Genomic DNA, 72,089 nt, shown 5'->3' on the forward strand with positions numbered 1-72,089 from the left:
AATGGAAATCCCTGGAGGGAAGGTGTAGTTCTGATCAAAGAACACTGTTGAGAAAGTGTAGAGAACCGGCATTTGAAGCTGACAGCAGAGCAAATTTACTACCACCAATGTAATTTTCACATAAGATCTACAAAGATAAGATAATACAAGAAAGTTGGACTTATACGGAAGCATATAGACACTCGTTTTTCCCTCCCTCTATTAGCAAGTGGGACAGAAAAGGAAATGACCAGTAGTGGTACAGTGTACCCTCCACTATACACAATACAGTGGCTTGTGGAGTATGTGTGCAGATGTAGAACATACCTGGCATATTCAAAATGTTTGTTGCTTTGGGGTCTGGATGTAGACTCTTACATTTGATGGGTAGTTGTCTGCAGCAAGGTCTGCAGAGATCTCCTGCAGCATCTGAAAAGCAGTAGAGATGTACTGGCAGATGGAAGTGTGGGGACCCAAGTTCTATGGACTTATGTCCCCAAGAATATGGCTGAAAAAACAATATCTCTGGACCTTGGGCAGTGTTTTCTGAGATGCCAAGTGTTTAAGTTGTATCTATCCATATAATGTGTATAAATAAATATTTTGTATGGAATTGGTACTACTGACAGTCATTACACATGATGAATATTGTGTTTGTTACCCAAATCATACAGAATCATTGATCTCTGCAGTCGCAAGAGCGTGCCCCCCCCCCCCCCCCCCAAAAAAAAAAAAAAAAAAGTATAGGGAGAGAGAGAGAGAGAGAGAGAGAGAGAGACAGAAGAAGAAGAAGAAGAAGAAGTTCCATGTGTAAATCGTTCCATGGTAAATCGTAAAGATACGTAACGAAGTTTCAATGCAATTATTCCTTTGCCTGTTGGGTAAAAGAGCCAGTCCATTTCAGAATAGTTAACAATTTTGAATGTTAAAGTAAACCTTATGTTGAAGTATACACGAGATAACCTGTTATTGTCTATAACAGAACTGATAATGTTCATGGAATTGCAATATTGACTTGCATACTTCAAGATAAGTGCTTAACCTGCTACCCCAGTAAACAGTTTGGGGTGATAGAATTTGGCAGTTTGTGATAATATGATTATTCAAAATCAGTCTGACTGCTAATAAACTTTTACTTTTAATGAAACAGTGCAGATGAACTTACTATCTAAACTAGTCATCAACAAAAAAATAATTACTTATAAAGTTTTTTATTTGCACTTTAGGATCAGAAATTGTCAGGTGACTATTCGTTTTGACATTTTAATACCAAATTATGAACATAGTTCACAATTCAAACCATAAAATATATATAGCTTTGCTGATACACTCTTGTTTTGTTGATAAAATTGTAGTAGGTGGTAGGAATTGGCTTCATGGTGAAAGTTTTTATCCATACTTAGATTTTGTCATTTTTACAACCAGAGGCAGATGTGTTATAAAGAAAAGTAACTCTCTGTATATTGAAGTGTAATTAGTTATTCTCTATAGTATCTTTATTCTATGTTACTTCATTCTGTGCTGCAGTCAAGTACTTTTCACACTTAAGATTCCTCACCAGATTTGTTTGTGCCCTGGATGATGTCCTGCTTCCAGAGCATTGCTGTCCTTACATAAAGCAATGCACATGATGCAGGATTCCACCCACAGCAGTTTATGCCCATACTGATGAAGCTTATTCAGCATGTCATGTATATTATGTGTTGTATGTCACTGTCATACTTTTCTACCTGGCACTATTGTACAGTTAGATAGACTTAGCAATGAAAGATTAAAATAAATTAATATGTTTCATAGAAGTTTTATTTAAAAATGTATGTATTGTACTATAAACTGAGCAGCACTAAAATTCTACCAGTCACAAAAATATTTGCTAACTATTATCATAAATATATTTGGCAAATTTTTGCAGTCTTCACATTGCTAAATATGTGATAGCTTTCTCATTTCAGTTCATTTGATTTGGATTTGAAACCGAAAGTCCTTTAAAAATTAATGATGATGGTTGTGGTGGTGATGGCTAGACCACTGTTCTTGGCCATAGTCGAGGCCAGTTTTCTGAAACAGTCCAAAAATCAAGATAACATCACTAAAATTTATGAAGAATAATTTTTTTCTTATTTTTTTTTCTGATGAGAAAGAGTGTGAGGAAATGAGAAACAATTTATAAAACAATCCAGTGAAATGCACTGTCCTCAAGAAAATGAATATCTATAAAGTATGAATACTGACAAACAATGGCAGCTTTCTGTTTGTGGATATCATTGTTGTAGGGGTTAACTTATAGTGATTTGTTAAAAATATATATTCTCTGAAAAGGGACATGGAAATGATTAATTTTCTTTACAGGCAAAATAAACAAATCTTTTGTAATGAATTTTCATTATATATGATTGTAGGATTATGCTACATAAACGTGTTTTATTTGCTATTCAACATTATTGTGAAATCTGTTATTATTTAATATTTTCTCCATAATTATAATGGAAGGATGCTTCCATTTAATATTAATGTATAAACTCTTTCTGCAACTGTTGAAGAGTTTGATTTCATCTTTCAACCATCTTTTGCTTCTTATAAGTAGTTTATCTTAATGACAACTATCCCACAGGTGAAGAACTCCAGAATAGCTATGCTGGCACTTTAATCTGTAAGAAAGAGTTGTCATATAATAGTATTCATCAGTGTGCTTTAAGTAACAGTGAGTTATATTTCAGTTCAAATACAAATTTGCTCTAGTCACATAAAGAACAGTATCATTGACATCAATCCTTAGTAAACTAAGATAGGTTTTTATAAATTTCAAGTGTATCAAACGCACTGAAGAAACACCAAAATATTATCTTATAGAAACTACTAATATTTCTATTCTTCTAATTTAACACTTGCTGTTCTAAAAAAGGAAAATTTTAATGTTTTCTAAATACTGTGGACAAAGTGCTGTGATTACACAAAGATGATGTTTCTGTGTTTGTATGTTATCTTTTATTTTGTGAACACTGATTCGTAGGCAGATTGTAAATGTTGGTTACAAGTGTACAGACAACCAACAACAATACAATGACTTTAGAAAATGTTACATTAAGTTTTCATGCAAATATAACTCTACTTTTGGAGACTTCTGGTGGTAATTTTCATGTGTTTTAATTTTGTGAAGAAGAGGAGTGGCACACATTATGGAAATTACATGTAAAAGGCTAATGCAAAAACTAAAAAAAAGAACTGGTAAATATTATCAGAATTGGAATTACGTTTAAAAATATTCACAGGCTTTTTATTTTTTTTAAATTGTAGCATTCTGTTTGTGATTTTCTGCCTAGTTTTGCAATGAAGCAATGACACTGATTGTAGCTGGTAATAGTTTCTCTTTGCTTTTACTGGTTGTGACAGCTGTGTAGTTAATGCAGTGACAGTGGCAGCAGCATCCTGTACAAAATTGTTACTTGCATTTATGAATGTAAGTGTAAAAACAAGTGCTTGAAGTAGTTATATTGTGTTTGAATGTTGTAAAATGAATAATATTTAATCTACAGGAAATTTATTACTTTTGTGCTGAAATGAGTTGAAGAAAGCTCAATGACTCATACAGTTATTTAACCCGTTTAACCCATTTAACTAATCTGTTTTATAGATCACTGAGATGGTGCATTGTATGTGTTGATGAGAGAATGTGTAAATAACTCCTGTTAAGTTGGTGCTATGTAAATTACCAAATATAGTTATTCAATAGTACTTGGGTGATTATATAACAGTTTGATTCTGTTGAGAGAAGAGGTTCTCAGCCCAATTACAAGTATTTTTATTAAGTTTTCTGTGAATCCTGTAGGTCACTCACATGAAGTTCCAGGATGCCAACTTTTACTTTGAACCTTGCCTATCACTTCCTAGTCCTTTAAGAAGATGTCTGTTTCGAAAGGTAACTACTCACCAAAGAGTTGAGGTGCTGAGTCATTGATAGGTGCATAAACTTTTATTTTTGTGCTAATCAGCAACTCAGCACCTCAAATATTCAGTAAGTTGTTATCTTTACTCCTGAAATTATGTGTATTCTACCAAGAACTTTCCATTGCCATATTTGTAAAGTGTTAAGGCATTTATATTCTCTCTCTGAGAATAAATAACTCCTCCAATCATTTCATTTTTCAAAAATAGGAATCAGCAGCCAATAGATTCCCAAAACCAACTCTGGCCTAGAACTTGAGCCATCTTTATGGCTGATGCAACAGGTGGGAAGATTGGAACGGTAACAATTAATTATTACCATATCAACAAAAAATAAAAAAAATTAAAAATACTCTAGTCAGTATTATTTTATAATTCTTTCTTTTAATTAAAAATGAACAGTCAGTGCTTGCTTCCCTCTCATAGTGAGAAATGAAATGTAAATTCTTTGATTTAAGTATTATAGCATAGGAGAAAATACCTGTCTTGTGTAATGAATTGGATGTACAAGAAATCCTAAAATAGTGTTCTGTCATAGCAACACAGCCTTTTCATTATTACACTTTTAATTGCAATTGTCAGCATTTTTTTATACTTTTATGTTATTGTAATTTATGGAGCTTTTAATTTATTGGCCATACCTGCAGCAAAGAATTCAAAAATACTATTATGAGAGAAGTGATTCCCACCTGCAACTTCAGGCCACCTCCTTCCTGGTTCTGTGTCTCACCGCCTCCACCTCCTCCTGCTTGCAATAACTCCTCTGTTCCCGGGGGCAGACTCTGATAACCTTGATGAACTGCCATTTTGATGCTTCGTGCTACTGGCTCAGTAGATGGGACACCATTTCCTTTTTGTTTCCCTGCTCCTGCTTTTGCTAGCAAATGACAAAATAATTTCTTGCTTTTATTTAGAAGATTGTCACTTGTCAAAGTATCAGCAGTCACGGGTTCATTTGTTAGAGAAGTTAATTCAGTTAGTGGAAGTTCACCATTTGCACCACAAAGTTGTAATGCTGCCAAGTCACTATTTGTATCACCACCACTTAAACCTCTCCTACTGTTTGATATTACTTCATTGTCAGTGCTCTTTTGAGCTCCTAAAGCAGCCTCCTGCTCAATTGCTGATGTCATATTCTTCTCAAGTTGTGTCAGTGTATCGAAAAGATGGCTGAGGTATGTCATTTTTGTTACAAATGGCTGCAAAGGATCAGCAGTTGGCATTCCTGCAGCAGCTTTTCCCCACATCTTGTATGGTGACCCATATGTGGTTCCAGGTTTCTTCCCTGAAGCTGGAGATGTGCTTACTAATTTCTGCTGTTGTACTACTTCACTGGCAGCTTGTAACATACTATTCTTGATGTTTGCTAGCTCACCAAGAATGTTATTCACAAACATGTCTTTTGCATTTTGGATATTGACAGGGTCAGCCATGGTAACACTTCTTTCACTGAAAAGATCCGTTGTTGAGCTTCCTTCACTATCAGAGTTGTCACTGATGATTCTCAGGAATTTCTCTAAATCACTTACTCTAATTTTCTCAGAGTCTGGAGAGTGACGTTTGGGAGATGAGTATGCACTGTCTTTACCAGTATTAGAATCATTAAGGTAATCGAAGAGCTGAGCCAAGAAGTATGGATATGCAGTTGTATCTACACCACTGCCAGAGTATCCTGTTGCACTAGGGTTTGTTGTATTAAGGGTCTGGAAAAGCTTTGCTAGAAATTCATTCTTTTTAGTGATGAAATAGGTTGGACTGAAAACTGGTGCACCATTGACAAGGGGTGCAAAGGGAAATGGCAAAACAGCATCGCTTTCTTTAATAACTGAACTTGTGGGATTGTTAACAGCAATATCATTTTCAACAGTGGGACTACTTTTCTTATATGCTGGTAACCAAAAGCTTGGTGGTACTATTGTTGGTTTTACAGTAGGGTTTATTGTATCAAAAGCACTACCCATTTGTGGTGCTGCCTCTGGTGAAGGTACTACATTGGCAAAAAGTTTGTTTAGAAAATCTGTTTTCTTATCTGAATAAGCTTTTGCCATTGGTGATATTAATGGATTCCATGACAGTGGTGGCTGAGGAGCAATACTTTGCTGTACTGAACCAGGCATTGCTCTTGTTTGCATTGTTCCAGGTTTCTTGTACTGTGGAATCCAGAAGTCAGGTGGCACTATCGTTGGTTTCACTGTTGTGCTGGTTTCGTCTAGGACATTTGCACTGTCTGTTTCTGGCTGTGGTGTAACACTAATACTTGTAAAAAGCTTATCCAGGAATTGTGTTTTCTTGTCTGTGAAGAGCTTTATCTTCTCTGTTGGACTAAGGATGGGCCCCCAAAATGGTGACGGGCCAGGAACTACACGGCGTTGTATAGAAGGAGTGTCATCATATGCTCTGATCAAATCTCTCTGTACTGTAGAGGCAGGTCCATCATTTGATGATAGCTGATCAAAAAGATTACTTAGAAATGCAGTTTTTGAGTTAATGAAGTCTTTAGGATTAACTCCTGATGTCTGAGGCACTGGAGAATCATTTGCAGTCATATCTGCTGAAGTAGAAACTCCAGCATTAGGAACAAAGTTGGTAATACCAGAAGATGAAAATAAACTGTCAAGCATCTGAGCTTTCTTGTTGATAAAAATGTTTGGGTCTACCACTGGGGGAAAGAATGTGGGCTTCACTGGAAGAAAGGGTCTGAGGCTTAGGAAAGGATTCATTGGGTTTGAAGAACTTGATGGTTTTGCAGCATATCCTGAAGATCCACCTTCATTAGCAACTTTCGTTAGGCCAGGGGGTCCATAGATGCCTCTTCTTTGCCCTGCAATTTTTAAAAAAAAGAATGTATAATAATAATAATATGAATATTTATATCCTCAATATATGAAAAAAATTGAAATGCAATTTTGAGAAGTGTCTGAACACAAAATTGTTTTCAAGCAGGTGATTATCAGTTTATACAATAATGAGGTGGAATAATATAAAAACAGAACAAAATTATTTTAATTAATGATGCAGAAGATATGATCTAAGTCTGAAATGAATCTTTTATTTTCACTGCTTCTATTTCTAAAATTATTTGATGTGGCAGTACAGGTTCATATAGACTTATCCATTCAGATTAATTAATTAGGTTAGTAGCCACACAAGTGTGTATGTGACACCTTAAATTATTTACATTCATAAAGGAAGTCATTCACCACACAGTTGAGGAACTGAGCAGTTGACAGGCACAGGAACAAGACTGAAATCATTGCTAAGCTTTCAGACAAAGTCGTTCCTCAGAAATAACTGGTCTATATAAACATATGCACACACATGGTTAAATTGTCCTGTAAGGATACATAATCGTAATGCTGCAGCCCAAAAAGTGTGGCTAGGATTTCAGTCTTCTTTCTGTGCCCGTTGACTGCTCACTGCATCATCTTTGTGTGAGTGAGTTATTTATATTCCACAGAAGATTTTCCAGTGTAAAATTATAATTTGTTTTCTCCATAATAAAGAGGAGCTACTATAAATATCTCATATATGCATGAGCCATATCTGTCTGACAGGAATGGATAAATATAAAATCTTAACTAATCATGTCATATTTATTGTTCTTCTGTAGAATATTAAGTATCAAAAACAAAAGGAGATTTCAAAAGACTTGTTTAGAATTGTTCCTGGGGTGCACCACTAGAAAGTGCTAAATTTTGTACACCTCACGGACCTAAGACAGCAACAATGGGTTCAGACGTGGCAAATTTGGGGTTCCAGATCTGCAGGCAGATCGGCATTGCTCAGCTCCTTATCAATATACAGTCTGATGTGCGAACTTTCATCAGCAGTGGTGAAGAAACAATGTGCTCTTCAGAGAAAAAATACCATGACTGATGTGAACTGGGTAAAAATCAAGTGAAACAATGTTAAGTGAAGCACATGTTAGCAGTTACCCTCTGGGGAATGTGGCACACACTTTTTGTAACAGACTTACTTGTTCATATGTGGATTTGTATGAGATGACTTGTTTTCATAGCTTCTATAGAATTCAATTAGAGTTTATAGAATCTTCAGAAAATTACTCCTAGGAGTTTCAGTAGGCTGGTAGGTAGTTAAAATGATGATTACATAAAGAAAGACCACATAATCTGCCATAATACATCTGGTATCTGGATCTGTAGAAGTCGAATGCCCACTGGAAGGAATGGACCTAGATGACCATTAGACGGCACAGTCCTGTCATAGCACTGGACTCGTACCACCTCTCATTACATGAATACGCCAGCCAATACTGTTCCTTATGGCTGATACAAATACAGCCACCCAGTGAATGGTAAGTCAGTTCTGTACTCACATCTGATATTGTCAGTTACTATCATTGCTGTATTATGGATTATTCAATAAAAACTTCACTTGACACTTAGTCTTTCTCTATGGTCACACTTCAGATTATGTCTTTTTTTCTCTTAGCCTGCTGACACCATTATGGTGAAGGTGTTCACTTTGCACTCCATTGTTTAAACAGATTGCTGTGGTATTGTCCTTGTCTATGTCTAGTCCACTGTCATCCACCCTGGTTTAGCTCAGCTTCTGCTTAGTGTCGTGTTCTCTTCTAGAGATGGCCCTTCCACCTTACAGCTTCAGGTGTTTCTCTCCTGGATTCTGATGCATGCATTGATATTCAACTACTTGTGGATATAGCAATATTCATCACAACATATCCAGTTTTAGCAGTAGTGCTTTTTCACCTGGATAATGGGAACTAATACTGTATCTGAAGTAATAGTGCCCGCCACAAATGAAAAAGTGTGGAATTTCATGAAGAAGATGAATGGTGAGCTAGATTAGACATCTGTATATATTAACATCCAACTCAATAATGTTTCCAGAATCCTGTAACTCCTAGTTTCATTGGACTTAAAATTGTACTCTATATTCCCTATGGTGTGACCTGTGCAGAGGTACATCAGATGTCCGTGTTAATAAGAATGCCATTAAGTTATGAGAACAAGGAAAAAATTCCACAGCTTGACAATAAGAGACTATATGATTTACATAAAAAAGTTATTATCAGTTATTTTGTCAAAGACAATTACAGTGGAAGCCAAGGGAATCAAAGTAGCTTGCAACTAGAAGAGAGAGTATTATCTAATGTAGCAGATTATCTCTAATCAAGACTTAAAGGTAAACCACAAAAATAATCAACTTGTCATCAAAAAGGCCAAATTTGTGCACTATGCACAAAACATCCAGAGACCAAAGCAAAGACAATTTAAAATATTATTTATGAAAGACAGCTGACTTTAGAATTACATTATCAATTGTTGTTGCTCAATGCCCTTCTGAAGTCTTGTATGAGAACATTTGGGGGGGGGGGGGGGGGGGTAATGCCTAAGCTGAACATCATTAGCTCTCTGTGCCCTTTATCACTTTATCTAAGATAAAAATCAGTATTTAGATTTATCAAAGCATTTCACTTAGGAAAGCTACAAAATTATGTGGAGACAGCATGTGTAGCCAGTACTTATAAGGGGTAGTCATATGAAAGTGATATGGAAGGGAAAAAGTAAATAAACTGTTTATTATTTCAAAATTAGTTGCCATAATTGTTAATACATTTGCTCCACTGTGAGACTAGATGGTCAGTGCCTTCATGGGAAAATGTGTGCAGTTGCCTATGGAACCATGAATTAAATGTGGTATTAAAAGTTATGGTATATATGGCTGTAAACTGTATATTTAAAGTGTATTTTTGACTCCTACTTCTATTGAAGAATCCATCCATGCTACACAGAAGCAGTAATCAAAAATAAATGAATGGACATTTTCAGTCTCTTTTAACTAAATAAGTGTTCTGTGTCTGACAGTTTACAATCTTGGATAAATTACCAACGAATTTTGTGCCTGCACACTCCACTCTTTTTTCATATGAAGCTAGTGTAAGCAAAGAACAGTGAAGTTAATTTTTTCTGCAAGTGTATTACACTTGTGAGTGACTTTGTTATTAACAAGCTGGGATAGCTTGTTTATAAGATGTCAGAGAATAAATGTATCAAGTAATAAGTATTCCTAATTGTGTAAATATTAATGCTATATTGGAGAAGACTGAATGGTTCAAAATGGTTCCAATGGCTCTGAGCACTACGGGACTTAACATCTTAGGTCATCAGTCCCCTAGAACTTAGAACTACTTAAACCTAACCAACCTAAGGACATCACACACAGCCATGCCCGAGGCAGGATTCGAACCTGCAACCGTAGCAGCCCCGCGGTTCCGGACTGCAGCGCCTAGAACCGCACGGCCACCGCGGCCAGCTGACTGAATGAAATACAAACAATAATGAGTAGTATCCTAGTCCCACAGTACTTTTTCCAAATAGTAAGTCATGTGTGTACCAAATTTTGTTGAAATGGCACCAAGTGTTCCAGATTTGTGTAGTGATGGCAGTAGTATTACACTTGCATGTATGATATGTCACCCCTTCCTACTGTCACCAACAGCCATAAGTATGAAACATCACAAGAACTGTTATCATTCTACCTAGTCACCTCAGAAACTATGGATTCAACACTAATATAGTTTGGTTTTAGTGACTTTTACTCATCATCCTATTCACATCCTCACTCCCATCCCTAAGGGTGCTAGGGATGTCTTACCCCCATTGCATATATGTTCCACAGTTATGCTTGCATGTAATCACTTTCCCAGTCCCAGCCTCAAAAACAGGGATGTTGGGGGTGTTGTATGATATTTTTTATTCAAATAATTACTTTATGAGGGCTATCTGAAGAAAAACAGTTGATGCCCATCTTAGAAATAGTCAAAGTTGAAATATGTAGTGGAAGACACAGAATTTCACTCAAGCAGGTGGATGGGAAATGAATTTGGAGAACATGGTATGGAAATAATATAATAATGTTGCAGGAAATGTATTTAACATATGTAGTGCTTCATACAGTAACATAAAGAGGTTGAGCTTGAATCATTTTGCAATAACAGAATAGATGGTGACAACTGGGAATTGTGTGTGTACATGAAAATGGTAACCTTTATCAAAGCAGGTTAAACAATTATATTTCCAATCAGACAACATTAAACAGCCAGATCAGACTTCTAGACAAATTCCAAGTGATCTTTTCTCCAATTAAAATAGTCCATATTTATTATGTGGAAATATTTATGGATGCTTTGTATATCTTCCACATTGACTGAAAACAGGACTGTTGTTTACTTTTGCATCACAATGTGAATCCATTAATTTCATCATTTGTGTTTCCTTGGCCATTATAAATTTTTTGAATGACAGAATCATTACACAACTGGCTGAATTTGTAACCTATATTTGTGTCACATCTTTGGGTACTAGCTCATTTTTGACACTTGAACAGTAGCAAGTTATGTGAACATGAAGTTTTGTGCATACTACACACTACGTAGTGGTATGAGTCACAGCTAAGCATTGTGTTATGTTGCATCCACAACTGTCTATAAAGCCAAATAATAAATTTGGTTCTTGGTTATTCCTCTGAGTAGTCATACACAGTTTTTATTTTTGCCACTGTGTAATTTGCACCAACATACACGTTGATGGAACATGTTGAAAAACAGCCTGATAACCAAAACTGAAGTGACATTAATTTACAGTACAAATTCAATGAGCTATGGAACCATGTCATCATTCATGTAATGAGAATCTGTTAGAAACAACAAAATTTTACACTAAAGATGGCTACTAGTTAGAAAAACAAATTATTTTTGAAACTATGTACACCTGCACATAGGTCAGTTGAGAAAAATGTAAATGGCTGAACTTTTACTCACAGTGCTAACTGTGGGATATTTGCTACTTTCTATAAATTTGTTTAATTCATTTAAGATTTGATAAGGAATCTTTCTGCCCAGTATTGTGTAAACTAAAGAATTTCCTCTTGTAATTAAGCAATTACTGCTGTCAAAAATTCTCAAAAGAACATGTGGCAGAAAATGTGGCTATACTGAAGAAAAAAATCAATCAGAGGTCATTTCACAAGTATATGTTTTAAGACTAAAGCAAGCTCTGGTTCCACAATGTACTTTTAGTGAATTGAGACTGCTGCATTACTGCTTGTTTATGTTGTAAACTGTTTCCACGGCATTCACTGAAGCAAGGTATCATAACTATAAATATATTTATTTATAAGAAGAAAATGTGTACCACATTTAATTTGACATAAATTTCACGAAGCTTTCATTCTCAGACAACTTCTCCAATGAAGATGCATGAAGTTTAATTGAAATAATGTTCAAAAAAATCAGTAAATATCTATTCTCTTTATCTTTATACTCAAAAAACACAGAAGTATAAGAAAAGGTGCAGTACTGACAGTTATTCTAATAGGGTTTCATTATAACTACTGATAACAAAGACATAACAACTGTCACTCATAGGATCTATAATTTGTGAAATGTTTGTTACTGAGAAGACAATCCAGAAATTGATGTATAGATTCTTAGATACAGTGTATGAACAATGATATTAATTGATGGTTTTTGTATTGTACTGTTCTGCTTTTGGAATGAAGAGGCAAGGATATCTTTGGTATTTAATTGCCTTTTTTTTTGTTTTTTAATGTCTCCAGTGAGAATAACACAATTACATCTATGCATACATTTTTTTTTGCTACTGCTACTGTTTTTCATCTTTTTGGCATATGAATTGGCCTTCAGCTATTCAGTATGCCAACAGTAACCTAAAAAGTGTTATTATCGACTTTTTCCAAAATACATTACTTGAATCAGTATATCTGAACCTCCAAAACTGTAAAGGCCATATAGTTATTCCTGTTGTCAATTGGTACTATTCTGTCACAGAACTGAAATGACAGTCTCTTTTGCAATGCAGAACAGTAAATTATCCAGATACTTTTTCTTACATAAATCCAAATTCCTACAATGTTAATGCCTCTACTCAGTCTGATTATGTAGGAGCCACTTAAGCAAATACCAACAGTGTACTAGATCATTCAAATAATAAGAAAGCATTGTGTCTGATTTATTGTCTACATACCTGCATTACTTGGTGCGAAACTTCTTTCTGCTGGGGAAACTGAGAAACAGGTTCCATCGTGTAAAAGAGATACCACTGTCAGAAACAGAACTGTCACAAACAGCACCATTGCTGCTTATTGTCCAAATAACTTCTGAAATGAAATGCAGAGCGAAGGAGGCTTTTATATAACTCATTACAGTAGCCAGAAGTCACATGCTGCTGCCAATGTGACAAGCATGGTGAAGTCTGTAAGAGGATTAGACATCTGCTTTTTTAAGCTTCTTATGAGATCAAGCAACACAGTACACGCTCCAGCTCTTGATGTGTCCTGCCTCTGCTACACCTTACTTGAAAGTACCATAAAACTGAGGCAGCACTCTTTTTATCACAACCCCTCATTAGTAAACAGGAAGAGATTTCCTGCTGGTTATTATTTTAAATTCAGTCATATGTTGCACAATACTTTAAAATTTGTTGTACATAAATGCAAGCAAAAGATGAGACATCAAAAAGATAACATACAATACATATTTCTCTTTTGGAAATGCATGCTTCTCCAAACTTATAATTTAAAAAAATCAGTTGACAAAAATTATGAAATCAGATATACATATGAAGATGTCTAGTACAAAAATGCAACCATAATTTTAAATGTGAATGCAGTATGGTTGAATGCAACTCATAAATAGGTTCAAGTTATTTTTACTAAAGTCCCTTTTCATAAAACCTTTCTTAACATTTGGTTTAGTTTTTTCTAGCAGCTGAGTAAACAATGCAGAATGATCAGAAATTCCTAAGTCTAAACAGAACTAGTTTTCACTACCGAACGCATAATTTGTTACGATGCTATCCATACAAGTAGCTGAATTGGCATTTTCTCTAGTGAATTCTCAAAAATTTAGTTTAAAACCAGAGTTGTGAATTATGTCAACAAACTGTTTTGAGCCACTGTTTACCTGAGAGCCCATGGCCCACCAGATGTTGGCTGGAGTGAGGAAGCATGCTTCTGACGTTTGAGCTAAGTGCAGCTATTGACATGGTACATACGTACTGTTTATTTTACATGTTATGCGAGTCTTTTGCCCTTTTGGACATTCTGTATTAATGTTGGACCATGCCTCTTTAGGCAGTTTGTAGTTTTAGTGTGTTCTGAAGAAGGCGTGGTTATCCGCACCGAAACCTAGGTCAACATCCGGTTTCAGTTTGCAATTGAGGCAGAATCCTTTATAATCATTAAATTATTCATGATTGTTGATGCGCTGCAATGTTAAAAGTTCTCAAATTGATATGACTATTGTGTTCATGTCGTTTGGTTCAACACAACTACTTTCAAAGGAGCACTCCTCATTTAAATAATCAAAATCCGTCTTTATTTCATATGTTATGCAGATACGGTATCGAGAAGCATGCATGAGCCCCCATGGGATCTTTCTTTTTTGCAAAAGCTGCTTGCTGCATTGAAAAGTTCAGTTTATTTAAAATTTTTATGGAGTCACTAGTTAACCAATGCTCATTTAATAATTTAATAATTTTTGCTTTAATTAATTTTTGCTTTAATTGAGGATAATTTGCAGTTCTTTGATTCTGATACTATCTGCCTTCAGACCATTCATATTCCAACACATTAAATAAGTTTTTTGCTTTTCTTTATCTGCCTAAGTACAGATTTTCGTATATTTCTTACTTCAGTGTTTTCTTCACAACAGTTACTAATAAAAAATCCTTCAGATGGGCTCGTGGTGAGACTCCTCTCTTGTTAAGGAGACAGGTGAATCCTGATGTTGATGTAGTTTTCATTATTGGTGTTGCTTTTTTTGTCTGGCTCTCTTCATTAGACCCTGTTTCTTCCTCACTTATTTCCACAAGACAGGGTGGAACTGCTGCTGCTGTTTTCATGTTGCTAGCATAAATTTTTCCTGCAACATATTCCTCGTGTGGTATCTACTGTTGACACTGTATATGTACTGCCAATCTCTGAGTGTTCTTTTGGTTCTGTTCCTGAGGTTTCTGGCACAGAGATAAATGGTCCATTTCCAGCCTTGAAAGATGTCACTTCTGTTGCCACACACTTCTTATTTATAGAATTACTCACAACACATTTGTCATTGAGAGGTATGGCTACAGAGATATCCTGTTCCAGGCATAATTTTTGATCTACTATTTCTAAAATCTCGCAAATAATGAATTTCTTTCCCACTCTGTTGAGATGGAGGCCGTGATTTGTGTGGAATCTTCTTCCAAGTTCACTTATATCCACAAATGTTGCATTTTTAAACTGTCTGCAGATATTTTGAATGGCTTTGCTTTTTGCACCTCTTCATTTACACAGGACCAGTTTGGTAGGTCATGGCAATGTGCAACGGAAACAAAATGATCACTTTTGTGTTTCTGAACTCAAGCAATCTTTGCTTAAGGGAAATTGTGAGTTCCTTTGTATTGTTCACTGCTATGTCGTATGATCCAGCAAGGAAAACAGAGAAATCATTTGTGCTCAGCTCCAATACTTTTTCACAGCTTACTGCAGTCACAGCTTTGAAACTGGCACCTGGTTTTACAATGGCATTGATTTTGTACATACATCTATTACTTAATTCGGTGGCTATTCCTCATCCTTGACTATCTGCAAACAGATCAATTTTAGCTGTGCTTGTTAAGGGAAGTTTACATGTCTTAAAAATACTATTGTGGACTGCTATGCTTTCTGTTGAACTAGTGATCTCGATCATTTTTCCTATGGGAGACAGCGATTCCCCAGTTTGTTTGCTTGAGTTTGCTGATTTTCTACTGTTCATTTTTTTCTGTGGTGCAATACTTTCTTGTTTCAGGCCTATCTCTTTTGTACAGTCCTGTTTATCTCCACTTGGTTCACTGTTGTTGTTGTTGTTGTGGTCTTCAGTCCCGAGACTGGTTTGATGCAGCTCTCCATGCTACTCTATCCTATGCAAGCTTCTTCATCTCCCAGTACCTACTGCAACCTACATCCTTCTGAATCTGCTTAGTGTATTCATCTCTTGGTCTCCCCCTACGATTTTTACCCTCCACGCTGCCCTCCAATACTAAATTGGTGATCCCTTGATGCCTCAGAACATGTCCTACCAACCGATCCCTTCTTCTCATCAAGTTGTGCCACAAACTCCTCCCCAATTCTATTCAGTACCTCCTCATTAGTTATGTGATCTACCCATCTAATCTTCAGCATTCTTCTGTAGCACCACATTTCGAAAGCTTCTATTCTCTTCTTGTCCAAACTATTTACCATCCATGTTTCACTTCCATACATGGCTACACTCCATACAAATACTTTCAGAAATGACTTCCTGACACTTAAATCTATACTCGATGTTAACAAATTTTTATTCTTCAGAAACGCTTTCCTTGCCATTGCCAGTCTACATTTTATATCCTCTCTACTTCAACCATCATCAGTTATTTTGCTCCCCAAATAGCAAAACTCCTTTACTACTTTAAGTGTCTCATTTCCTAATCTAATACCCTCAACATCACCCGACTTAATTCGACTACATTCCATTATCCTCGTTTTGCTTTTGTTGATGTTCATCTTATATCCTCCCTTCAAGACACCATCCATTCCGTTCAACTGCTCTTCCAAGTCCTTTGCTATCTCTGACAGAATTACAATGTCATCGGCAAAGCTCAAAGTTTTTATTTCTTCTACATGGATTTTAATACCTACTCCAAATTTTTCTTTTGTTTCCTTTACTGCTTGCTCAATAAACAGATTGAATAACATTGGGGAGAGGCTACAACCCTGTCTTACTCCCTTCCCAACCACTGCTTCCCTTTCATGTCCCTCGACTCTTATAACTGCCATCTGGTTTCTGTACAAATTGTAAATAGCCTTTAGCTCCCTGTATTTTACCCCTGCCACCTTTAGAATTTGAAAGAGAGTATTCCAGTTAACATTGTCAAAAGCTTTCTCTAAGTCTACAAATGCTAGAAACGTAGGTTTGCCTTTCCTTAATCTTTGTTCTAAGATAAGTCGTAAGGTCAGTATTGCCTCACGTGTTCCAGTATTTCTACGGAATCCAAACTGATCTTCCCCGAGGTCAGCTTCTACTAGTTTTTCCATTCGTCTGTAAAGAATTCGCGTTAGTATTTTGCATCCATGGCTTATTAAACTGATAGTTCGGTAATTTTCACATCTGTCAACACCTGCTTTCTTTGGGATTGGAATTATTATATTCTTCTTGAAGTCTGAGGGTATTTCGCCTGTTTCATACATTTTGCTCACCAGATGGTAGAGTTTTGTCAAGACTGGCTCTCCCAAGGCCGCCAGTAGTTCCAATGGAATGTTGTCTACTCCGGGGGCCTTGTTTCGATTCAGGTCTTTCAGTGCTCTGTCAAACTCTTCACGCAGTATCGTATCTCCCATTTCATCTTCATCTACATCCTCTTCCATTTCCATAATATTGTCCTCAAGTACATCGCCCTTGTATAGACCCTCTATATACTCCTTCCACCTTTCTGCTTTCCCTTCTTTGCTTAGAACTGGGTTTCCATCTGAGCTCTTGATGTTCATACAAGTGGTTCTCTTCTCTCCAAAGGTCTCTTTAATTTTCCTGTAGGCAGTATCTATCTTACCCCTAGTAAGATAGGCCTCTACATCCTTACATTTGTCCTCTAGCCATCCCTGCTTAGCCATTTTGCACTTCCTGTCGATCTCATTTTTGAGACGTTTGTATTCCTTTTTGCCTGCTTCATTTACTCCATTTTTATATTTTCTCCTTTCATCAATTAAATTCAATATTTCTTCTGTTACCCAAGGATTTCTACTAGCCCTCGTCTTTTTGCCTATTTGATCCTCTGCTGCCTTCACTACTTCATCCCTCAAAGCTACCCATTCTTCTTCTACTGTATTTCTTTCCTCCATTCCTGTCAATTGTTCCCTTATGCTCTCCCTGAAACTCTGTACAACCTCTGGTTCTTTCAGTTTATCCAGGTCCCATCTCCTTAAATTCCCACCTTTTTGCAGTTTCTTCAGTTTTAATCTACAGGTCATAACCAATAGATTGTGGTCAGAGTCCACATCTGCCCCTGGAAATGTCTTACAATTTAAAACCTGGTTCCTAAATCTCTGTCTTACCATTATATAATCTATCTGATACCTTTTAGTATCTCCAGGGTTCTTCCATGTATACAGCCTTCTTTCATGATTCTTAAACCAAGTGTTAGCTATGATTAAGTTGTGCTCTGTGCAAAATTCTACCAGGCGGCTTCCTCTTTCATTTCTTAGCCCCAATCCATATTCACCTACTACCTTTCCTTCTCTCCCTTTTCCTACACTCGAATTCCAGTCACCCATAACTGAATAATTTCTTTTATTTCATCATACATTTCTTCAATTTCTTCGTCATCTGCAGAGCTAGTTGGCATATAAACTTGTACTACTGTAGTAGGTGTGGGCTACGTATCTATCTTGGCCACAATAATGTGTTCACTGTGCTGTTTGTAGTAGCTTACCCTCATTCCTATTTTCCTATTCATTATTAAACATACTCCTGCATTACCCCTATTTGACTTTGTGTTTATAACCCTGTAGTCACCTGACCAGAAGTCTTGTTCCTCCTGCCACCGAACTTCACTAATTCCCACTATATCTAACTGTAACCTATCCATTTCCCTTTTCAAATTTTCTAACCTACCTGCCCGATTAAGGGACCTGACATTCCACGCTCCAATCACTGTTAGCTTCACCATTACAGTCCTCATCTGACTAATTCGTATGAATTTTTATGCACTAAATTTAAACTGTTCACACAGTTTATTGCTTTCTGACAGCTGTTTTTCTTTGAAACTTTAATTCATTATTTGCTTCCTACTTCCGTTTTCTACACATTTGAAAGAACAAGCCAGTGTGACATAACTGTAATGCATAAACTCCCTTAAGCAACAGCATTTTAACTAGACAATGGGAAGTCCAGGTAGGAATAGCAACAATATTATGAAAAGGATAGATTACTAATCACCATAAAGATGACACATTGAGTTGCAGAAAGGCACCATTAGAAGACTGTTACATATTTAACCCTTCCAGAAAGCTAAATACGAAGGTTGGAACTTTAATAGTGGCAACTATTTATTTACAGCTCATACAAAGTAGATACATGTTTCAAAGTTTTACTGACCTTCAAAGTAGTCACCAGCATTGTGTATAACCCATTGCCAGCGATGTGGAAGTCATAGGATACTCTTAGTAGTGTCAATTAAGTTCATAGTTCGAGCGACGCGGTCTATTGCCTGACGAATTTGTAACAGTTCTGAAGCAAATGCCATGAAGTGTTTCGTTCAGTTTAGAAATCGAGTTGAACTCATGAGGGCTTAAGTCAGGAGAGTGCAATAGGAGGTATAGCACTTACCAACCCCATCAGTCAAACAAATCAGTAACAGCTTGCAATGTACGTGCGTGAATATTGTCCTACACAATCATGGTCAGGTCCTGCAGAAAGTATCATCACTTCTGTCTCTAAGCTGATCGTAGGTTGTGTTCCAAAAGTGAACAGCACAGAGACAGAAGTGATGACACTTTCTGCAGGACCTGACCATCATTTTGCAGAACAATACTCAAGCACGTACAGTGCAAGCTGTTACTGATTTGTTTGACTGATGGGGCTGCTAAGTGCTATACTACCTACTGCACTCCCTTGACTTAAGCCCTCATGAGTACAACTCAATTTCTAAACTGAAAGAAACACTTCACGGCATTCACTTCAGAACTGCTACAAATTCGTCGGGCAATAGACTGTGCTGCTCGAACTGTAAACACAATTGCCACTGCTAAGAGTAACCTACGACTTCCACATCACTGGCAACAGGTTATACACAATGCTGGTGACTACTTTGAAACATGTATCTATTTTGTACAAGCTGTAAATAAATAGTTGTGACTACTAAAGTTTTCATTGTGCCTGTCTGCAACTCAGTGTATCTTCGTGGTGAGTAGCTTCTTCATCATCATCATCATCATCATCACCATCATCATCATCATCATCTTTGGCCTCTGGCCAGGCCTGTATGGAACATAGGCCTCTCCATCATCTTCTGTCTTGCCATCATCTCTCCATCTTCACCTTGGTCCAGTCTTTTTCTTTCTTCTGGATGCATTCCTCTACTCCTTTCAGCCATCTGTCTCTCAGTCCTAATCTTGGTCTCTTTCCTTCCAGTTTCATCTCATGTATCCTCCTGGGTATTCTCTTCTCCTCCATTCTCTTAACATGTCCATACCATCTCAGCCTTGATTTCTCTATCTCCTTCTGTAATGGTTCCAAGTCTCTGATCCCCTCATTTCTTAACCTGTCTATGTTTGTCAATCCAACACTGTTTCTCAAGAACTTCATCTCACCAGCTTGTACTTCGCTTTTCTCTCTTCCTTTCATAACCAAGATTTCTGTTGCATATGTCAGGATTGGGGCATAGTATGACTGGTATATAACCTTTTTACTGATTTGGGGTACATCCTTGCTCCATATCAGGCTTCTGACACTCTTCCAAAATGCTTCTGCTTTTGTCCCCCACTCATTTATTTCTCTGTCGTTTTCTCCATCTTCCTGTATCAGGCTTCCTAGGTACCTGAAACTCTCCACTCTCCTAAATCATTACCCATCAATTGTTGTGCAAGTTGTCCCTCTCTCCTTCTTTCTTGTTGTGATAATCATCACACTCTTACTTATACTACATTTCAGCCCATATTCTTGTACTGTTCGTTCCCATACATCCAACTGTTCTTGTACTTCCTCCTCCTTATTTCCCCAAATCATAAGATCATCTGCAAACACCATAGGTTTCATCTTTCTTTCATCAATTACTTGTGCAACTGTACTCATTATAGCATCCATCACTACAATGAAGAGTAATGGTGAAATTGCACTTCCCTGCCTCAAGCCATTCTTCTGTTCAATCCAAGCTAATCTCTCTCCTCCCAATTTCACACAGCCCACACTTCCATGGTACATTTTCCTTATCCTCCAACTAATCTGTTTTGCTACTCCTATGTTCTCCAGGGTTTTCCACACTTTGCTTCTAAGTATATTATCATACGCTTTTTCAATGTCCAGGAAGGTCTATTTCATACTCATAGTGCTGTTCCTGCAGTTGTTTTACAGCAAAAATTAGATCCACCATGGACCTTCCTCTTCTGAAGCCATGTTGCTCTTCTCTCATTCTTCCTTCTAATTTTGCCCAATTCTTGCTTTCAAAAATTTCTCAAAACTCTTTGCACAATGACTCATCAATGTTATCCCCCAGTAGTACTTGCACTCTTTTCTATTTCCCTACTTAAAGATTGGGACAATTATTCCCTTCTTCCAGTCTTCTGGGATCATCTTCTGTCTCCACACAATTTTCATTACTTGATATAGCCATTGTATCCCCACCTCTCCTGCTGCTCTCACCAACTCTACAGTTAGCTCATCCAGACCTGGGGACTTCCCCCCCCCCCCCCCTCCATCTTGCCCAATGCCTCTTCCACTCCCCCTTCCATGTAAGGTCTTTTCCTGTTTGCTGTTCCTCCTCATCCAGGTCTCCAATCGGGTTCAGGAGTTCTTCAAAATATTCCTTCCACATATTCTTGAGTTCCTCTTTATTCTCTACATCTTGTCCACTTTTGTTCACCATTCGAGAATAATCTTTTGTACTGTTCTTCCTCTTACTTTTAATCATCCCATATAACACCTTTTTGAACCTTCACTACCCTCCTCCATCATTCTGGTCCACTGTTCCATCCACTTTCTTCTTTCCTCTACCACCACTCTTTTTGCTTCTTTATTTCTTGCCTGACACTTTTCTCTTGTCTCTACTGTCCTCTTCTGAAACCATACCCTAAAGGTTCTATTCTTCTTCTGTACCATATCCTTTCGTTTCTCATTCTACCAGGGTGTTTCTTTCCAGCTCTTTTCGTTGCTTGTCCTCCCACATATTGTTTCCACCGCACTTATTACTGTTCCCTTGAATTGACCCCATTCACCTTCTATTGTTTTTGGTTCAGCCTTTGGGTTGCATTCCTTTACTACTTATACGTACTGTAGCCTGCTTTCTTCCTCCTTCAACTTCCATACCCTTATACGTCTTTCCTTGTTTTCTGTCCCTTTATTATCCTTAGTCCCTCTCAAGTTCATTACCAGCAAACGGTGGTCGCTACCCAAGGCCTATGATGGTATTACCTTAATGTCAATTATGTTCCTATTCATCTCACTGTCATATAGAAAGTAAACTATTGACTTTCCCTTTAAGTCTTGACTGTACTAGGTAATCTCTCTTTTCCTGAGCCAAGTAGCTTCTTAATCTTATTAATTCCACCGCTTTAGAAACAGTTACCACTACCTACCCAATCACACACTTGAAATGCCTGGGCTAGCAGGACAGAGCAGATTAGGTTGTGGAAAGGGGTCAAAATAAGTTGCTGTCAGTTGCACTCAACATGCAAACTTTATTTATTAACACACAATATTACAACAAGGATGCAAAACACCGAAATCTTTAATTGATGTCCTTTGATTAACTTGAGATCGGCTGAAGTTCAGACTCAAAATCCAAGACACAAGGCCTAAGCAAGAAATTGAAATACGAGGTTCTTCTGGAGGTTTCAACCAAAACTATTTTCTAAATCTTCAATATAAACAGGCTGAAGGCCTTAGCAATTTAATTTTAATGGAACTTATCTGGAGGCTGCATGTTAAGCAATAAGAGGAGTTTCAATCAAAAGGCAGAAGGCCTTAACCTAAAACATTTCATGCAAAATTTGGCTGAAGGCCCCATATAAAACCATAACAGTCTTGCGCCAGAAGGGCAAGACAAGAACATTAATTGAAGAGATATCGAAACTCAGCTGAAGGCCGCACATCAGCAAATAATTTAATGACTTAATCCCTAGAAAGAAGAGTATCAATTTTAAAAGGCAGAAGGCCGTATCTTAAAACATTTCATATAAAATTCATCTGAAGGCCCTTATAAAGAATAACAATCTCATGCCTTAAGGGAAGTCAAGAACATTAATTTAAGAGATATGCGTCCAATAGTCAGCAACATGGGAGCAGCAATCTATGAATTTGCCGAACACCTGACGGCTATCCTTAGTCCATTTGTGGGAAAATGCGAACACCACATCCGCGATTCCATCTACTTTGTGCAACGTATACAAGAACTTCGGCTCCAGGATAGCGACTTGTTAGTGAGCTTCAACGTAGTGTCCCTCTTGACTAGGGTACCACTGAAAGACTCCATCGATCTGATAAGCAAGAAATTCGACAACAACCTAACAAGGCTCTTCGAGTTCGTGCTGATCTCAACATACTTCCTGTTCGATGGAAATTATTATGAACAGACAGATAGCGTCGCCATGGGATGCTCACTTTCACCGGTTGTAGCCAACTTTTTTATGGAGTATTTCGAGCAGAAGGCGCTAGAACAAGCCAAACAAAAACCAATTTGTTTCTTCCGCTACGTGGATGACACGTTCGTTGTTTGGCCACATGGACGGGACCATCAGTTGCCACTACAACTCCCAGCGTGAAGGCATTTTGCGCACACTTGTTCACAGGGCATGATCGATCTGCGATCAGGAGAGCCTTCCAGCAGAACTGCAGCACCCCGAGACAACATTTCGGAAAAATGGGTACAACCAGAAGCAAATAAGACATGCACTCAGAGAGACTGCGCCAAGAGAACAAGAAGAAGAAAAAGAAGAGCACAAGTCATTGGCGTGCGTTCCGTTTGTCGGAAACACCTCAAGAAAAATCGGTAGTATCCTGGGGAAACACAATGTGAAATGTGTATTCTGACCCCAGCAAAAACCTTGACTCTACTGGGTTCAGTGAAAGATGACCTAGGCCTTCGAAAACCAAGCGTTTGTCAAATTCCCTGTCGGTGCGGAAAATCATACATTGGGGAGACAGTCCGCACTGTAGAAGAGAGATCCTGCAAACACAAGCACCATACCGAATTACGCCAGGCTACTAAATCAGCCGTGGCTGACCATTGTATAAAGACTGGCCATACTATGGACTATGAAAAAACAAAAATACTCTGTCAATCCTTCTACTTCTGGGACTGCGTTACTAAAGAGGCCATCGAAATCCGACTACAGGACGATCTAATTAATAAAGACAGCGGCCTTCAACTTAGTCAGGCTTGGAACCCTGGACTCTGCCTGGAGAGAAAGATGCGGTCCCAGAGATCGAGGACCGCCCCTGACGGCGGCAGGAGGGACACTGCAGACCCCAGTTCAGACCAAGGCGCCGCTTCTCCCACCACCTCCAGTATCCGCCGCACCAAAGACACCAGGAGAGGAACGGTGGAGGGGGTAACGGCTAGTATACATAGGGCGCCGAGAGGAACAGCACAGCATTCGTCAGGAACCACCTGAAGATGGCAGCATGTACGACTGCCGAAATATTGTGGAGAAATTACGACGCTACCTTGTTGGATATCCGAGAACTGTTCAAATTTAACAGATATTAATACTCGGCTGAAGGCCACACAATAACAAAATGTTTAATGGGTTAAGGCCTAGAAAAAGAGTTTCAATTTAAAAGGCAGAAGGCCTTATCTTAAAACATCTCATATAAAATTAGGCTGAAGGCCCCATATAAAAGAATAACAATCTCATGCCTTAAGGTCAAGACAAGAACATTAATTTAAGAGATATTGATACTCGGCTGAAGTCCACACATCAATCAAACAACTAAAACCCAAACAGGGAAATTGCTATGTAATACACAAGGAACAGCGCTCAGGAGTTTCCAAGGGTCAGTCTGAGATTGTGACACTAACACTCGTTTAGGTGAGACAGGCAGCCTGTCCAACGACTTCTTAATCTGAAGGCAACCCAAACGACAGACAGCCGACTGACCAATCAACAAAATCATTTCTGCTCCATGCAACCAGTAAAACGACCACAAGATTTCAATACAATGACGCACAGAATATTGGCGCAACCAGTAAAACGACCACAAGATTTCAATACAACGACGCACAGAATACTGGCGCCCACAACGACCAACAACACCTCAGCTGTGGAACTAGAAGCTGCGCTGGACAGCAACAACCCAATGAGGAAAATACACTGCCGAAAATTACGTAAATGACCAGGGCAGGTAACCGCAACGTCAACAGCCACAAGGCAGAAAATACCGCTGGTCAACTTCAATAACAGGGAATATATCAAGTTAAACTTCAGAGGAAGATGGCTGGAATCTTGGCTGACTTGAATACACACATGTTGTTGCTCACGGGAATGTCCCAAAAGCGACAACCAGGATCAAATGAAGAAATGTAAACAACTGAGGCTCGATGGTAGGTTAAGTGAGGACTCAACTTTCATGTCCAAGATTGGCGAGCGACGAACTTCGTTGCACCCACAAGCAGCACCTCACACTGCAACTGCACGTGTACACCGTGAGTGGCCCCGGCCAGAGTACGCCCGACGAAGACTTCCTAAGACTTCCTTGCTACTCCACACCAACCGACCAACTTGTCACTCACCGTCCAGCCAGATATTATGTCCGCCACACCACAGATAGAACCACAGGACTGCAACCAAGATTTAACCCAAGACAAGCATGAGTCGAGTCAGCCACAGCTCAATCTCCGCCCGCCACCCCCCCCCCCCCCCTCAAACTCAATGCCAGGGGGGGGGGGGGGCTGGGGAGGGGACACTCACTCTCTGGGCTACCTGAATTTAACTTGGCTAAGGTGAACCCGGTAATGCTTACCAGAGCGGTTATCCTTCACCAACAGATTTACTGGGCCTAAAATATGCACGATGGTGCAAGGCCCCAGAAAACGACGAGTAAATTTACTCAGATTCCCAAAACGCACCTGCCTACCGGAGAAATCATGGACATAGACCTGATCTCCTGGCCTCCCGCTAGAGGTTCCCCAATTACAATTGTAACGCGCAGCTTGTTTATTATGGGCTCTGAGTATATTCCGTCTGGCATGGTTCCAGTTTTCCTTGATGACTTGAGGACTAATATCCACCGGAATTAGATATTGAATTTCCCACAACTTCGAAAGAGGGGAATTACATGGATAGGAAAGGATCAAGGATGCGGGTGTAGCTCTCAAAGCTTGATGACTGGCAGTATTAAACGCAAAATTAAGCCAAGGAAGACTAGAGTCCCATTTACTAGGCGTTTTCTGATGATAAATAATCAACGCAGCTTTAAGATTTCGGCTAACTCTCTCCGCAAAGGATCCCTGCCGATAATACAGTATAGTCGTGATATGCTTGACACTGTTCTGAAAATAGAACTTGAAAGGAGCCGAAAGAAAGGCTGGAGCATTATCACTAACAAGTTGCTTAGGTGGGCCAAAGACACTGAACACATTAGTTAAATGAGAAATAGTGGTGGTAGCACTAAGATTGCGGCTCGGAAGGAGCCAAGTAAATATGGAGAACCCATCGATAATAACTAGCACATATCGATTACCTTTCTTAGTACGAGGCAAAGGTCCTAGATAATCAATATAGTGTTTGTGCATAGGACAGGACTCACGCTCAGAACTCAACAAACCCTGTTGAAGAGCTTTCTTGGGTTTGGCTGCATTTCACAAGCGACATTGGGATACCATCTCCCTCACAACCCGGTCCATGGAGGGCCAAGTTAGCTGCTCCTTGATTTTTTGGATAGTCTTGTAAGTTCCTAAGTGGCCACCCACCAACGAATCATGAAAGTAACGAAAGACCAGGTGCACCAAAGCTACTGGAAAACAGACCTTGCACTCCTTAGCATCCCCCACCCTCTTACATAGAATATCACTCTTAACAAAATACTCATCCGACAGCTCTCCCGCCAACAGGGGTTGCTTAATCGGGCCCCAAATAGGGTCCTGATCCTGATGCTGAGTGACATCATCGAACAAGAGAGGAATTTCACCCAACACAATACAATTAAGACTGTCTCCCTCTATCTCCCGGTGGACTAGATTTGGCGAACATCCGGCTGAAGACATCTGCAAGGATATCTTCAGAGCCTCTCGCATGTTTAACATAAAATTGAAATGCCAAAATGCGTACCGCCCACCTGGCAATACGGCTAGTTTTACGCGGTCTAGCCAACACTCAACTCAAAGCCTGACTGTCGGTTTCTAGCTGAAAAACCCAATGTTCAAGATAGAAGCAGTACTTCTCCAATGCAAACAAAATGGTCAATGCCTCGCACTCGTAGACGGAGTACTTAAGTTCGGCACCAATTAACTGACGAGATGCGTAAGCTAAAAGCTACCTCTGCCCTGCGAACTCCTGGAGGAGAATAACTGAAATACCAGCATTAGATGTGTTAGTTTGGACAATAAACCTTTAATTAAAGTCTGGTACTTCGAGAACTGCGGGGCTGGATATGGCTGCCTTAATGTGCTCGAACGCAGCCTCATGGGCGGGTCCCCATTCAAAACGCATGCCCTTCCGGCGCAATTCGTTCAAGGATGCTGCCAGCGGAGCAAAATTTGGGACAAAACACCTAAAATAGTTCACCGTGCGTATGAAACTAGCAATTCCGTGCTTTTCAGTAGGCGGAGGCAAAGCCCATAAGGCCTTAGTCTGCTCTTGCTCGATGCAAATACTCTGACCCGACACTATGTGACCTAACAAGGGAACCTCCCCATCGCACCCCCCTCAGATTTAGTTATAAGTTGGCACACGGATAGGCCATGAAAAACTGAACACAGATCAATTGAGAAAACAGGAAGAAGTTGTATGGAACTATGAAAAAAATAAGCAAAATATACAAACTGAGTAGTCCGTGTCCAAGATAAGCCACATCAAGGTACATGTACACTGATGAGCACCGTGGTCCCGTGGTTACCGCGAGCAGCTACGGAACGGAAGGTCCCTGGTTCAATCCTCCCTCGAGTGAAAAGTTTTAATTTTTTATTTTCAGACAATTATCAAAGTTCATGCACTCAGACATGATCAACTTCGCTCTCCAAAATTCCAGGACATGTTCAGATTTGCTTGGACACATGCAGGATTTGACGGTCTACACACGGAAAAACTTGACAGAGCACAGGGAAAACTGTGCGACTGTGAAACTTGCATTCATTTGTTGCCGTTTATGTGACAAACTCTTATGTTTTCATCACTTTTTTGGGAGTGATTATCACATCCACAAGAAAACCTAAATCGGGCAAGGTAGAAGAAACTTTCTACCCATTCGCCAAGTGTGCAAGATAGGTGGGTCGACAACATATTCCTGTAATGTGAAGCACATGCCGTCACCAGTGTCGTATAGAATATTTCTGACATGTTTTCCTGTGGAGGAATCGGTTGACCTATGAATTTGCGATCAAATGTTTTTGGTTCCTATTGGAGAGGCACGTCCTTTCGTCTACTAATCGCACGGTTTTGCGGTGCGGTCGCAAAACACAGACACTAACCTTATTACAGTGAACAGAGACGTCAATGAATGAACGGTCAGATCGTAACTTTGCGAAAATAAAGTAAGTAAAATTTTTACTCGAGGGAGGACTCGAACCAAGGACCTCTCGTTCCGCAGTTAGTCACTCTAACCACAGGACCACAGTGCTCCTCAGCTTACACAGTCCTTGATGTTGCATATCTTACACTTGGACTACTCAGTTTGTATAATTTGCTTATTTTTTCATAGTTCCACACAACTTCTTCCTGTTTTCTCGATTGATCTGTGTTCAGTTTCTCAAGGCCTATCCACTGTGTCAATTTGGGAGGTTCCCTTGTAAGAAGGACACCTACTGCCTGGCTAAGGTCATCTTACTAGGTTTAACAGTCAACCTGGCTCCCTGTAATCTCAAAAGAACTTGCTGGATATGATCCAAATGGCCCTGAAATGAACAACTATAGATAACTAAGTCGTCCAAATAATTATACACGCAGACTAACTTCAGGTCACCAAGAATATTATCCAGAAAACAAGTGAGAACAGCGACACCAGTCGCTAGACCAAAGGGGACTCTGTTAAACTCAAACAAATTCCAATCAGTACAAAATGCAGTAAAATGTTGACACTCTTCAGCTAATGGAATCTGATAATAGACCTGGTTCAAATCAAGAACAGTAAACCAATTAGCGCCAGTAAACCAAGTGAAAGAACTATGCAGATCAGGCAGGGGCACCGATTTGAGAACAACCTTAGCGTTCAAACAGTGGTAGTCAACCACAGGTCTGAAATCGCGCCCCTGATCCTTAGGAACAAGGAATATGGGGGAACCATAAGGAGATGTAGAAGGCCTAATCACACTTGTTGGAGCATTTGCGACATTTTTGCCTCGAGTATCTTCACCTTAGGGAGTGAGATTCGATATGGGGAGTGACTGACTGGAATATGGTCGGATAGATGGATATGATAATTAAAAACATTAGTAACCCCCAAGTTATCTCTAAGAAGCTGAGGAAAACTGTGTAACAAATCCTGTAATTGAGAAGCCTGATGTGGCGAGAGATGGACAAGATCAAACTCATTAGCCACCGCCTCAATGGCCAATGTGCCGACATTTCAATGCAGAATACGTTTAGTACACTCACAGAAACCAAACTTCTCTACAGGAGCGAACTTAAAGAAAAATGTGTGCCCAGAATAATCGAAGACTAATCCAGTCTTATTGATGAAATCACACCCCAAAATTAGATCAACCGGAAATTCCTTAACCAAAGCTAATGACATAGGCCAGGAAAAATCCCCCACCGATATATTCCCTCGGACCCAACCGTGCAGAAGCAACACTTGGCCATTGGCCACCCAACATCTCTGCACCAGAGAATGGACTGACCGAAGTTTCATAAGATGCCCAAATTCCGAAAACCACTCGAAGCTCAATAATGAAAAGGAGCTACCAGAATCCGAAAGAGCACATATCGGTTCCCCACCCAAACATAAGGCAAGGGCGGTGATGAGGGAGCGACAACGCGGGTATGCCAGGGTCTAAAGGCTCAATCTCAAGGTTGCTGCTCAGCTCGGCATCATTTATTGGCTCTGGGTGCACGAGACTGAATGCAAGAGCGCACCAAATGAGCCGTATTGCCACACCTGAAACAACGTGGGGGTTCACTTCTAATGACTTCAGCGGATGTAGAGACTTGGGAACCAGCACCAACAGCCTGCCCCTTAATGTTGTGACATACATAATTCCCAAGTGGCAATACCGATACTGCTACAACCACATCACGGAGCTCTTCCCAGGTTGAAGGCTGCTTATGGAAGACAAAATGTGACTTATCCACTGTGCACATTCCCCTAAGAACAATAGACACCTGTTCTTGTTCAGGCAAATCAATTAACAAGGCCAAGGAAGTCATCTGAATCTATCGACATACTGATGTAACTGCTGCTTATCACGCTGCACTTCTCAAATGTAATGACACTCAAGCTGTTTTTGAACTCTGGTGGTCAACCTCTGCCTACTCACAAGCTCTATCAATTGCTGTAAGGAGAACCCTTCTGCCATGGCTCGCGAGAGGAGATTCTGCAATTCACCTCTAGCCAGCAGGTACAATGGTGAAAAAATTACTGGGTGCAGAACACGTGTTGTTCAAGCTGAACCAACAATCATAATAATTTCTTGACCTGTTCAAGATGCTTCACAACTAATTCAGTAATTTCTCGGAATATGCCAGAGGATAAGGCAACTTGGCAAATATTGTGTCTATCTTGACAGATTACGTAACAGTACCACCCCCGGCAGGCTCTCACCTTCTCCCTGACACAGCGAGTCCCGCTCTTCAATCCTCTTCCCATCCAACTCTAAACACGTAAGCTTAAACTGTAATACACTAACCAAAGCTCCCAATTCAACCGTTAGTTTTTTATGATGATCTTCCAAGGCTAACATGCCCAAATCCGCTATCTGATTAGTTAAATGCATTAACTGTGCCCACACCATATCCAGCTGACTGTCACTAGGTTGGGTTCCTTCCAAAACACGAATAGTGTCCTCAAGGCCTCTAACAGCCTTAAACAAAAATTCAATGGCCGCTCCTGTATCACCCATCACTGCTGGCATTATGTCAGCTGGACGAAGAAAGGCAGCACGCAAACAGGCCACTAAATCCGGCACACTGCCCTCAATAGGTTGGTGCCTTATTGCCGACTCGTTCACAGGATGGTCCTTCCTGAGCAGGCCGATCCCTGGACTCTGTCTGACTGCCATTAGAATACACCTGAAACAGTCAAAAACCAAAACAATATGGTGCCACAGAACAGAAACAAGGATGAAACTGACAATAATTGGAATGGCAAGCACAAACATAACGACACTCTGCTACCAGTGAAATGCCGGGGCTAGCAGGACAGAGAGGATTAGGTTGTGGAAAGGGGCCAAAATAAGTTTCTGTCAGTTGCACTCAACATACAAACTTTATTTATCAACACATAATATTACAACAAAGATGCAAAACAGTCAAAACTTTAATTGACCTCCTTTGATTAAATTTATATCAGCTGAAGGCTGCACTCAAAATCCAAGACACAAGGCCTAAGCAAGAAACTGAAATACAAGGTTCTTCTGAAGGTTTCACCAAAAAATATTTTCTGAATCTTTAATCTAAACAGGCTGAAGGCCTTAGCAATTTAATTTCAATGGAACTTGGCTGGAGGCCGCATATTAAGCAATCAGAGGTGTTTCAATCAAAATGCAGAAGGCCTTATCTTAAAACATCTCATGCAAAATTCGGCTGAAGGCCCCATACAAAAGCATAACAATCTTATGCCTTAAGGGCGAGACAATATCATTAATTTAAGAGATATGGATACTCTGCTGAAGGCCACACATCAACCAAATAACTAAAACCCAAACAGGGAAATCACTGTGTAACACACAAGGAATGGCATTCAGAAGTTTCCAGGGGTCGGCCTGAGATTGTAACACTAATACCCATTTAGGTGAGACAGGCAGCCTGTCCAACAACTTCTTAATCTGAAGGCAACCCAACCAACAGACAGCCGACCAACCAATCAACAAAATCAGTTCTGCTCCATGCAACCAGTAAAATGATCACAAGATTTCAATACAATGACACACAGAATATTGGCACCCACAATGTCCAACAACACCTCAGCTGTTGAACTACAAGCCATGCTGGACAGCAACAACACGATGAGGAAAATACACTGCCAAACATTACATCAACGACCAGGGCAGGTAACCGGAACGTCAATGGTCACAAGGCAGAAAATAACGCTGGTCAACTTCAATAACAGGCAATAAATTAAGTTAAGTTAAACTTCACAGGAAGATGGATGGAATCTTGGCCAACTTGAATACACACACATTGTTTCTTGCGGGAATGTCCCAAAGCAACAACCAGGATCAAATGAAGAAATGTAAACAGTTGAGGCTCGATAGTAGGTCTCAACTTTCATGTCCAAGATTGGTGGGAGACAAACTTCATAGCACCGGCAAGCTGCACCTCACACTCCAACCACTCATGCACACCGTGAGCAGCCTCGGCCAGAGTACGCGCGACGCAGACTTCCTTGCTGCTCCATGCCAACCGACCAACTCGTCACATAGTGCCCAACCAGAAACTATATCCACCACACCAAAGATAGCACAGCAGTACTAGTATTGATACAAGCTGCTGCTGCCACTCAGCGAGAGGACAGCAATATCATCACGATAACCACAGAAGAAATAAAACCACAGGACTGCAACCAAGGTTTAACCCAAGACAAGCATGACTCGAGCCAGCCATGGCTCAATACTCTCACTCACATTTACATACCATATCTATTAATTTTATGTTTTGTTTCTTTCTGCTTCCTCTCTGTCATATTTACTCTCTAAATTTCCTCAGCTGAAATTAGAGACATTTATTTTCCTCTTTTATGAATTTTTTCTTTGTATGTCTATCTAGCTTACATTGTGTATTTTATCTTTTTATATATAAATTTAGTTACATAAAATGTATGTTATCCAATGCAGGGTGAACATTAATGAAACTGACATACTGCAGGGATGTATTCCTGACTTGAAATGGAGGAAAAATGGTCCCGTGTATATGTGTCTGGTAATGTGTCTTCACCGTGGTAGATGGTACATATTGTTGTAATTATTCACACATCACTGGACTGTGTCAAACACTTCTGATTTTCTAAGAAAAGTGCAGACCACAGAACTGATCATTTCTTACATATCTATCTGGCATCACAGATATCATTCAGTACATTTCCAACAATGTGACTAAAACATGCTTCCTCTCATTTTAAGGGGTTCATCCTGGAAAAGAATCTGGAAGAGTGCTTTGAAAAGTCTTTGTAGATCAAATCTGTAAGACACACTGAGAGAACCCAAGGTGTTTAAAAAAGTGTCCTTTTATTCTTGCAGGAGATAGGACTGGTTAGATCTAGAACAATAATTTGATAAATAAATGTCGAGAGACATATACTTTTTGAGGTATAGGTCATTTTACTAATGTTAAGAGTGGTCAGTACTCTGAAGCCAATGCTGTGTTTCTGATGATTTTCATTACTCATTTCTTTTTGGTTGTGTTTGTCTCTGTATGTATGTATCTGGCTGATGTTATCAGACATTGCACTTTTAACTCTCTCCTACCTCATTCATTTCATTTGTAGTTTTTGAGGCTGTGTTGGTATCGGAACAAGATCAGTGATATTGAGTCCTATTATTCCATTCAGGAAATGGCAGCCATGGCATGCTGATATGGTTTAGCCAGTGATGTTAATTGACAGACACATATTATATAGACAAAGGACTATTTCAAAACTGTATTCAACCTGCAATTATTGTTCCAGTAACTTGAAAATAGGTCATTTGCAACAATAAAGAGAGATTGTTGTTGATCTCACACAGTTTGCATGGTGGATAAATTGGAAAGGATGATGTGATGAGTAGAAGATGATCCTGAAACAAGCACTGGAGATACTGAAGACATAAACCAAGCTCTTGTGTGGTAAATTCTGTATGAGCAGTTGTTTCAGCTGTATCACTTACTGCACATGCATGTTATTAGTCACAAGACCACCATTCCAGATGGATTTTAAAACAGAGCACTGAAGAGCCACAGTTCACAGCGTGGATTTTATTTAGAGTTGAGGCTAGCCCATATCTAGTGGGAAAATAAATCATCACAGGAACTGCTTGTGGGCAGTCATATGTGCACATACAAATGGGGCAGAAACTATGGGATCATACATTTTATCACCCAAATTAATAGGTACTGTTTATCAATAATTTCTGCACAGCAAATATTACTCATACTATTGGACGCTGTCACAAGAAAGACAATGAACGTGGTTTATGCAATACCCCATTTTCTGGGTCTCTTACAATGAAACCCAGTGCAAACATTTAAAGAGTGAGGGATTGATCAGTGAGATCTAGTAGTATATCCTTTGTGTTCATCTTGTTGAAATCCCTTGGATTTAAAGATATTGAGATATTCCAAACCCAATGAAAACAATCAAATATGACAGGAACATGTGTTCCATGCATGTGAACAAATATGAGGGCAGCTGGATGTGCTCTCAAAGTTCATCAGTAATTGATAAAAAGGGCTAAAGGGTGTTTAAGAATGAGTCATAACCAAATCAAATACCTCCATCAATTTCAACAGACAAAGTGCTATCATAAGACAGAATGGTCCACATCTCACTGTGATATGAAATCTCATTGTCTGGCTCCTCTTCTGATTTTGAGTTCCTAAGTATCATGATGAAGTTGCTGCCTCGATTTTTATATTCTTCTGTGTACTAACCCATGTTCCACTAAAACCTTGTTTATCAAAGACCAATAGTATAAAGTTCATTGAAACTGAGTCAAATGTGATCTCAAAATCTATGGATTTAATCAAGGTCAAAAATTAGATTCACTACTGTATTCCATAATTTTATTCACGTCTTGCAAAGGATCTGTTGTGCTAGATACATTTCTAAAGCCAACTTGCTCTTTAGCCTGTATAAAATCTAATGTTTCTTCTGTATCTTTGCATAGATATGCTGTCTGTTATGAATAAATGTAATTATGCTGTCTGTTATGAATAAATGTAAATATGCTGTCTGTTATGAATAAATGTAATTATGCTGTCTGTTATGAATAAATGTAAATATGCTGTCTGTTACAAATAAATGAAGGTACGAGAGGTAGTTCTCATTTGTTTGTGATCTCTCATTTATGGGCCCAAAATAGTCAGTTTAAATGGGTAAAAGTTCTGGAAGCAAATAGAGTTTTAAAAAAATTAAAAAGCAGTATTATGATCATCTTAATTTTGATCGTGTCAAAAATATTTGTTCACTGAATGACAATAATGGAGTCATACATTGCCATTATCAGTTATAGTGTGAAATAACAGTGTTTAAAGATGTGTAGAGACTTCAGGAGAAGTTCGCACGTGAAAAATGAATTTCCAAGAAAACCTAGATTGCTATAAGTTTGTTTAACCAGCCATTTGTAATGTAGTACTGTCATGGAGTTTGCAACAGCTGTAAGTCATTGAACAAGATGAGCCATCATTCTATGCACCTTTTGTCACTGGCAGATGATAGCTGATCAAGCCTACAACTAGTTTGTAGTGAACTGTTCTAGTCTTAACCACACAAAAACATTTTACGCCATTTCAAACAAACAAAAATTTGCTACTGTCACTATGGTTCTACATTAAATGAGACACTGCATGTAAAATTCCTCTGGGATCCAGCTGGATAAATGCTAAAATGCAGTCAACACAGATAAACTAATCAAGAAGTTTTACATTTATCAGTATCTCAATCTGTATCAACCACAACAAAACTCTTCCACCTGGTGTGAAAGACATGTTGTTGTTGTATTCTTCAGAGAAAGCATTTTAAAGGTAAATCTTTGAAAAGTGGTGTTTGGCATCTCAATTAAAAATGGAAAAATGTATGTTCCACTGTTTTTGAAAAGTCATCCCATAAGAAGGTGAAATAGGAGATTAAACTTTTAAAAAAATATTTCATTATATTAAAAATATTTAAAGTTGAGTCTATGAAAACTGAAAAAACCTTGGTTCACCTGTCCCGGGTGATAGTACCTCATGAGGGCCCCTTGCCAGGGATACAGTGGAGACCTCAACGGCAGTGAAGACGGAGATGAAGATCATCGGTATGGCGGAACTGGTGGAAGAGACAACTTTGTTTTTGGGATACTATAAAAGCTATCGTCCAAGGTTATTAGGACAAGGTCACAACGGTTCCACAGGTTAGTGGCAGTACCCCTACAGCATCTGTTCCGCACGTTAGTGGCGGCTGATCTATAAACTCAGAAGTGGAACTCTGAGCTTAACCAGTCCAAATAAATCAACATGGATACAGCACCTTCAAAGACAAATTACCCCAGTGAGTCAAATCCCACAGTTGAAAAACCGCGAGTGGTCTATTCGGATTCTGGGGAGACCACAGAAGTGTGCATGGAGGTAAATCGGAGTGCCTAAAAACCCCGTAACAACAAAATCAAACCAAAATCGAGAATTTGGCTAATGACATTTAATGTAATTTCTCCTTTAAAAATGAGAAAACTAAAAAACATCCTGGACAAATCCAGAGAACATAAAATCAAAATTATTGCATTTCAGGAATCATGATATACAGATGAAAATCCTTTTGATTCAGAAGGGTAGAGGATATACAAAGGAAAACCTGGAAAATGAGCCATAGCAAATTGTCCACAATTTGGAACTGGATTTATAGTAGTGGCATCAATACTTGATTCAGTTACGACTTTCAAATCTTACTCGGGTCGGCTCTCTAAGCTGACAACAAAATCAGCTAATCAACAGACATGCACCAACTAACATCACTAACAAAAACAAAATAGAAGAAGTGGAAGAATTCTGGAACCAATTAGATAATATTCTCCAAAAAATCCCAAATAACCATATCAAAATCCTTATGGCGGATTTCAGTGCACAAATTGGTAAAGAAAAGAAATATTGATATTGGGTAGGTAAATGGTCAGGGCATACACAGACCAACTGGAATGGAATGCAACTCATTGAAATCTTCAAAAACCATGATCTATTTTTCAAATTGACATTTTTCAAGAAAAGAGCCTCGAAAACCAAAACTTGGATCCCACCTAATCCATTATAATTGTATGTCCATCCTTTTAGCAGGAGGTCTCTGCGACGACGGCCATTCCTATTGTGACAAAAAATAAAAACACCTACAGGCGTCTTTATGATTTTATTTTATTTTGTCGATACCATTTTCAACTTTTTATTGCATCATCTTCAGGCTGTTTTGATGAGGTACAGGTTGATACATCCCCATGCATAACCCATCAGTTGCCAGCATTACTGGATTCACAGATTATCTGAAACTTACATGTCAGCACTCCAACCATCAGCTGTCAACTGACAGTTGATGGTAGGAGTGCTGACACGTGAGTTTCAGATAATCTGTGAATCCAGTAAGGCTGGCAACTGATGGGTTATGCATGGGGATGTATCAACCTGTACCGCAACAAAACAGCCTGAAGATGATGCAATGAAGCGTTGAAACTGGTATCGACAAAATAAAATAAAATCATAAGAACGGCTGTAGGTGTTTTTATTTTTTGTCATCATACTCCATTACTAGGTAAATATCTGTTGAATCATGTAATGATCTCCTGCATAAATACAGTAGAAATCATGAAACTTAAAGTCCTTAATGGACTAGACCTAGATTCTGACCATTACCCAAGAAAATTCTCCATAATGTCATTCCAGAAAAAAGAAAATTCACTAAGAAATCTCCACACCGTAAATATGAGGTACAAACGATAAATGGTAATGAACAATTTATAAAAAAAACACAAAATTTAAAACCACAAAATTGGCAAGAACTGCAAGCAGCACTTTTAAAAGCAGCTGAAACTGTAGCATCATAAACAAGAACACATAAACACCCATGGTGGACAGATGAGTGTGACCAACTGATAAATCTCAGGCATCAGGCACGGCAAAATTGGTTGTGCAACAAAAATCAAAATACCCTGGAAGATCTCAAAGATACCAGGAAAATAGTCACAAAAGCAATATGAATAGTCAATATGAAGACAAAAAATTGCAAGACACAGAAAATGATTTCAAGAAAAACAATTCCTGAAATTTCTTCAGAGTATTCAAACAAAAATTAACAAAGTACTCTCTTCCATCACTCTAATTCAAAAATGAACATGGGGAAATTGACCATACCAACACCAAAAACTATGAAATACTTGCAAAATACTTTTCTGAATTACTGAATTGTGGAAAGCCTGCAGAAAAATTTGAGTTCCGTCATACACAACGAAACCCAGACTCAAAGCCACCAAGGTTACAGAAGATTAAAGAGATAAGTCAGTCACTAAAAGTAACAAAGCATCAGGAGAAGATCAAATCATCGCAGAATTATGGAAAAATGCAGGAGAAAATCTTATTGCAAAACTCAAAGAAATTATAGATGAAGTCTGGAAGACTGAAAAAATCCCCACAGATTGAAAGACAGCAATCGTACACCCTCTTTACAAAAAAGGAAGTAAAATAGACACCAACAACTACCATGGACTCTCTTTATTGGTAATAACATACAAAATTTTGTCTAAAGCCCTACTATAGCAAGCAGAGCCTCAACTCAATTCAAAACTAGGCAAATACCAAGGTGGATTCAGGAAATGTCAATCATGCATAGAACAAATCCTTAACTTGAAAAACTTGATGAAATATTTGCATAGCACTTCAGACAAAAGTTATGTCATCACATTTGTCAACTTTAAAAAAGCATATGACTGTATAGACCAAGAATCCCTTTTGAAGTGTTAGCAGAATTTGGACTAGATGTAAAGACAACAAACATCATAAAAGAAACTCTCATGGAGACCAAATCCAAAGTAAAATTTATGGGAGAATTGAGCACAGAATTTGAAATAAACACAGAAGTATGACAAGGGGATGGACTGTCCCCAGTGCTCTTCAATTGTGCTCTCGAAAAAGTTGTTCGAGAATAGAGAAAAGCAGGTGCACCAGCACCAGCACCAAAACATAAGGGCATAGAATTAGACTGTTTAGCATTTGCGGACCACATGGCACTGATCACCCAAGACATTACCAATGCACAGAAACAGCTAGAGTTATTAAAAGAGCAGGCAGCAAAAATAGGAATAGAAATTTCATTTGAAAAAACAAAGTTTATGACTGACATCGAAGATACACCTTCTGATCTCAAAATTGGTAATAACTACATCTCTTGAGTAAAAGAATTTAAATATTTAGGTGAATGGATTGCAGAAAATTGTAATGAAAAGAAATCTGTCAGGACAAGAGTCCAGAAAATGGAGACAGTATTTCAGGTAACAAAAAATGTTTACAACAAAAAGAGTCTCTCATGGAACTGCAAAATGGACACTACACAACAGTAGATAAACCCAAAGCTCTCTACGCATCTGAGACACTAAATCTTCAACACAGAACACTAAAAGGGGAATTAAAAGTGAAACAACATAAAATAATGAGGAAAATCCTAGGACCAAGAACTAAAGATGGTGTGCATTATCCAAAACCCAATGCAGAAATATATAAAAAAATCTCCAAAATAACAGACACAATGTGCATGAGAAGAATCCAATTCATGGGGCATTTAGAAAGAATGGACTCAAACAGGTTAACACACAAAATCCATATATTTTTAAAGAACAAAACTACAAGACCGAACTGGTAGAAACAGACGGAAAAAGACCTGAGAGAATTAGGGTCTCCAAATCTACATGACAGAAATGAAATCAGAAAAATCACAAACACGTGGGGTTTTGAGGAAGAAGACAGAAAAACTAACCGACATATGAGGTCTATGCAATGAAAGCTAGCCCATTCGTTGTGTATGAAGGAATACTGGATGAAAAGGAAGGCCAACAAATGATGATTACACATGGTCCTAAGTGATCCATCTGCAAAGAAGAAGAAGAATTTCTTCTTCTTCTTCTGATATTTCACATCTAGGTTAGGTGTACAGAAATATATGTTAGGGGATGAAAATATCTATGGATATATCTCCACATGAGAGTGGACTCTAGCTACCAGAATCGCTTCTTAGTCAAACGTATGTTTGGAAAAGACCATGCTTCTATGACCTTAGTTAGTGTGAAAAGCTTGGAAGGTGTTCCAGTTTGTGAAAAACATAAAATTTGATTAAAGAAAGAAAAAAAAAATCTTTGCTGACCGTATGGTCTATGCAAGTGAAGCAGTGGGCACTAAGCTAGTCCCAATTAAATTTGGAATGAAGTGTAACCTTTTCGAAACTTTTCAGCAGATTAAACTTTGTGTGCCAAACTAGGACTTAAACCCAAACCCCTCCCTTTTGTGGTTAATGCTCTGACTGACTTAGCTATCCAAGAATCATTCATGAGATCCAGAGTGGAATTTTACTCTGCAGCAGAGTGAATGCTGATGTGACTCAAACTTGGGACCCTTGTCTTTTGCAGGCGGGCACAGTCTTAATGTTACCACATGTGATCCGAATTTCAATGGTCTCGAGTTCGAGTCTTAGTCCATCTCACAGTTTTAATCCACCAGGGAGTTTTACATCAGTGCACACTCCATGGCAGAATGAAAAATTCCATTCATTAATTATTGCCTTGACTGTGGCTAAGCCATGTCTCCACAATATCATTTCTTTCAGGAGTGCTAGATCTGCAGGTTTCACGGGACAGCTTCGGTGAAGTTTGGAAGGTAGGAGATGGGGCTCTGGCAAAAGTAAAGCTGTGAGGATGGGTTGTGAGTTGTGCTTGGGTAGCTCAGTCAGTAGATAACAATATGGGATATAGTGAAAGAGCAGACTGGTAGAACCAGAAAGGAACAGGAGCAAATAGCACTAAGGGTAGATGACACATTAGTAACTGATGGGCATAGTGTGGCAAATCTATTTAACAAGTACTTTATATCCGTTACTGATAGAATGGGACTTTCAGGATCAGTAAATAATGCCCTTGAATATCTGAAACTAGCCTTCACAAATAGCTTCAAGTACATGAATATATCACTCACTTCACCAAAAGAAATAACGTCCATAATAAAATCTTTAAAAACAAAGCATTCTAGTGGGTATGATGAAATATCAACAAAGTTAATTAAGGCATGTTCTTGTGAGTTTAGTACAATTCTAAGTTACTTGTGTAACCAGTCAATTATAACTGGGACATTTCCTGACTAGCTAAAATGTGCAGATGTTAAGCCTCTATTCAAGAAAGGGGGTAAACAGATACATCAAACTACAGACCGATTTCACTTTTGCCAGCATTCTCAAAAATTTTAGAAAAAGTAATGTACAGGCAGCTGCTCAACCATCTGACCACAAATAACATATTATCAAGAACACAGTTTGGATTTCTGAAGGGTTCTGATATCGAGAAGGCTATTTACACCTACAGTGAAAATGTACTTAATTCATTAAATAACAAATTACAAGCAGCAGGTATTTTTTGTGATTTGTCAAAGGCATTTGATTGTGTGAACCACAACATCCTTTTAAGTAAATTAGAATTTTATGGTGTCACGGGCAGTGCTGCAAAATGGTTCACGTCATACCTCACTAACAGGAAACAAAGGGTGTCAGTGCAAGGGACTAGTGAATTAAGTCATCAGTTATCATCAGAATGGGAAGAAATTACATGTGGTGTCCCACAAGGATCCATCTTAGGGCCACTGCTTTTTCTTGTGTACATTAATGATCTCTCATCAGTTACACTGCCAGAAGCAGAGTTCGTTTTGTTTGCAGATGACACAAGTATTGCAATAAATAGTATGTCAAGTGTAGTTCTAGGAAGATCTGCTAATGATATTTTCATGGATATTAATAAATGGTTTAAAGCCAACTCACTGACATTAAACTTCGAAAAGACTCACTACATGCAATTTAGAACCTGTAAGAGGTTTCCACCCAGCATATGCATAAAATACGAAGAAGAGCAGATAGAAGAGGTTGACAGTCTTAAATTCCTGGGATTACAACTTGATAATAAATTCAGTTGGGAAGAGCACACCACAGGACTGCAGAAACGCCTTAACAAATCTGTATTTGCAATTCGAGTGTTAGCAGACATAGGCGACATAAAAATGAAAAAGCTTGCATACTTTGCCTACTTTCATTCCATAATGTCATATGGTATAATATTTTGGGGTAACTCTTCAAGTCAAACAAAAGTTTTCAGAGTCCAAAAGTGTGTAATACGTATTATTTGTGGAGTAAATTCACGGACGTCCTGTAGAAACCTCTTCAAAGAACTGGGTATACTAACTACTGCCTCTCAGTATATTTACTCATTAATAAAATTTGTCCTAAATAATATATCTCTTTTTCCAACAAACAGCTCAGTTCATACATACAATACCAGGAACAAAAATGATCTGCACAAGGACTTAAAAGCACTTACTTTAGTTCAAAAAGGGGTCCACTACTCAGGAACACTCATCTTCAATAATTTTCCAGTAAACATAAAAAATTTAGTTACAAATAAAGATCAGTTTAAAAGGAGCCTGAAAGACTTACTAGTGGCCAACTCCTTCTACTCCATTGACGAATTTTTTAATAGAAACAAATGATGTATTGTATATATTCATACTATTAGTATTGTTATTACAGCTTAAAAAAAAATTGACATATTCCACATCCACGAGGATCTCCTCAGCACGGATCTATGGAACATAAACTAATCTAATCTAGAGCACTTGCTCACAAAAGGCATAGGTCCCGAGTTCGAGTCTTGATCTGGCACACAGTTTTAATCTGACAGGAAGTTTTACATCAGCACACACTCTGCTGCAGAGTGAAAATTCCTCTCTGAAAACATCCACTAGGCTGTAGTGAAGCCATGTTTCTGAAGTATCCTTTTTTTCCAGGAATACTAGTTCTGCAAGTTTCATGGGAGAGCTTCTACAATGTTTGGAAGGTAGGAGATGAGCTATTGGTAAAATTAAAGCTGTGAGTGGGGGTTGTGAGTCATGCTTGGGTAGTTCAGTCACTAGACCACTTGTTTGCAAAAGGCAAAGGTCCAGAGTTTGAGTCTCAATCTGGCACACAGTTTTAATCTGCTAAGAAGTTTTAATTCACGAGATGTCTTCATACCTTTGATACTTCCTTACATTCAAAACTGTGCAGAAGATCACTTGCACACTTGTTTGAACCAACACCTCTAGGAGACTGTAATTCACCGAGAAGAGCTGCCACAAAGTCCATTTGCATTTCATCAAGAATGAAACTTTTATTCTAGTAGAACTGACAATGTGAAGATGGTTCATGAGTCTTGTTTGGCTTGCTCACTCTTTAAGATCACTGCCTGCAAAAAGCATGGATCAGTGTTCAAGCTCCAGTCCAGTACAAAGGATTTACACAAAAGCACATAACATGCTCTGGAGTAAACAATGATGACATTTGTGAGTAGCTGAATTAGAGGCACCTATTAGCGTGGAACACTACCAGCCATCTCATATATGGCAGTGACATGTTGAGGCATGGATGCCACAAGGCACAGGAGAGTTATCCTGATGCTCACAACTCATGACATTGTTCTGAGTTGAGTCCAAGATGTGCACATCCTACAGCATGATGTCCCAGATGTAACAAATAGGACTGAGGTCGGGCACACTTCGGGTATATGGAGAGTTCTTCAGACTATTCACACAATATGTAAACGATGGGATGATGCAATACCTTTGGACCATTGTAGGCAAATAAACAGAGGTACACATCATTGGACAGTAGACAGCTGTATCTGTTGGTCCTGAGAGATGATGGCAGATGTATCAGGGGTCTCATCACATCCTTTGTAAACGTCCAGCACACAAGAATTCCTCCACGGCCTGCTTAAACAGTGCTCTGCAGGAAAGGGCTGTGCATTAACTTATGTGGTTTCTTGATAAAAATGTACCCTTTTGTCAATGTCTACTAATGTGCACTATGACTCTTTAGTCCAGATGACCATTTTCCACCTTCTGAGTGCCAGTGATGGTAGTCCTTTACTCTAGGTTAGTCTCTTTTTCTCCTTGATGTGCGGTAAGCGAAGGTAGACATGTGAAGCAGTGACTTCTGTATCCTGCAGCAAAAAGCTTGTTTTGAATGTATGACAGCTTAACAGGTTTTGTGGTTCACTATTAAACTGGTGAATGATTTTCTGTGCTGTGGCCCATTCATCCTCTATTACAATCACAGGCAGACTAACATGGGGTGCACTTCACCTGACTGCTGGGTTTGGGTGGAGGGAGGTTGGGGGGGGGGGGGGGGGAGGGTGTATGCAGAGATAATTATTAAACTACTCCCAAACCTACTATATTACTAATTTTATTTTAGATATAAATATGGGTAACAGATTTCTTTTATATATGTTATGGGATTCTAAATGCTTGTGAATAACATATTTAATTTTATCCTCTTTTAAGTAAAATGGAAATTAACAATATAGTCAAGGATTGTGCAAATATGAAAGCCAAGGCAGTAACTTTTCTGCACATATATTTGTTATTATAAAAATTGACTGAGTAACTATATATTTTAGTGTTTCGTAGGCCTATGTGATAAAAAATTAAAATTCTGCAATATGTATTTTATGTAAACCCCAAAGCAAAACTGATATCCCATTAATTTTTGAATGCTAGGACTGGGTTAAATAATAAACATAACTTTAAGATCAGCTGAGGGTATCAAGATAGTGCTTGCACCCACATGATGCATAAGCTAGAGTCATCTCTGATTACACAGTATCTCCTGTCATTAGCATGGTGTTACTAAACCACAGCAGCAGCAGTTTTCCCAACTAAAGATATTCATAGCATGTCTTTGCCACATTAGCATATGAAAAGCCCAGTTCCTGCACTATATTAGAGATGTAATATACCTTGTGTCAGGCATTATCAGGTTGCAACCAAATGCAGGTCCTGCACTCGGTTGTCACGCCGACATCCAGTACAGAGTCTGATGACACTCTGAGAGATGTTAAACTATTCCATTTACTGTAGAGACAGGAGAACTTCGTTTCCAGCACAGCAGCTGTCTCTAATTCAATTGCTCATGTGTCTACAAAACTACAGTCATGTGGGTATCAATTGAAATTTGTGACTGGTTTGAGGATTTTTTGATAGGGAGGATGGAGCATGTTATCTTGAATGGAGAGTTAATGACAGATGTCAAAATAACTTCAGATGTTTCCCACTGAAGTATGTTGTGACCCTCGCTGAGTATGTTGTATTTGAAGGACATGACAGACAACATCAGTAGTAAGGTTAGCCTTTTTGGAGGAGATGTTATTTACATTGATGAGCCAAAACATTGTGACCACTGTCCACCATGAGATGGAATCCCACCTGATGGCATTGTGGGGTTGTGACACAATGAGAAAAATAGATAAGCAGAGCAGAAACAAATCGGGAATCTTTCTAGCAACAGTATAGGCACCAAATGGAGAAATCTACTGTCATAAGTGACTTTGCCAAAGGGAGGATTGTAATGACCTGGCATCTGGAAACAGGCATCTTGGAAATGGTGAAGCTGGACGGCTCTTTGTGTCCCATTGTCATGAGCATCTATGAAAAGTAGCTGAAGGACAGTGAAACCATGAGCAGGAAACAAGGTGTTGAATGTCCACACCTCATCACAGAAATTGGAGGTCAAAGGCTTGCCTACTCTATAAAGCAGGATATGTGGTGATCTGTGACATCTGATGGCAGAGTACAGTGCTCATGCAGGCACAAGTGTTTCAGAGCACGCCATTCGCCCACATTGTTGAGAATGGGGCTTTATAGCAGACAACTCCTACATGTTCCCATGTTCCAATGATGTCCTCAGTTATGATTCCACTGGGTGCAGCATAATCAAGATTGGACCATGGATCAATGGAAATGTGTTGCCTGGCTGGATAAATCATGTTTCTTGTTACACCGGGTCGATGGTCACATTTGAATAAACTGTCACACAAGTGAACGGCTGCTCGAAACAAGCACTGTGCCAAGGACATGGGCTGGTGTGGGGATTATTATGCTATGAGGGACATTCACCTGGACTTCCATGGGATCTGTGATAGCAATCAAATGCATCAAGGTAGCTTTCAGTTTCATGAGTGTTATTGCAGACCACCTGTAACTCTTTATGCTTGATGGCTTCCTCACAGTGAGGCCATCTCCCAGTAGAATAACTTTCTGTGTCACAAGTCCAGAATTGCGTTACAGTGGGTTGAGGAGCATGGTATTGAATTCTCATCGATGTCTTGGCCACCAAATTTGTCAATGCAACATGTGCCACAGCTCTGAGCACATAAACCACCAGCCCATAATTTATGGTAATTGCATGACCTTTGTGTAAACATCTGGTGCCATGTACCCCCAGTAACCGGCCAAGTACTTGTTGAATCTATGTCATGCAAAATCACTGCTACATCACATTCCAAAGGGGGATCAACACCTTATTAAGCAGGTAATCATAATGAATTGCCTCATCAGTATGTAATGAGGTACTGTCTGAAACAGCTGCAAAAATATTTAGTCAAATCTTTATCAGATTTGTGGTGGTGCAGAGACTGGCAACTTGCTTTATATACACTCCTTGACAAAAAAAGTGAAGCACACAGAAGGGGTGGAGGAAATGAAATGAAACTTCTAGGGTTGAGAAGGTATATGATGTTATTTCAGTGATTACAATATTGAGTCATATTTGGAAAGAACTTGGCAGCATAAGCCCACTTATCAGTATGAGGTTGCATCCCCTATCATATGGATTCATGCTCTGATTCTGTTGAGTAGATAGTCATAATGCTGTTGAATCCTCTCCTGAGACAAACTGATGCACAAAAGTGGCAACTGGTCTTTGATATTCTGCAATGGTAGAGAGTTGATGTCCAGGTTGGTCCCACACGTGTTATATTGGGGGAGATGTGAGGCTCTTACTGGCTACAGAAGTACATAAACAGCACATAGGTAGTCCATGAGGACACAAGTCATGTGTAGAAGAGCATTGTCTTGAAAAATGGCATTGCCTACTGTTATGTGCTGTAGCACATGAGGTAGCAGAGTATCTGTGATGCACTGTTGTACAGTCAGAGTTCCCTCAATCACTAACACCCATGACCCGATGTCACACCCAATTGCTTCCCACAGCATGACGCCAGGAGTTGCACTGTCTCTCCGTAACACTGAAAGAATGGAACCCTTCCCCAGTGTTCCACCATCCTTGACGATGACGTTCTTCTGAGGTAGTGCGGAACCATGAGTCATCACTGAACACAAAGTGACACCATTCATCAGAAGTCCATGGTTTCCAGTCATGGCACCATTTCAAATGCAGCTTGTTGTGTTGTGATCTTAAAGGCAATCTATGCAAGGGGCTTTAATTCCCTAATCTGGCTGCTGCTGTTCTCTGACCGATGGCACAGGACCACAAAGACTGTTGCAGGAAGTCCATTACATGTTCTCAGATGGCAGGCACATGTGAAGAGGTTATATAGTCCTCGGTGCACAATATGGCGATCCTCCCTTGTTGTGTTCAGGCTTGGTCATTAGGAACCTTGATGATGAGTGTGCCGCCCTTGCATTCCTATGTAGTCCAACATGAGACCAATATCACATCTGAATGCCCCACTGATCTGTAGATAGCATTATTCGACGAGCTGCCCAAATGGTGACACACAACAAGACCCAAAAACTCTGTCAGGTGTGGATAATGCTGTCTCACATGAGTATCTGGCACCTACAGTCCTTCATAGTGATCACTCAACATCTGACACTGTTAATGCTCCTTATACAATGCAGTGGCCAACGGCCATCACCTAATGAATGAGAGCAGAGGAGTTTGCACAGACTTTTGGTGTTAAAGACAAGCAACACTGCGTGAAATAACCACAGAAATTGATGTGGGATGTGCGACAAACGTATCCATTAGGGAAGGCGGTGACATCTGGTGTTAACAGATTATGGCAGCAGACGACTGATGCGAGTGCCTTTCCTAATGGCATGACATCACCTGCAGCACTTTTCCTGGCCTCATGACCCTATCGGTTGGACGGTAAATGCCAAAGTCCGTGGCCTAGTCAGATGAGTCCCGATTTCAGTTGACAAGAGCTGACAGTAGGGTTCGAGTGTGCTGCAGACCCTACGAAGCCAGACCCAAGTTGTCAACAAGGCACTGCACAAACTGGTGGTGGTTCCATAATGATGTGGGCTGTGTCTACATGGAATGGTCTGGGTCCTCTGATCCAACCAGACCAAATGAGACCATTTGCAGATGTTTATGGACTTCATGTTCCCAAACAATGATGGAATTTTTATGGATTACAACTCTCCATATCGCTGGACCACAATTGTTCACGTTTGATTTTGAAGAACATTCTGTACAGTTCTAGCAAATGATCTGGCCACCAACATTGCCTGAGTTGAATCCCATTGAACATTTGCAGGACATAACTGAGAGGTCATTTAGTACACAAAATCCTGCACTGGCAACACTTTCACAGTTATGGACGTCTATAGAGGCAGCATGGTTCAGCATTTCTGCAGGGGGCTTCCAACGACTTGTTGAGCCCACCGAGTTGCTGCAGCACACCAGGCAAAAGGAGGGACAATATGACATTCGGAGGTATCCCATGAGTTTTGTCACCTCATTGTATAAAACTGTGCACTTCACAAAACTGTTACTATGGAATTCATGAATCAGTAAACCTGGGAATGACGATTTGTTGACATATGAAATGGAATGATTGCATAGGCTCAGTCATACCAAGGAGATTACTTTCAAATGCATGTACAACCCATAGTAAAATAGTGCTGAAGTGTATGGGATCCACACCAGATAGGACTGACAGATGATACTGAGCGTAGGAGAGACTGGGTACAGTTGAAACGATTTGGCTTTTATCGTTCATATTATTGTTGTTTGTAAACCAATCGACAATAATGATACGTCAAATGCAAGAGCACGGTTCTACCTACAAAATGGTTATAGCACTTTTCTTTCTGGAAAGCATATTTTACATTATACAAATTAAAAAAAGAAAACATCCGTTTTGTTCCAACCATCCCCATACCAGGTGCGGCTGAAACATTAATTGGGGTCAGTTGAAACACATGGGAATAACACAAAATATAGGCTAATATTGCAACTTGTTTTATTTAAAAGTAGGTTAATTCTAGTGATATGCATAATTATGGCACTACATGATAAAATTAATCAGTCTTCAAGGTTTTAATACCTATAAAGACATTTCCAAATAACATTTGACAAGTAATGAACATTACGTAAAAACTAAAAGGAAACATTTCTTCAAACAAATAAACTTACAGAATAAAATTTTTGCTTGGGGTCAATCTGAATATTCAGAGTCACAATTGTAGCAAACATAGCTAAGTCCACTTTCTGTGCATTCTTCGTTAGCCCACTGTTTACAAGTAATACACTGAATCCACTTTTCTCTGGGTCTACTCTCTGAATATGGTGATAAACAAACAATACAGTAGCAGTCTTCCTCTTCTGATGACATTTCCTGCTGAGTATTATTTTTTCTTCGTTTTGAAATATTTTTTTTTTTCCTTTTCTTCCATCCAATCTTTTCTTCACTTGCTTAGCTTTTCTCCATTTCAATCTCGCTTCTATTCTTATCTCCTCTTTCTCTGGGGTGTCAGTTTAAATTGTTGACTTTCTAGTTTTTCACCCTTTCGGCCTATTACATTTCCTCGGGGGTGCTTTCGGTAAATGCCGTACTTCCGGTGTAAATACAAAAGCATCATTAGAAATTTCTTGTGTGCTTGTAGAGGGTCTCAGTGAAGTTTCCTGATTGCTAGGCCTAATGCTGCTGCACAGTGTAGGTGTTTTAGGTCTATTCGAAGTTTCTTGACGTTCATCAACATTTTCTTGCTGGGTTGATGGAACTGGTGAGCTATTAACAGCCTGTTGTTGAACTGTTGTATCTGCTAGTAGGCCTAGTTCCTCAGTTAAAAGAGGAGGCGACAGGCCTAATGGTGGCGTTTCATCTTCAGGTGGATTTTCATTAATTACAGGAACAACTGCAGACTCAGCTGTATTTCCAGGATTGGGTCTATCCGTTACAAATGCAGGAGCAAAATCGAGCTCACTAAACAGCTGCCGGTTATATGGGTAAATTCCCGTTTTGTGAAAGCCGGCTTGAATGTTGGAAGATGTCAGAGCGAGGGGCATAGCAGACACTGCAATCCCCAGAATGTCATAGATTTCCATTGTTTTTCCTGGATGGTTTCACATCCACGCATCACAGGTCGAGTTTCCAGCCTTCATGAAAGGGCCATATGCAGATTGATGGAGTGGCTGGAGTTGGTGGGAACAATGGGGAGGGAAAGACAGTAAGACAATGCCATTGTTCTTGCAAAAATCCAGTGCCTCAATATGAATGTATGAGGAGTGGTTATCAAGTATGACTAACATTGTATGAGATGGAGATGCATTCGCGTGTTCCAGGAAATTCATATATGATTCATCCTGCATCCAACCAGAGGGATGTGCAGTTCCAGCAGACCCTACTGGCCCACCCCTAACAAAATGGTCTTGGTAATGCACTCATGGAAAAACGAAGAATGGAAGAATAACATTGTCAATGGCATTTGCTGCAAAGGTTACTGTCACTAAACTACCCCTTTCAGCTGAAGTTACTGAACCTACTTGACGAGCACCACGTCTGGTTACAACTCTGTCTGGTTTTTGAACATTGGTGTTATATATGCCTTGGGGTTCAAAGTTATGACGGTCCATGACAATGGCCAAATTGTCAATAGAAACCATCGACATAAGTTTTATTAAAGCTAGTCGCCCTTGATAGGCTTGTAGCTTGTGCAGCACATACGGACAGTTCAGGGTTTCTTCTCATAAACATCCGAAACCATTCCTCACCAGCCATTTTGTTGTCATCCCAAGTTGGAGGTCGTGATAAATTATACTTAATTGTAAGTTCGTAAGCCAAGTTTCTCACCTCTTTTTTAGACAGACCAAAATATATATCAGCACATTGCATCAAATATTTTGATAGTTCTTGTTCTTCTTTAAAAGCTTTGTTGGGGGCTCTGTATCCCATACCTTCATCGTCCTGGCCAGTCATGTCTCGCTTTTGTATGTACCGGAGTAGAGTAGAGTGGTTTATTCCATGCTTGTCCGCTGCTTTACATAGTGAGTTTCCTGCTTTCACCTCTTCAGATGCATCCTTATACTTCAACAAATCAACCTGCCCTCTGGAAGTCTTCCTCACCCTAACCCTCGGCATCTACAAAACAAAATGAAATAATATATTTACTGTTTCAACCGTACCCACAAAAATTGTTTCAACCATCCCCAACTCCACCTTTGAAACAAGAGCTTTTATAGGAACGGTAGTAATAATAACACATTAAAACTAGTCATTATTCCGAATTCTACAAGCTTCATTAAAGGCATAAACACAAAATAGAAAATATTAGCATAAAAGACAGAAGAAAAATACTTTTATGTGTAGAAAAACAATACGGCCTCCTGTACACTACGACTATGCACGGGGAGCAGTGCAACACTGAGATTCGTGTTCGGAATTGTTGTCCGCTCTTTTGTTCCTTTAGGCCCCCCACTCCCTGAATAACAGTTCCAGAGATATTAGCTTTGTTTCAACCATCCTGTGTTTCAACTGTACCCAGTCTCCCCTATACAATGAAGGGTGGCATATATGGTCACAGGTTTGTTTGATTCACGGGAGAGCATCATGGAAGTACTGCGGCTTTCAGACTCTTGAAGATAGGCACATACTATCCCATGAAAACCCACTTACAAAGTTTCAACAACCTATGTTAAATAAGGAATCAAGGAATGTAGTACAACCTACATATCACTCTCGTAGAGGACACGAAGACAGAATTAGTTTATTACTGGTGTGGACAGTGGTATTTAAGCAATCATTCTTCCCACGCTTCATACACCTATGGAACAAGGAGAAGACCTCATACGTGCCAGAGTGGAAAGTGCCTTCTGTCATGTACTTCAGAGTGGTCTGCATACTATGGATGTAGATGTAGACTGTGCTTTGTGAAATATCGTGTATGTGCGCAGCTTCATTGCTCACATGGCAGTAAGCAGGGCCGTTTCTAGAACGTTTTTCCACACAAGCGATTTATCATTTGTTCCCCCTCACTTTTCCTGCCAAACACTTTCAACCATGTCAGTTTTCGGTACTGACTGTGACACTCACTGTACATAAATCTTGCATTTTGGCAACCCTGGCACCCCTCTGAGCTTGGCACCCCAAGCAGTCGCTGCTAATTGTGATACGTCCTGCATGGAAATCTTACATTTGCGGAGTCTCTGGCCTCCATTTCAGCTTGGCGCCCCATGCAGCTGTTAGTCACTTCTGCCTTCAACCGACCTTGGCTGTAGGTGTGCTATTGGAGACGAAATGGTTTTGGTGTGAATTCTCACGCCGTCCTGGAAGAGTTTCCCGATTGTAACATAACAACAGAGAAGCTACCTCTAATTAAACTGCTCATCTGTCTATTAGTGTAATAGGTAGAAGTTTAGTGTCCTGTGACACAGGACATATTCCTTGACTGTTATCCTTCTTACACTTGACAGTGAAAGCAATGTGAGTGTTAATGAGTGAGTGATCGCAATAACTAGAAACTGATATTTTGGTTTCCGCTAATAGATGTTTTCTTGGAGATGAATATGTGCCCTTTACTCGGCTCCAGCGAATTTGCCACCGCGTGCGAAAATTTCAAGCGTCCCTCCCTCATCCGACCATCACCCTCTGGACATCCGCTCCATCTTTGCATTTTCATAAAGAGTCAACGTTTTTCAAAATGTCCTTCATCCTAATAATATTTCTTTTTGAAATGATACTTAAATCGACATCCTAGCTGCAAACAGGAGTAGATATATATCATTGGGGATATGTTGAAAATGTGTGCCTCGACTGGAACTCGACCCCGGGATCTCCTGCTTAAATAGCAGTCGCTCTATCCATCTGAGCCACCAGGGGATAGTGTGCCTGCAGGAACCTGGGTTCGAGTCCCAGTCAGGGCACACATTTTCAACATGTCCTTAATGATGTATATCAACGCCTGTTTGCAGCTAGGGTGTCGATTTAATTATCATTTCACTATAGAGAAGCTGCATGGTCATAAATGGTATCTGCTCTTTTGGGAACAGATACTACCATCACATACAGTTCAAATATGGCTTCCCGGCCATTGACCTTCTTGTGTGAACGCACACGCTATGCCCGAACTCGTATGGGACTTGGTAGATTAATCTGCCGCGAGTAGTGAGTGTGATGGGCAAACATCTATTAGGCGCACTACAAATGTAGTGGTGTGGACACGTTGGGAATGTGGGTCTCACGGGGAGTGTGCAAGGGATAAGTCCCTGCAGGCGCACTATCCTCTGTGCCCTTGGTGGCTCAGATAACAGTCACTGTGGTGTAGTGGTTATGATACTAGACTGTTGCATGGAGGGTTGTGAGTTCAAAACTCACTTCCACTGCAAAATTATGCCGGCGCGGTAACTCAGCTTGTTTGGTCAGAGGGTTAGCTGCCCTCTGTAATAAAAAAAACTGAGTTAATGGATCAACGACAAACTGAAACAGGTGTCTTGTGACGTCCGCCCCGAGCAGATACAACGAACCAAAACAAACAAAATGAGATTTAAAAAAAAGGGTGGATAGAGCGTGTGCTATGTAAGCAGGAGATCCTGGGTTCGAGTCCCAGTCAGGGCACACATTTTCAGCATGCCACCAATGATGTATATCAATGCCTGTTTGCAGCTAGGGTGTCAATTTAATTACCATATCATTTAATTCTAGAGATGCTGCATGCTCATTAATGGTATCTGTTCTTTCGGGAACAGATACTACCTTCATGTATGTCTTTTTGATGTGAATAAGTTTTTAACACCAGAGCTTCGTATGGGGCTATAGTCAGTAAAACAGAAGACATTTTGAACTATAACTCCAAAATTCATTATGTGAACAAAAAAAAGTTGACTTCACCACTGACAAAAAAGTTTGCATCATCACTGAACGAGAAAGGAGATATTGTTGAACTAACTCTAGGGACCATGTGCAAAACTGCATATGTCTGTCTGGGTCATTCTCTGCATGGTATAGAGAATATATATTAGAGTCTTTTTGTTTTTTTGTAGGTATTCTGGTTGCTAAGAGTTTATTTATCGATTGCCATTTTTTATTTGTAGTTTACTGTTGCTATTTGAGTTTGCATATTGTCATTTTGTAATTTGGAGATAGTATGTGGAACTGTGGACGCCAGAAAATGGAGAGCCAAATAGAGAAATTGGGTCATTTCCGACACATTCTTCTATTTGAGTTCAATAAAAGGATGACAGTACCGGAGGCAGCCAGAAACATCTGCACAGTGTTTGGGGACACGGCAAAATAATGGTTTTCTAGTTTTAAGGAGGAGCGTTTTGAGAATAATGACTCTCCATGTTCAGGAAGACCTTCAGCGCTCGATGAAGGTTGTTTAAACGCATTAATCCACATTGATGTACTCGAGAACTGGCGAATAATCAATCAATCAATCAATCAAATTTTATTGTCATTCAGCTCATAAAGCAATAGACAACGTCAAGATAACTTACATTTTTAACCTTAATTACTAAATACAATTTAGTTTGGATTACATAAGGCCATCCGCTGGATATAGTGTTGAAAGACAGTATTTTCAGTTTCAAAAAATTTGTCTACTGTGTAGAAAGGATTATTTACTAGTATTCTGTACAACTTAGCTTTGAAGATATTGACAGGTAACTCTTTTAAACCTATACTTTACTTATTGTACAACTTAAGTCCAAGAACTAAATATGAATTCTGTGACTTGGATAGTCTTTGATATGGTACATCTAAACATGATTTGTTCCTGGTGTTATGGCTATGTACATCCCTTCTTAATGATATATTTGAGATATTTTCCTAACATACAATGGAACATTATAGATGTACAAATTTATTACCATCAGGCATTGCAATTAACAAACAAGGGTTTACAGTGTTCTAACTTATCTGAGTCGGTTATTATTCTTACTAATTTTTTTTGTAAAAGTAGAATGCCCTTTACGTGACTGCTATTGCCCCCCCCCCCCCCCCCCCCCAAATAAGATTCCATATGATATGATACTTTGAAAGAAAGCAAAATATGCTGATCTTATATAACTATTAGGGACATGTCTTTTTAAGTTTCTAATTAAATAGATAACTCTTTGAGAGTCTGGCAGATAAATGTTTGATGTGTGGTTCCCATGTCAACTTGTTGTCTACTATAACACCTAAAAATTTTATACTTTATGATGAACTGTGATCATTCCACCACAGTGCGACTTTTGCATGTGATGGGGAAGTTTCAAATACCGCATGCTCTAAGCCAACATTACAAAAATCAGTGAGTTGTCATATGTGCATCTGTGCTTGCTCGTCAATTGGCTATTCTGTATTGATATCGATGATGAGAAATGGTATCTTTATGCTGAAATAAGTAAAACAAAGGAACGATTGAGCCCAAACAAAGCAGCAACTCCCTGTGCAGGGACCTGCGGCCATCCACAAAAGATAATATTATGTATCTGGTGAAACAGCGATGGTATGGTGTACTACGAATTGCTTCCCTGAGATGTAACCATCCCTGTTGACATTTATTGTCAACAACTGAGATGTCTTGCAGACTGTTATCTAAAAATCCCTGCAGAAATGTGGAAACCTGAAAATCCCAATAGCGTATGGTTGAGTGAGGTGTTCTATCTCTTACGGTACATACGAACATGGGCGCTGTCTTGAAATCGCCCATCTAAGTCAGTTTTTTAAAATGGAATGGGGGTCATGTGATATATCAAATAACATCATTATTTTCTGACAAGTTCATTCCTGTAAACAGATTCGAAACACCAGCTATGGCTCAAAAGTTATAACACATTTTGGTTGGAATTACAGTCTGGACTGTTCTCCATAAAGGACAGTCATTTGATATGTTCAGCATGGTGCCCTCTCGGTCAACGAACATTTGAAGGCGCTGAATCTAGTCGTCATGCACTCGCAGAAGGATTTCCACAGAAATGCTGGCACACATTTCTTTAGCGTGTTGCTCTAGATGGTGTATATTTCTATTTTCTCTGCATATATGCATTGCTTTAAATGACTCCACTGACAAAAGTCAAGAGGTGTAAGATCAGGTTATCTGGGTGGCCATTCTATGGAACCACGTGACCAGGAAACTGACAATCTAACCACTGATGGACAACTGTTCCGTAGTGTGGTGGAGCTCCATCCTGTTGCGTGTAAGAGGGAAATCAGCCATTTTCATTCAGAACTAAGGAAAATACCGCTTCTTGCAGCATTTGCAGGTAGCATTGAGCATTTAGGTTCTTATCATTAAAAATGGGCCCAATTACATGGGTACCCCTTATTCCACACCATACCATAACCTTTACAACACCAACTACCTTGGAAGGTCCCATCCAGTGGGGATTCTGGTCACTCCAGTATCGACGCTTGTGACGGTTGACTTCACCACCGGCAAAAAAGTTTGCCTCATCACTGGATAAGATACCTTGCGCAAAAAGGGTATATTGTTGAACTTGCTCTATGGCCCATGTGCAAAACTGCATATCTCTGTCTGGGTCATTCTCTGCATGGGCTGGAATAGCTGAATCTTGAATCGATGCCATTGATAAGCATGAAGGATTCGTATGATCGGTGACTGGCTGATTTCACGTGCTACTGATAAATGCCGTGTGCTGCAGTGTGGGTTCTTCATGAAGAACGCCAAAACCGTTGTTGAGGTTGTTTCGTCAGTAGCACTTTTTGGACGGCCACGCCGTTCCTTGTCAGTCACAGTCACGGTTTCTCGGAATTTGGAAATTAAACACCCCGACAGTGTTGTGTGAAACTGGGGCTCTTTCTGGATGCCGGTTGTTAAAGGCTGCATTCCCCAGACATCAAAATGACCTCATCTCTCTCCTCCTTGGTCAAAGCTATCTTCAGTTACCTGCAACAAAGAAGTGTTGTAACTTTTGAACCATAACTTCTACTTTGAATCTATTTCGAGACATCAACTTGTTAGAAAAAACTGATGCACTAACCCAAAAGCAAAATCTCAAGGGAGCGTGCAGCGTGAGACCTGCAGGAACCAGCACAGGTGACACGTAATTACTGCATTGTCGACGGTGTAAGTGGTACTTCTGCTGTACGAAGTGGGAAGTAATCGGACAGCGGCTGAGACAAATAAATGCTTTATTTGATGAAAAAAGTGTGTCCATAGTACATAATGGGAAAACAACTATAGTCAGATATCGAGAAGTGATTTCCGACTATCCACGACCTCTTTTTATGGCTCAAAACAAGCAGTTTTGTGAGTACTTTCATTTATTGTAGAGAAAACTAACAGTTAAATTCCAAACAAAGCTGTTGGAACGCAAAGAGTGTGAAATACGACTGAAATGGATAAAAGGTTCGTGCAGTGCAGTCAGCTCCAAAAGAAGGTTTGATAGGTTTTTTCCGTATGATCTTAATCTTAATATCTACTGATTATAATTTAACACCGAGAAAAAAGGGGAATGAGGGACAAGTTACAGACAAAGCAGAAAAAGCGTGGCAAGAAGAAGAGCAATTAATGACAGATCCGAAGGAGAGGGAATGGTGAGGGCAGGATTCCACGCATATTTCCACGTGTAAACGCAGCTTAATCATAATATCTGGGTTCAAACGATTCTGATATGTATTGGGCATTACATAGATTACTTATTCTTTATTTATTTATTTATTAAAAAGTGTTTTTCTGAGCGATACTGCCATAGGTGTTTAAGGTTGCTGTATATGAACTGTTAGGTCATCATATCGTGACATTTATCTTCATTTCGTTATAATAAGGGTTTTCGCTTCTACACGGCCTCCCAGGCTGAGGTAGGTACATTTCATTGTTGTGTAGGCACTTGGCAGAAACTGAATGCGCAACACTGCCACCAGCACGCTCTGCTATTTTGAAAGACGCGTCCTAGGTGACCAACCCCAACGATTCACTTGTCATTCGTTTCACAAAACCGTATATAACTTTTAGGAAAGATAAAGCCACCAGAGAGGCAGTTCTGACTAAGCGGGTGATAGTGGTAGCAAGACTAAAGAAAAATCAAGGCACGTTCGCAGTATTTGTCGACCTGGAAAAAACGTTTGGTAATGTCAAATGGTGCAACATGTTAGAAATTCTGAGGAAAACAGGGGTAAGTTATAGGGAGAGACGGGTAATATACAACATGTGCAAGAACCAAGAGGGAATAATAAGAGTGGAAGGCTAAGAACGAAGTGCTCGGATTAAAAAGGGGGTGAGACAGTCATGTAGTCTTTAGCCCCTACTATTCGGTCAAACATCGAAGGAGTAATGATGGAAATAAAACAAAGGTTCATGAGTGGAATCAAAATTCAAGGTGAAAGGATATCAATGGTAAGATTCGCCGATGACATTGCTATCTTCAATGCAAGTGAAGAAGAATTACAGCCTAATGAGTACAGAATATGGATTGAGTGTAAATCAAAGACGAAAGTAATGAAAAGTAGCAGAAATGAGAACAGCTAGAGACTTAATTTCAGGATTGATGGTCACGAAGTATATGAATTTAAGGAATTCCGCTACCTAGACAGCAAAATAACCCATGACGGAAGGAGCAAGAAGGGCATAAAAAACAGACTAGTAATGGCAATAGGGGCATTCTTGGCCAGGAAGAGGCCGTAATCTGAGGAAGAAATTTCTGAGAATGTACGTTTGGAGCACAGCATTGTATGGTACTGAAACATGGACTTTGCGAAATCCGGAAAAGAAGAGGGTCGAAGCATTTGAGACGTGTTACAGACGAATGTTGACAGTTATATGGACTGACAGGCAAGGAATGAAGAGGAAAGGAATGTATGCAAAACAATGACAACAAGACGGGACAGGACGATAGGACATCTGTTAAGACATCGGGGAATAACTTCCATAGTAATAGAGGAAGCTGCAGAATGTAAAAACTGCAGAGGAAGACAGAGATCGGAATACATCCAAAAAATAATTGAGGATGTAGGTTGCAAGTGCTACTCTGAGATGAAGGCTTTGGCACGGAAGAGGAAATCATAGCGGCCGCATCAAATCAGTCGGAAGACTGATGGCTAAATAAAATAAAATTTAAAAAAATCAATAAAAATAAATAAAAAATATAAAGTAGCTATTTGTACTCCGAACTAAATCTTACAATTCTTCATGATGCAGACTTTCATTGACTTGTTTAACTCAGCGTTTTAGACCAAATTAAAATATTAGCATTTTGCCACTCCCAAAATCTGGCCGCACTGAGCGGTGGCATGATTCGCTCCCACCTAGAGCCGGCACTGGTTGCGCAACAAACAGCGTGAAGTGCCCGTGACCTATGGAAGCCTTCTATTAGGTGTTCATTAATAAACAGTGCCATTGCCCTCCTTACGCAACGATTTGGGACAGTAAGTCTGTAACGTCGCACTATCAACTCTACTGCACAGTGTCATTGAAAATAATGCATATTTCGTTTCAACAAAAAATGTCTCAACTTATCCAGTACTGAATTAATGAATTGATGACGAACATAGGATACAAAACGGAACAACAAAGGGTACGAGCAGGTAGAACGCTTAAAAGTATCGGGTAAGACCTCCGAGACACACACTGTTAGAAAACGATTGTGGTCCAGCCCTTGCTACGTGGCTTCACAGCAAGTAATCTGTCACTATGAAACATTGTCTGCTATATCGCTTTCCCACGGTTCTCGTCACATTTAAATTCCATATTAAGTAGCTTTAAATGAATAGCCTATATTTTGATGCAAGTAACATCTTGAAGCGTTGTAACTTCCAGAAGCGTATGTTTGAGCCAGGCAATATTGTGTCTTCGTATGTGCGATTATTGAGATAAATTAATTTTGATTTCTACTTGGCACCTATCGTTCATTCTCTTTAATTTCCCTGAGAGTGCTGCTACTGTTCCACTACCAACTACGAACATCACATGAACTGCTCAAGCAGCCACAGACACAACTACATTTCATTTGTGTGAACCAACCACAATTGCCTCATCAGTTCTCGTTTCAACTTCGCTGCCCTTCACAGTATCAACAGACTGATGACACTTTGGGTTAGTAATCTCGCCGCAACGAGCTCCAACAACCAAGCACGACCATCAGGATTTAAGCTTTCAGTGATTTTTCTAAAGCATTTAAGGCGAATGCTGGGACGATTTCTTTATAAGGGCACGGCCGATTTTCTTCCCCCTCCTACTCCAACACGGGCTAGTGTTCCATCCACAAAGACGTCGTTGGGACTCCTCCTTTACCTTACCTCACCAACCAACCACCATTTTCTTAAACCTCATCTCAACACAGTTCCCCATAAATTGCTTTACATCAATAACCAATCAGTACTTGAAGCGAACAGTTCCCACATAAACATGTCATCAACAAACTAATTGATTCCAACTAGATTACCAAAAAACTCCTTCTCATACATTTTCCTTTACGTTGTGCCATTTTGTTCCAAAACTCATCAACATAAAAACCCCATACTTTACATAAAAAAGAACCCCTCCAACTTCAATAACATCTCATATCGTGGCAGATTCCATAAAGCCGTCATATTCTTACATTCTGTAGAACTGTTGGCCGCCATACTTTATTGATCCATCTCATTGTTCCACATTTAAAGCAATCCTAATCCTACCGCTGACATGAACCCTAACGGGCACATATCAAAGGGGCTGACTCTGAGATCTTACCAGACGGAGGCGTTTGAATTGGAGGTAAACTAAAACCACGAACTTGAAATTTCTTTGCATCTGCAACTGTTCTGGTCTCACAATCCTAATCCATATTTTCACCGCATTCCCGTCACCACCAATCGTCTCATCGCCAATGGCACCTTAATTTATCACTGCGAATATTATGTCGAATCCTTCCAGTTTCAAGCCAGGGACAACTTTACTAGAAATGACTTGCGTATCCATCACCCAAACAAATATTGTAAAGACTAACCTACAGATACCCATTATGATTCCAATAATCTCCCAAAACAACAGCTTGTAACGTTATGAGTGGCGTATCCACTGTATAAGGTAATTCAAAAACGTCGCGTTTGGTTGAGCATAATGTATCTGGCAAGTTTCCGTGAGGCGGATGGACCAGAGAAGAGAGCGAACGCTGGGAAATGCTCGACTCGATGCTGACAACCACGAAAGGAGATGGAGGCTACTATACAGCGCACCGATGAGCAATCGCAACTTGGAATTCCCTTGGAGATTGCGTAAACTGTACAGAACATCAGTTACCGTAAAAAATCGGACATCTGGAAAAACAACGTCTGTTTTGATCCGATGACGGCCTATGCCACACGGGGGATAGTAGACGTGCTGATGACGGTGTCAATGTCGTCCGCCAACAGATAGAGAAGTGGCATAGCTACCAGAGCGCCATCTGTGTCTACCCTCTAACAGGGAATACTCACAGCCAGAAGGCTCAGTGTGAGGCACACGTGCGAAGCAAGCAGGCAACCATGCCACGGAGACGCACTCGTGCTTCCTACAGCCAAGTGATCAAGTTTGAAAGGGGTCAAACTTGCCTCCCGAGTGGCGGGATTGTCCTTACGGAGAACTGCCACACAATTTGGATGTGCTGTCGGTTGTACAACGATGCTGATATCAGGTGTCGTACCCATAGACGAGGTTCTGGACATCCACACAGTACAGTCGGCCGACGGGATCGTCGTACTGTAAGGGCAGCAGTGCCAGATCGTACAGCTACTGCAGCACAGATAAGAAGGCTTGGGAGCCCACATGCGTCAGCACGAACTGTTGCGGACTGGTTAATAGCAGTGGGATTATGGTCACGCACACCTCTAGCCCATCTTCCACTCACGTCACAGCATCGACGTGCACGGCTCGGCTAGTGCCTTCAGAGGATCGGTTGGAAGAGGGAATGGCGCGGCGCGCCATGGTCTTCAGCGATGAAAGCAGATTCTGCCTGCACGCAAGTGGTAGTCGTTTGTGCGTACGACATAGACCTGGTGACCACTGTCTCGTGCAGTGCATTCGTCCAAGACTCACTTGGCCCCATCCCAGGCCTTGTGGTCTGGGGTACGATAAGCTACAACTCTCGTTCACCTATGGCATTTCTGGTGGAGACGTTAGCCTGCGCTCGATACGTACTGAATGTAGTCAGGCCCGTTCTTTTGTCGTTCTTGCAAGAGGAAGGTATTGTGTTGTTCCGACAGGACAAGGCTCACTCGCACACTGCCCGTGAAACTCAACAAGCTAAGCAAGACGTGCAGCAACTTTCCTGGCCCGCTAGATCTTCCGACTTGTCTCCAAACGAGCGCTTGTGGGATATGATGGGACGAGAAGTGACTTGTGCGACTATCAATCAACAACGCTTGCAGAACTACATGAATAGGTCGAGCAGGCCTGGTATAACGTATCCCAGTACGGTATTTGCCATCTGTACGATCGACAAGATACCAGAGTCAGCTCCTGCATTGCCCTCTGTGGAAGCTACACCATGTACCAATAGGGATGTTTCAGCATGGATTAATACCTAGTACTTCAGAATCGCTCGTGCTATTGATCCATAAGGATCAAACTGTCTGTAGCACTTTCGTTAGGTACGCTACACGTCTGTTCCAAACCGAGGATATCTGGAAGGGTCTGCTTTTAATCTTGCCGCCAAGACACGAAAAATTATTTTTGAGTCTGCACACATCAACGATATCGGCCTGAAATCCATTATTCTTCGTGGGATCCATTTAATGGGAACATGTACGATAACTTCAGGTTCCTTTTCGGAGTGTAGGTATCCGCATCGTTATTTATTTCTAGATATTTCCATGAACTCAAAATAACTGACCAGGAATATTTATAAAATTCGTAGGGGATACCATCTCCTTCTGGACTCATGCGTCTTCGCAAATTTTGTACATCATCTTCAGTTTCTTCTTCAGATACTGGTTCTGAAAACTTAGTGATACTGTCGTTTGTTGGATGTGACGTACAATTTTGTAGCAGCTGTGCGGTTTTTTGGAGCATTAGAAGCTTGTGCTCTATAAGTCTTTGGAAATATTCTTTGATCCCTTCTCGGCTAATATATTCGTTCCTTTCTGTAGACATTATGTTACTTATATATCTCTGTTTGCATCTTTTTCGTCCTCTTGTGAGATGATAAATACTCCACTTCTCATCTGGTATATGGCCATAATCCTTCTAGTTCTATTTCCTGGAGTTGTAAAAGATTCTTTTCAATTTTTTAAAATCACTTGCTCGGTCTACACCGTTGTCTACTATTGCTTGCAATTCACAAGTGGTAAGACAGTAATATTCGACGTTGTTTCTGTTGGTTTCATTAACCCTGCAGGCGATATTTGTAAATAATCTCCGAATACAGTGTGTGAAAAGGTTCTCCCACCACTCACACTCAGAAGTCAGACAGTCAGATTGGTACCAAACGTTGATTATCGACAGAGTATCAACCAAAACTCCGATATAGTTTGCGCTATGTGCTGTCGTCCAGGAGAACGAGCGCAAACGGAAGGTAATAGTAACACATGACCTACGGAGTACAGGAAAAGCATAACTGAGGGCGTCTTACGTGTAGAGGTTTCGTCAGGAAGTTGGTAGCGCAATGGCGGGTTCGAGCCCTGGTTTTTCCAATTTTTCTACTGTATTAAGTGTAAAGCTGTTGTATGGGACAACATGTTCCTGACATGTAAAAGGACTATTCGGAGTTTACTGCAATTTTCTATTAGCAGTCCGCTTTCGCTTCGTTAATTTGAAAGTCGCAAACCTATGGACTACATCTGTAGCTTCTCTGAATAAATACAAATAATCTGAACAGTAGAATAAATAAACACTTGCAACACAAGTGCGGAAGTATTATCAGTAATAATAGTAATAAAAACAATAAAAGCAATAATAATAATTGACGGCTAGGTGTCAGCACCGCCGTACGTCTGCAAACTCCGAACAGCCCTTTTATGGTTCAAATGGCTCTGAGCACTATGCGACTTAACTTGTGAGGTCATCAGTCGCCTAGAACTTAGAACTAATTAAATCTAACCAACCTAAGGACATCACACACATCCATGCCCGAGGCAGGATTCGAACCTGCGACCGTAGCGGTCACGCGGTTCCAGACTGAAGCGCCTAGAACCGCACGGCCACACCGGCCGGCGAACAGTCCTTTTACATCAGGAATATGTTGCCCACATAACTACAAAAACTGGCATGCCCGGGCTCAACTCAGGACCCTTGGTACGACGAACTAACGCGCTCACGAATTCCCAGGAGGAATGTACACGATAGACGCTCACAGTTGTGCTTATCCTGAGTCCCGTAGGTCGTGTGGTACTAATTAATAACTATTTACGCACGTTCTCCTGGACGCTACCGCATAGCACAAACTACATGCGTGCTCTGAATGATACTCTGTCGATATACAACGTTTGGTACCGATATGTCTGTCTGACATCTGGAGGTTTGGATGTCAATCGTGTTACGGAAGAAGCCTTTCCGACTAACCTATGAATTTTAACAAGCAGTGCACTTCATCATTATTCACGTTATGTGTCGTACGTTACGATTAATTTCCAGTATCCTCCGCCAATTGTTTTGGGACGCGGTAGACTTTTTGCTTTAACAATAAATTACAGCATGATCGTCAGAAAAGTTGACATGAATTACGTCAGTCCTGCAAAGTTATTCCCGCTGAGACGCTGGTTCTGTCAACCCTTACGATGCTCCTCCCGAGAGGATCTGGTGCGTATAGTGAGGACACGTAATGGCAAGTCATTCAGGGACGTCTGTCACTTTTAGACTTCCCATCATATTTTGCAGGGTACTACAGAACGGCGTTGAGGCTTTTGTTTCTATCGCCATTAATTGCAATTTAAATTTCCTTTGGTGATGCTCTGCTCTCTTTTGTCTGTCAGAAAATACTGGACTCAATCGCAAAAAAAAAAAAAAAAAAAAAAAAAAAATCCTTGCAGCTCTGTTATTTGACCCGGAGGGAGCATAAAGATTTAAAAAGGTTGCCGCTTTCAGAACGCCTTTGACAATGTATCCTCCTGGTTATTTTTCTACATCCTGTAATTCTAGTCCGTTCCTTGTTAAAATATACCAACCCGTTCCACCATAGCCGACACAGTTTCATACAATATAAGTCTAAAAGAAATCTATCTCATCGCAACGACTCCTTGCAAGAAAACAATATCAGTATCATTTGTTCTAAGAAATTTCCCCAAAATGTTCATGTGTTTTCGTTTCACACAAATGTCCGTCCCCGGTAGGTGAGTGGTGAGGGTGACAGAATGTCAATCCTAACGGCCCGGATTCGATTCCAGGCTGGGTCGGAAATTTTCTCCGCTCAGGGACTGGGTGTTGTCCTGGGTGTGTTGTCCTAATCATGATCATTTCATCCCCATCGACGCGCAAGTCGCCGAAGTGGCGTCAGATCGGAAGACTTGCACCCGGCGAACGGTCTACCCTACGGGAGGCCCTAGTCACATATACATTTTATCCCACAAATATTTAACGATACGAACGAAAGCACTCTTCTATTTTCCGTGTGTCTAATAGTTAATATCTTCCAACTTCTACATTTTTTTTTGTCTGGGTTCAAATTCTGACTGTTTGGTTTCCATACCGATCTCTTCTGTGTTTTTGTATTGTGTATTATCGCGTTCACCCTTCATTTTATGACTTGCCACGATTAAGTTTGACATCGTTTCAATCGAATTTTAATACCATTTGTGAACCATCTTTAAATCTTGTCATTGTTTCTTCGAGGTACACTTGAAGAGCTCGGTGTGCCCTTAAAAATCTGAGCATTTCTCTGTTGATCTTCCATTCTTATTGTACCCTCTTAGTTCCTGAGTGATTTCGTATTACCCGTCTTCCCCTATAGTTTATAGCTATTTTTCTGAGGATTTCAAACACCTTGCATTATTTTACGTCAACATGCGGTTTTTATAAGTCGACAAATACTACGAAACTGTGCTGATTTTTCTTAAGTCTTGCATCCATTATCAAGTGCATAGTCAGAAGTGTTTCTCTAAAGCTTTTAGCTTTCCTAAAACTAAATATATCCGCATCTTACAGATTCTCACTTTTCACCATTCTTCAGTAAATTATACTTCTTACAACGGAATATCGTCTCCAGTAGACACGACAAGTTAGGCGTTGGGACCGTTGGGAACAGAAGTAAATAAGCGAACACAGTGCACGTACTTTCTGCCAGCTTCTTCCGAAATACGTGTTTCATTTGGATGCGCTTCCCGCCAACATATCACTGACAAGGGGAGGCCACGACATTCATATAACAGATTTACTTTAAACTTTGTACCATTTTAACACTCAATTAAGACAATTTATGTGCACGTTGTAAGGCGTACTACTTAGGCCATTTCGAGAAAATTGCAAGCTGTAAGTTTTATGCCTCAGTGCTGAACCGGTGCGCTGCGACCGTGAGCACGAGATGGCGGAGGTCGTGTGATTAGCGTCCAAGCTCCGTAATCGCTGGATCGAGCCCCTCACATATATATATATATATATATATATATATATATATATATATATATATATATATATATATATATATATTCCCAACAAGAGTCATATTATTTCTTACATATTACATCTGAAAGGTAACATGATGAAAAGACACGTGTATGTGCACGAACTTTTATTGCGGTTTCAGGGTTATTTCGCTGTTTACCAAGTTTTCTTATTGCAACAATTATTATGCGACTTTTATTTCTGTACACAACGTAAAAACTATATCAAGCGTCTTCAGACTTGTTCATATTTGATTGACAGCAAATGAGAAATTGCTTCCACCTTCCCTACCCTCTGGCTCCTACCCTTGTAACCGCCCCCGGTGTAAAACCTGTCCCATGCACCCTCCCACCACCACCTACTCCAGTCCTGTAACCCGGAAGGTGTACACGATCAAAGGCAGAGCCATGTGCGAAAGCACCCACGTGATTTACCAACTGACCTGCCTACACTGTGAAGCGTTCTATGTGGGAATGACCAGCAACAAACTGTCCATTCGCATGAATCGACACAGGCAGACAGTGTTTGTTGGTAATGAGGATCACCCTGTGGCTAAACATGCCTTGGTGCACGGCCAGCACATCTTGGCACAGAGTTACACCGTCCAGGTTATCTGGATACTTCCCACTAACACCAACCTGTCAGAACTCCGGAGATGGGAACTTGCCCTTCAGTATATCCTCTCTTCTCGTTATCCGCCAGGCCTCAACCTCCGCTAATTTCAAGTTGCCGCCACTCATACCTCACCTGTCTTTCAACAACATCTTTGCCTCTTTACTTCCACCTCGACTGACATCTTTGCCTTTACAAATGTCTGCTTGTGTCTGTGTATGTGCGGATGGATATGTGTGTGTGTACGAGTGTATACCTGTCCTTTTTTCCCCCTAAGGTAAGTCTTTCCGCTCCCGGGATTGGAATGACTCCTTACCCTCTCCCTTAAAACCCACATCCTTTCGTCTTTCCCTCTCCTTCCCTCTTTCCTGATGAAGCAACGGTTTGTTGCGAAAGCTTAAATTTTGTGTGTATATTTGTGTTTGTTTGTGTGTCCATCGACCTGCCAGCGCTTTTGTTTGGTAAGTCTCATCATCTTTGTTTTTAGATATATTTTTCCCACGTGGAATGTTTATATATACAGTTCAGCTGGCTGCGTAGCATTTCGCCTACCTTCAACAACAACAATAAAAGAAACGTTACGTCGATGCAATTTGTAGGAAGGACAGCCTTTACTGTATGCCTACTCTACTGTATGCCTACTCTACACAACAGTATTTAAATTTGCCCGTACATATGAAAACAGTATTGCAATTACTGTTCTGCTAACTTACATTCCCCATAGATGAGTAGCATTTCCACCTTCTCTTCGTTGGTGTACCTTCTACTCACACAACTCTTCAACTGACAGTGGTTGACAGAATAACGGGTATGCATTCTACGTATGTATTTTTTTTGTTTTTTTGTTTATTTGGCCTTTGAGTGTGTACTCAATTTAGCCATCGGCAACACATAGTGACAATGTACACATAATTGAATAAACAAATACAGAAATGCATATTTACAAGAATAAAAAGCTTAACTGTTACAGTTTTGTACATAATGTTTTAAAAATTGAATTGAATTGCATTGGAAAATAATTAAAAGTGTCTTGGCTTACAATTCACACCAATTCTGAAATATCGTCATCAGAAAGACATATTTATAATTTACGTACACCATTAAAACGTACATATTGTAACAAGTACTCTTGATGAAGTTAACTATCACTTTATACACTTTGTACACAAAAGAGAAGAAGCTGATTGAGGAAGATGGTAGCCCATACTCAGCAATGTCTTCAGAAAGACCAACCGTTCACGGTCAAATTTGGGGCACATAAATAAGATGTGGTTGACATCAGCTTCTGACTCAGGATCGCACTCACATGCTGGTGATCTGTAAACGTTGATCCGATGTAGATGTTGTGGGAAAGAGGCATGACTGAAGGGGAGTCTTATGATGGTAGAAATCGTGTATCGGCCCAGATGTGTCCTCATGAACCACGGCTGTGATGGAATTCGAGGTTGTAGTACTGCGTAATAACCGCCTTTTGTCTGTTAAGAAACGTTCCACATTTCCTGCCATTGTTGTCTTGCGTGATCCTTGACTTCACGTAAGTAGTGTGTATAAGGAAGGTGCAGATCCAGGACGGTGCCTAAGGTTGCCGCTTGTTTGGCTAATGCATCAACTTCATCATTATAGAGGATACCAGAGTGGGAAGGTACCCACAACAAATGGATCGTCCAGCCCGTGCGTGTGCTGCGAATATATTCAGATATCACATCCAAGATATAACTGTTGGTTGTTTTGTTCCATCGACTGTACTGAATGTTTTTAAGAACGCTTTGCGAGTCAGATACTATCAATATCTTGGGGAACGAAGTGCTAGAGACAAACTTAAGTGCTTCCAAAACTGCCACTGTCTCCGTCGTAAAAATAGAAGTGCTCGTAGGCAGTATGTAGGTTTTACGGATCTGGATCTGAGGGCAGAAAAAAGCGCATCCTGTACACTCTTCTTGCGGAATTTTGGAGCCATCGGTATATACACAGAGAAAACCCGGCCATTGTGCTTGAACGAGACGATTGAAGCCAACGTTGACATTAGTACTGTCCAGCCAGGTCGTACTTAAATAATGGACTGGGATCTGGGAGCAGAGCGTTTGAAGATCATATTCAAAAACAGGTACAGGGTGTTTCAAAAATGACCGGTATATTTGAAACGGCAATAAAAACTAAACGAGCAGCGATAGAAATACACCGTTTGTTGCAATATGCTTGGGACAACAGTACATTTTCAGGCAGACAAACTTTCGAAATTACAGTAGTTACAATTTTCAACAACAGATGGCGCTGCGGTCTGGGAAACTCTATAGTACGATATTTTCCACATATCCACCATGCGTAGCAATAATACGGCGTAGTCTCTGAATGAAATTACCCGAAACCTTTGACAACGTGTCTGGCGGAATGGCTTCACATGCAGATGAGATGTACTGCTTCAGCTGTTCAATTGTTTCTGGATTCTGGCGGTACACCTGGTCTTTCAAGTGTCCCCACAGAAAGAAGTCACAGGGGTTCATGTCTGACGAATAGGGAGGCCAATCCACGCCGCCTCCTGTATGTTTCGGATAGCCCAAAGCAATCACACGATCATCGAAATATTCATTCAGGAAATTAAAGACGTCGGCCGTGCGATGTGGCCGGGCACCATCTTGCATAAACCGTGAGGTGTTCGCAGTGTCGTCTAAGGCAGTTTGTACCGCCACAAATTCACGAATAATGTCCAGATAGCGTGATGCAGTAATCGTTTCGGATCTGAAAAATGGGCCAATGATTCCTTTGGAAGAAATGGCGGCCCAGACCAGTACTTTTTGAGGATGCAGGGACGATGGGACTGCAACATGGGGCTTTTCGGTTCCCCATATGCGCCAGTTCTGTTTATTGACGAAGCCGTCCAGGTAAAAATAAGCTTCGTCAGTAAACCAAATGCTGCCCACATGCATATCGCCGTCATCAATCCTGTGCACTATATCGTTAGCGAATGTCTCTCGTGCAGCAATGGTAGCGGCGCTGAGGGGTTGCCGCGTTGGAATTTTGTATGGATAGAGGTGTAAACTCTGGCGCATGAGACGATACGTGGACGTTGGCGTCATTTGGACTGCAGCTGCAACACGGCGAACGGAAACCCGAGGCCGCTGTTGGATCACCTGCTGCACTAGCTGCGCGTTGCCCTCTGTGGTTGCCGTACGCGGTCGCCCTACCTTTCCAGCACGTTCATCCGTCACGTTCCCAGTCCATTGAAATTTTTCAAACAGATCCTTTATTGTATCGCTTTTCGGTCCTTTGGTTACATTAAACCTCCGTTGAAAACTTCGTCTTGTTGCAACAACACTGTGTTCTAGGCGGTGGAATTCCAACACCAGAAAAATCCTCTGTTCTAAGGAATAAACCATGTTGTCTACAGCACACTTGCACGTTGTGAACAGCACACGCTTACAGCAGAAAGACGACGTACAGAATGGCGCACCCACAGACTGCGTTGTCTTCTATATCTTTCGCATCACTTGCAGCGCCATCTGTTGTTGAAAATTGTAACTACTGTAATTTCGAAAGTTTGTCCGCCTGAAAATGTACTGTTGTCCCAAGCATATTGCAACAAACGGTGTATTTCTATCGCTGCTCGTTTAGTTTTTATTGCCGTTTCAAATATACCGGTCATTTTTGAAACACCCTGTAGATGCGCTGAACGCCGTATAGCATGTATGACAGGTGACCAAGTGTCAAAGCTGGCACAAACGGCTGGCACTTTATTCCCTCTATGGGATGCAATCCACAGTCGATAAATGCAGTCTCTACTTTGATAGACGGAACTGTTCATAAAGGCTATGCCTTGAATGTAGAATTTGTCCGATAACATTTGGCGCCTAATGCTCAAGGGCATCTCCCCTGCTTCTATTAAAAGGGCGTTGGTGGGCGTCGATCGCATGGCTCCAAGACAGGTACGAATGGCTCTATATTGAAGAGTATCTAATTTGGAGAGATGAATCTTTGACGCAGTGTGGTAGAATTGACAGCCATAGTCTAATCGAGATCGAATTATCCCTCGGTACATGGTGAGTAAAACACTCTGGTGCGCTCCCCACCAGACACGAGTGAGTGATCTGATTACATTTAAACCTTCTTCACACTTTGTAACGGTGGATCGGATGTGGGGCGCCCAGCTTAACCGAGAGTCAAAAATCATCCCCAGAAATCGAACGTGAGATTTTATTTGGAAGGTGTACTTGCCACAGGTAATGTGATCTTCAGTGCGAGTTTTCGTCGACTTGGAGAAGGGAACGACTGCTGATTTCTCAGCCGAGATCTCCAGCCCATTGATAGAGAGCCACTCATTGATGTGTGCGATGGTTGTGGTTAATGCCGTTTTGGCCTGAAGATATGAAGCAGCAGTAGAATAAACACATACACTCCTGGAAATGGAAAAAAGAACACATTGACACCGGTGTGTCAGACCCACCATACTTGCTCCGGACACTGCGAGAGGGCTGTACAAGCAATGATCACACGCACGGCACAGCGGACACACCAGGAACCGCGGTGTTGGCCGTCGAATGGCGCTAGCTGCGCAGCATTTGTGCACCGCCGCCGTCAGTGTCAGCCAGTTTGCCGTGGCATACGGAGCTCCATCGCAGTCTTTAACACTGGTAGCATGCCGCGACAGCGAGGACGTGAACCGTATGTGCAGTTGACGGACTTTGAGCGAGGGCGTATAGTGGGCATGCGGGAGGCCGGGTGGACGTACCGCCGAATTGCTCAACACGTGGGGCGTGAGGTCTCCACAGTACATCGATGTTGTCGCCAGTGGTCGGCGGAAGGTGCACGTGCCCGTCGACCTGGGACCGGACCGCAGCGACGCACGGATGCACGCCAAGACCGTAGGATCCTACGCAGTGCCGTAGGGGACCGCACCGCCACTTCCCAGCAAATTAGGGACACTGTTGCTCCTGGGGTATCGGCGAGGACCATTCGCAACCGTCTCCATGAAGCTGGGCTACGGTCCCGCACACCGTTAGGCCGTCTTCCGCTCACGCCCCAACATC

General features: G+C 40.3%; 1 protein-coding gene across 2 annotated transcripts; it reads right to left on the reverse strand.

Moving 5' to 3' along the window:
* Nucleotides 1-1,756: 1,756 nt before the first annotated feature.
* Nucleotides 1,757-13,088, reverse strand: LOC126262426 (uncharacterized). 2 transcript variants are annotated; one of them, XM_049959064.1, is made up of 3 exons: nucleotides 12,951-13,088; nucleotides 4,611-6,742; nucleotides 1,757-2,037 (listed from the first exon to the last, which is right to left on the reverse strand). In XM_049959064.1, exons 1-3 carry the CDS (start codon nucleotides 13,057-13,059, stop codon nucleotides 1,972-1,974), a joined length of 2,307 nt encoding a protein of 768 aa, XP_049815021.1. In that variant the 5' UTR covers nucleotides 13,060-13,088; the 3' UTR covers nucleotides 1,757-1,971. The 2 variants fall into 2 exon arrangements, with proteins under 2 accessions (XP_049815021.1, XP_049815022.1); XM_049959065.1 differs by having other exon boundaries at nucleotides 1,757-2,627.
* Between the last annotated feature and the right edge of the window lie 59,001 nt (nucleotides 13,089-72,089).

This window comes from Schistocerca nitens, chromosome 6 (assembly GCF_023898315.1).
Source record: "Schistocerca nitens isolate TAMUIC-IGC-003100 chromosome 6, iqSchNite1.1, whole genome shotgun sequence".
Taxonomy (NCBI): Eukaryota; Metazoa; Arthropoda; class Insecta; order Orthoptera; family Acrididae; genus Schistocerca; species Schistocerca nitens.

Excerpts from the sequence above, each read along its gene's own strand:
- LOC126262426 (XM_049959064.1), bottom strand. The coding sequence starts at position 13,059 with ATGGTGCTGTTTGTGACAGTTCTGTTTCTGACAGTGGTATCTCTTTTA. Across the intron at positions 6,743-12,950 it reads TTTCGCACCAAGTAATGCAG|GGCAAAGAAGAGGCATCTAT; the intron begins GTATGTAGACAA and ends TAAAAATTGCAG. Across the intron at positions 2,038-4,610 it reads GAGGTGGCCTGAAGTTGCAG|AAAACTGGCCTCGACTATGG; the intron begins GTGGGAATCACT and ends GGACTGTTTCAG.